At 35.9% G+C, this 72089-nt stretch overlaps 1 long non-coding RNA gene across 1 annotated transcript; it reads left to right on the forward strand.

Moving 5' to 3' along the window:
- Positions 1-10168: 10168 nt before the first annotated feature.
- LOC147584723 (uncharacterized) lies at positions 10169-28645 on the forward strand. The gene is made up of 4 exons (XR_015255920.1): positions 10169-10275; positions 14981-15160; positions 20328-20448; positions 27990-28645. It is a non-coding gene; the product is annotated as an uncharacterized LOC147584723 (long non-coding RNA).
- The last annotated feature ends 43444 nt before the right edge of the window (positions 28646-72089 follow it).

Consider the following 72089-nt stretch of genomic DNA (forward strand, 5'->3'; position numbering starts at 1 on the left):
TACAATCATCATAATGGCAATAAGTTCATATCTTTCAGTACTCACTCTAAATGTCAATGGACTCAATGCTCCTATCAAAAGATAGGGTAACATAAGAAAACAAGATCCATCTATATGCTGTTTACAAGAGACCCACTTTAGACCTAAAGACACCTTCAAATTGAAAGTAAGGGGATGGAGAACCATCTATCATGCTAACAGTCAACAAAAGAAAGTCGGAGTAGCCATACTTATATCAGACAATCTAGACTTTAAAATAAAGACTGTATCAAGAGATGCAGAAGGGCATTATATCATAATCAAGGGGTCTATCCACCAAGAAGACCTAACAATCGTAAATATTTATGCACCAAATGTGAGAGCGCCCAAATATATAAATCAATTAATCACAAACATAAAGAAACTCATCGATAGTAATACCATAATAGTAGGAGACTTCAACACCCCACTCACAGCAATGGACAAATCATCTAATCAAAAAATCAACAAGGAAACAATGGCTTTGAATGACACACTGGACCGGATGGACTTAATAGATATATTCAGAACATTTCAGCCTAAAGCAGCAGAATATACATTCTTCTCCAGTGCATGTGGAACATTCTCCAGAATAGACCACATACTGGGACACAAATCAGCCCTCAGCAAGTACAAAAAGATCGAGATCATACTGTGTATATTTTCAGATCACAATACTATGAAATCAACCACACGAAAAAATTTGGAAAAGTAACAAATACTTGGAGACTGAAGAACATCCTACTAAAGAATGAATGGGCTAACCAAGCAGTTGAAGAGTAAATTAAAAAGTATATGGAAGTCAATGAAAAGGATAACACCACAACCCAAAACCTCTGGGATGCAGCAAAGGTGGTCATAAGAGGAAAGTATATAGCAATCCAGGCCTTCCTAAAGAAGGTAGAAAGATCTCAGATACACAACCTAACCTAACGTCTTAAAGAGCTGGAAAAAGAACAGCAAATAAAACCCCAAACCAGCAGACGACAGGAAATAATAAAGATTAGAGCAGAAATTAATGCTATCAAAACAAAAAAAAAAACCCAGTAGAACAGATCAATGAAACCAGAAGTTGGTTCTTTGAAAGAATTAACAAAATTGATAAACCACTAGCCAGTTTGATCAAAAAGAAAAAGGGCCCAAATAAATAAAATCAAGAATGAAAGAGGAAAGATCACAACCAACACAACAGAAATAAAAACAATAATAATAAAATATTATGAGCAATTCTATGCCAATAAAATGGGCAATCTGGAAGAAATGGACAAATTCCTAGAAACATATACACTACCAAAACTGAAAGAGGAAGAAATAGAAAATTTGAACAGACCCATAATCAGTAAAGAAATTGAATTAGTAACTAAAAATCTCCCAAAAAACAAGAGTCCAGGGCCAGATGGCTTTCAGGGGAATTCTACCAAACATTTAAGGAAGAGTTAACACCTATTCTCTTGAAACTATTCCAATAAATAGAAATGGAAGGAAAACTTCCAAATTTTTTCTATGAAGCCAGCATTACCTTGATTCCAAAACCAGACAGAAACCCCGCTATAAAAGAGAACTATGGACCAATTTCCCTGATGGATATGGATGCAAAATCCTCAACAAGATATTAGCCAACCGGATCCAACAATACATTAAAAAATTATTCACCACGACCAAGTGGGATTTATACCTGGGATGCAGGGCTGGTTCAATATCCGCAAAACAATTAATGTGATTCATCACATCAATAAAAAAAGGGACAAGAACTATATGATACTCTAAATAGAGGCAGAGAAAACATTTGACAAATTACAGCATCCTTTTTTGATAAAAACCCTCAAGAAAGTAGGGATTAGAGGAGCATACCTTGAAATCATAAAAGCCATATATGAATGACCCAATGCTAGTATCATCCTCAATGGGGAAAAACTGACAGCTTTCCCCCTAAGGTCAGGAACAAGACAGGGATGTTCACTCTCGCCACTGTTATTCAACGTATTATTGGAAGTCTTAGCCTCTGCAATCAGAAAACAAAAAGAAATAAAAGTCATCCAAATTGGCCAGGAGGAGATCAAACTTTCACTCTTCGCAGATGACATGATACTCTATATAGAAAACCCAAAAGATTCCACCAAAAAACCGCTAGAACTGATTCATGAATTCAGCAAAGTTGCAGGAGGTAAAATCAACGCACAGAAATTAGTTGCATTCCTATACACCAACAATGAAGCGACAGAAAGAGAAATTAAGGAATTGATCCCATTTACAGTTGCACAAAAAACCATAAAATACCTAGGAATAAATCTAGCCAAAGAGGTGAAAAATCTATACACTGAAAACTATAGAAAGCTTATGAAAGAAATTAAAGAAGACACAAAAAAAAATGGAAAAAGATTCCATGCTCCTGGATAGGAAGAACAAATATTGTTAAAATGTCAATACTACCCAAAGCAATCTACATATTCAATGCAATCCCTATCAAAATAACACCAGCATTCTTCACAGACCTAGAAAAAATAATCCTAAAATTTGTATGAAACCAGAAAAGACCCCGAATAGCCAAAGCAATCTTGAAAAAGAAAACCAAAGCAGGAGACATCACAATCCTGGACTTCAAGCTGTATTACAAAGTTGTGATCATCAAGACATTATGGTACTGGCACAAGAACAGACACTCAGACAATGGAACAGAATAGAGAACGCAGAAATGGACCCACAAAAGTATGGCCAACTAATCTTTGACAAAGCAGGAAAGAATATCCAATGGAATAAAGACAGTCTCTTCAGCAAGTGGTGCTGGGAAAACTGGACAGCGACATGCAGAAGAATGAACATGGACCACTTTCTTACACCATACATGAAAATAAACTCAAAATGGATTAAAGACCTCAATGTAAGACAGAAAGCCATCAAAATCCTCAAGAAGAAAGCAGGCAAAAACCTCTTTAATCTTGGCCACAGCAACTTCTTAGTCAACACGTCTCTGGAGGCAGGGGAAACAAAAGCAAAAATGAACCAATAGGACCTCATCAAAATGAAAAGCTTCTGAACAGCAAAGGAAACAATTAGCAAAACTAAAAGGCAACAAACAGAATGGGATAAGATATTTGCAAACAACATATCAGATAAAGGGTTGGTATCCAAAATCTATAAAGAATTTACCAATCTCAACATCCAAAAAACAAATAATCCAGTGAAGAAATGGGCAAAAGACATGAATAGACACTTCTCCAAAGAAGACATCCAGATGGCCAACCGACACATGAAAAAATGCTCCACATCACTCATCATCAGGGAAATACAAATCAAAATCACAATGAGATAACACCTCACACCTGTCAGAATGGTTAACATTAACGACTCAGGCAAAAACAGATGTTGGTGAGGAGGCAGAGAAAGAGGATCTCTTTTGCACTGCTGGTGGGAATGCAAACTGGTGCAGCCAGTCTGGAAAACAATATGGATGTTCCTCAAAAAACTAAAAATAGAACTACCCTACAACTCAGCAATTGCACTATAGGCATTTATCCACGGGATACAGTTGTGCTGTTTCGAAGGAATACATGCACCCCCATGTTTATAGCAACACTATCAACAATAGCCAAAGTATGGAAAGAGCCAAAATGCCCATAGACAGATGAATGGATAAAGAAGAAGTTGTATATATATATATATATATATATATATATATATATATACACACACACACACACACACACAATGGAGTATTATTTGGCAATCAAAAAGAATGAAATCTTGCCATTTGCAACTATGTGGATGGAACTAGAGGGTATTATGCTAAGCAAAATTAGAGAAAGACTAATATCATATGACTTCACTCATATGAGGAATTTAAGATACAAAACAGATGAACATAGGGAAGGGAAGCAAAAATAATATAAAAACAGGAAGGGGGACAAAACATAAGACACTCTTCAATACAGACAACAGAGGGTTGCTGGAGCAGTTGTGGGAGAGGGGATGGGCTAAATGGGTAAGGGGCATTAAGGAATCTGCTCCTGGAATCATTGTTGCACTCTATACTAACTAATTTGGACATAAATTATAAAATAAATACATCAAAACAGAAACAAAAACAAAACAAAACACCACGTGTCCACACAAAACCTTTAAAAAACAAACAAATAAATAAATATGAATAAAAATATCTCCATTAATCACAGACTCTTCTTTCCAAAATATAAAAAAATTTATTCACCTGTGTTAAAGAAATATATATAATATATTCATCATTTTCTTTTCTTAAAAAGTGACTTACTCCTCAAATAAAATGCATTTAATTAGGTATGTGTATATAATTCATTTTAAAGTGAAATCATATTTTAGAAAAAAGTCTATTTTAACCTAAAAAAACTTTTACGTCTATTTTATGGCTTTTCTCAGTAGAGAGATTTTTAAAACTCTTGAAATATCAAGTAGTAGATACAAATATTAGGAATGCAATTTCAATAACCTATACATTTGAATTTCAATAAAATATACTGTTTTCCATTCATATATGTGTAACAACCTTATCCTACTGCCCCCCCTTGTAATATATAATGAAAGGATGTTGTGGTTGTATTCTTAGGATCAGAAAAGGCAACTTCAGACCCCACCATTGTACACATGTATTATTATTAGGACCTGCCTCATGGAGTCTGCTGCTGGAGTTCAAGGATTATTTCCAAAAGTATCCAAGATTGTCTCCTGGCTCAGAAAATGTCCTTTTGTTGCTCTACCAATGGAACCTTCCTCAATGCCATTTGCTGATTTTGCCATTCAGAAGGTCTTGGAAGTGTAGCCCATTCAAGGTGAGAGCAACAATACGCTCAACCCCTAGAGGGATTCTCACAACACAAACTTCTTGTGGACAGACAGAACCCCCTTGAAGGATGATATGATAAAGGTTGTATCCTCTACTATAACCAAGTCCTTTTCTAACCCTAATCTTCCCTAGATGCACATCCTGAAAAACTCTCAAGGCTCACTGATATGGGAATCAGTGTCAACTGAGAGGTACAGGTGAAACATGTGTGGGATGTCTTGGTTATTAACTACCAAAATACCTTCAACCAGGCCAACATCCACAGGATATGCCTCAACTGACTCCACTAATCTTGAGCAGGCAGGACATCAGAGGATAGGATCACGATGGCTTAGCCCTCCACAATGCATCAAATCTATATCAGAAGCATCTGGGTGTTTGAAACTATGCTGTGCCTTCAAGGCCTTAGCCTTCTGCCCCACAGCAGGACTTTACAGAACCCGTTGGGCTTAATGATGTCCAGCTCCTGCTGCTGGTGGCCCACTTGGTTCTGCCACGGCAATGTGTGATCTCCCACCCAGCTGGCTTCCCTCAGATAGCACTGTTGTTCATCCAGTCAGGAAGGCCTACATATGAGGATGGTCCACTTCCAACATGCTGTCCTCACAGCTGCTGCCAATATCTGAATTCTTCTCCAGCTCCATTCCCCACATTGAGTTCGCCTCCTGCCCTTTTCCCTAACCAACCAGACCCCACCACCCCACAGCTCAAAGATACGAAATAACTCCCTAGAAATGCCTAGAACTATATTTCTTAATTTCCAAATACAGTCAGTCAGTCCCAATTTATAATGGTTTGAAATACAGTTTTTTGACTTTATGATAGTGTGAAAACGAAACACATTCAGTAGAAACCACCCTTCAAAGTTTGAATTTTGGTCTTTTCCCAGGTTAGCAATATGAGGTAAGATACTCTTTCCTAATGCTGGACAATCAGCCATGTGATTATGAGGGTCCACAAATGATACACTTATAGCTATTCTTGTTTTCACTGTCAGTGGAATATTAAAAAAAAAATACATGATATTTTGAATACTTTATTATAATATAGATTTTGTGTTAGATTATTTTGTCCAACTGTTGGCTAATGTAAGTGTTTTGATCACATTTAAAGCGGGCTAAGCTAAGCAATAATGTTCACAGGTTAGGTGTACTAAATGCATTTTTAATTTATGATATTCTCAAATTATGATGGGTTTATGGGGTGGGGCATAACCCTTTTGTAAGTTGAGGAAGATACACATGTGTAGATTTTTGTAATTGTCTTTTTTCCCTGACTTTATTGTGCTTTGGAGCACATCAGGGATCACTTCCAATCAATTTTGTAGCTTGAGGTTTCCTTGGCCAGGGAGTCCTTGCACACAGGGGTACAAATCCATGTGAAAGCCTAATTGTGCCCCTTAATTTATAACAATAAATATGTTTCCCTTCCTTTTTTTCTTTAGTTACTTTGCTCAGTCTTAACGCAGCCTTTACTAGTTTTGGGGACAGTGATTGGGGTTAATTCTTGTCAACCCTCATCCAAGGGAGGGTGGTCCTTTATGGTACCAGCTTATTGCGGAAAAGCTTCCGGCTTAATTTAAAGAGATGCCTGTGGGTCCAGAAAGACTTCTACCCACCCTAACAGACTGGTCCCTGGACTCCACCTAAATGATCCCAAATTCTGAAATCAAGGGTATAGAATATGCAAATATGCTGCAGGGAGGAAAAATCAGTTCTCTGATATTTTGTGTATCATTCCTGGGCTTGGAAAAGGAGTTGCATTGGAGGAAATGAAAACAAGTAATATAAACATAATTCTTGTGAGACATTTGTCCAAGAAAGGAAGCAGCAAAATGACCAAAAGATGAGTGGCATAGAGTTTAGGGAAACTTGTCATTCTAAGATCAGACAGATTTAAACTTACTTTTACTTGACTTTCTATTTCCAAATCTAATTACTTATTTTACAGCGTCTGAGTTTAGGATTTGATTTTGATTGGTCAGCTGGTTTTTATTGTTGTTGTTGTTGTTGTTGTTGTTTTTAAAGTGGCTGCCTGTGAAAACATGTTTGTGCAGTCAGTCTAACACATCTTTCCGGAAAATCAAATCCAGGAATCACCTTTAATGCTACCAACCATTCATTAATGAAGAATTATTATTTTTCAATACTTATTTTTGGATTATAAGGTGGAAAAGGGGAAAACGTGAACTTCTTAGTTGGATATTCTTTTTTCTCCTAAAACACATACAGAAAATTTTCACATTTTTCATGTGGTCCCTTTTTCTTACTGCCTATCAATATATCACCTATCATCACTCTATCTATCTACATCTACCTACTTCCTTGCATATTTACTGTATTCATTAGTCAATGATAAACAATACTACACAGGGAGACTTTTTCTTTCTTAATATGGGCACAATACTTCCTACTAGGCTCACTATTTTTTCCCTTACTAATATTCTAATTTCCCTCCATGCGTTCAAAAAGCACTCACTGAAGGCGTAATGTATATTGAAGGTCAGGGACACAAATATGAAGGAAGAACTTCTCATAAATCAAGAGGGGGAAAATAGTGTTATGGAGGATACAATCTTGCAGGTAAATATGTGTTAGTCGATAGTTACTAAATAGTTACTAAGAAAAGATGAAAAATAGCAGGTATGAAAAAGAAAGATGAACCCTTTAATCGGTTTCTAAAAGGGAAAGTATGCTTGATATAGACTTTGACATTTGGTAGGGCTTCTGCAAATGGAAGAAATATCAAATAGGGCATTGCAAGTCGCTCTTCTGAAATACCTCATGATGGATATGTGGCTGAACAAAGTCATATGGATAAAGATTTATACTGGAGGGAAAGAAGGTAAAAAGTTGCCATCCTATATATGGTAGCCATAGACACATAATAAAATATTCTTTTCATTAGATTTTAGGCATATTGATATTGTCCGTAGACAAATTCAGAGAATGGTCTATATGTATCACACTGAGAGAATAAATGAAGTCACTTCTACAGACCACTGACGACTCTGAGCCAAGTCTGCTTTTGGATTGGTTCCCGGAGCTGCCATTGATTTCAGTAGGAGTTGCACACACAAATCTCGACATTGAAACTAGCTGATGGACAGGATGTTATTACAAAAAGCAAATCTGTAAGATGTTTCAAATATCAGTAACAGCCAAAAGGGAAAAAAATGGCAGTTAATCAAATGTCAAAGCAACACCATGTAGAGACAGTTTTGTCCCCAGAAAAGTACAGGCAGTTCCTTGTGACTGAGTCAAGTTTCATCATCTCAAGACTAAAATACATGACCTTCTAATTTTGAAAGGAGAGGATTCGACCAAATGGCAAATCAGTTTAATCTGCTTTTAAAAAAATTATATGTCTGGGGAAAAAGTAAAACCATGGAAAAGAAATGAAATGTATAAAAACATATGAAAAACATAGCACTGTGACTTAGTGAATATCTATAGTTGAGAAACACAGTCAGAGGGACTCTTTCAAACTGTGAATCTGGTTATGTCACCTCCTCTGAGGGAACTCTTCAGTGGCCTTTTTTCTTACAAAAGATACAAAATGTCTTAACACGAGTCTCAAAACTGTGCATGGCCTGGCTCCCACCTAACTGTACAGGATCATCTCCAGCATGCTGGTCAGGCGCACACCCTGCCCTCCAGCCCACAGCTTGTCTACAGTCCTCATGCTTTCTGGCATCTAAGGTCCATTATAGAAACAATTTCTCCTTCCTGGAAGGCTCTTTCCTTCCCTCTTAAACTAACCCCTATCCCTCCATTAGCTCAGTCATCTTTTCCTTAAATAAGTGAACCAAGTCAATTTCTCCACTATCAAACTCACAGAAATATGTTCCTTTACATTTTGTCCCTCCCTTTGCTAGTCCATAACCTCTACATAAAGACCATGTATGTATTGATCATCTTTTTGTCTCTAGTGCCTAGAACACTGCCTCTACCTTAGGAAAGAAACTCAATAAATATTTTCTGAGTGACTGAATGAGTAAATGAGACATCAGGGCAAATGTTAGTAACAATCACCCTAATACTGGTTGAGTTCTTTGAAGGCAAGAAATAGATAACAATCTTCTCTTAGTAGACTGACCAAAAATTATTAATTCATCTCTTATTCAGAGAAGGGGGCTTATACACCCTTCCCCAATAATTATGATTCCCATTGACAGATATCTATGGAACACAGAGAGATCACTCTTATATCTCTATTCTGTCTTTGCTATTTCCAATGTGAAAAGTATCACTCAATACAGAAAATACTAGATTGTCTATATGGATAGAGACTTGCAATCACTCTCTAAGTGACTTTCTTTTTTTTTTTTTCTCCCCCTTTTACTTTATTTATTTATTTTTCAGAGAGGGAGCGAGCGTGAGCAGGGGAGGGGTAGAGACAGGGATAGAATTCCAAGCAGCCTCCATGCTGACAGTGCAGATCCCAGGGACTGTGAGATCATGACCTGAGCTGAAACGAAAAGTCAGACACTTACCAGGCTGAGACGCCTAGGAGCCCCCTAGTGATTTTCTAGGAGCAGATTAAATACATGAAAAAGTTGAAATTTCTAGTGCATGTAGTCATAACTACCTTAATATGCAAGGAAAAATAAGCTTTAATACTCATAATATCAATTATCAGATCATGAAGCACTAAAAATAAGCGTTGGCAAGGACACTGAGAATGACTCATTAAAACAAACAAAACAAGAATAAATCCTGCAAGGGAGAACTTCAAAATATTCTTGATGCTTGTGATTAGCTGAGCATACCGCTGTGTTGGCACAATGGGGTTGCTTTTAGTGAATTCCAATCCTGGAAAGATTCAAGAAGGTATTATAAAAATTCTTAGCAGCTTAATATTAATAGAAGTTTTTAAACAGTGTTATGTTTAAATGTGTTGTCTTAAAATTTTCAATGGGTAAGAAACGTAAAGCAATTTATTATTAACATCGGTAGTCTGTGTGTCATGAGAGCCTGAGGCCCTGAATTGTAATTAACAGAACAGAATTAACTCTCATCCCCCCCAAAAAAAAGAAAAGAAAGAAAGCACAATAGGAGAATAAGAAAAAAGTCTAAAAACAACTGTAATAGACAAGTAGCATTAACACCAGAAAGCCCAGAGACACTTAAAAGTGATGACAGCCCTTTAAAACAGTGGCAAGCAAATCTAACCATCTGTTTCCAGAAACAGAACTTAGCCAAAGGTGTTCCAGGCCTTTGTAGAATCATCAGTGAATCAAGTACACAATCTAATGTATCTATGGGCAACCAGAAAATATATAAATAGAATAGTACATTTTGACATAGTTATGTCTTCAAAATCACTTATTAATGATGTACCTTTGAAAATAAAGAAAAAATCATCCTCAAACTATATCAGAATCGGGCATTGTGAGGAATGTTATCACAGCATGCCAAGCTGTGAAAGAAATCCAATATTATGTAAGATAATCCATATAGTAATAACCTATTGGATTTATATTACAAGTAGGTATTTTATAAACTTTTATATTAGTGGAGGCTGAGCGACTAGGTAATGTATTCAACCAAGGTGGTAACATTCTTAAATGGTAGGAAGAACAAATTTTTTAGGTGATATTATTTGACTTTAAAGTTCACGTTTTCAATGCAATATTTCATGATATCTTTGAAGAAAAAAGTGAAACTCCCAGATTCATACTAGTATCTGCAGAAAAATAATTTCTGAAGAATTAACATGATGTGATTTTTTTCGAACAAGATTACTTCCTTTTAGGATACTGATTATTTAGGAGATTAAAAGTGGGTGAAACCTTCCTCTTCCTTATCAAAGGAAATTCACAATATGCCTAGCTCCAGGAGGCATGCTTAAATGAGATAAAACCAGTCATTAAAATCCCTTTTCCTTTTTTCCATATTTCAGAGAATTATTCCATGACAAAATGACTATTATTCATCTATACGTGGGTGCTAGGAGAGGACTTGTCTTTCAGGCTTAGAGGATAGCCTGGGCTTCTGTAGTGCAGAGCTTCTGAATGGCTTACCCACTTCCTACTCCTACTGAAAAATTGGGTCCCAAGAATGTTTCCTTGATGAATACTTTGGCAATTTCCAAACTGTGAGTTTTTTTCCTCTGGTTACATGATGTTAAATTACAGTGAAATCTACAAGCATTTCAAAGTACAAAGACTGCCAAGGCCTTTTCTGACACTCATTTCCTATCTACAATTACCCAACCCAAAATACATGAGGATAATACTATGAACTCTTCAGTATGGCCTTCTTTTCCTTAAAATTTTTTTTTAATGTTTATTTATTTCTGAGAGACAGACAGAGTGCGAGTTGGGAAGGGGCGGAAAGAGAGCTAGACACAGAATCTGAAGCAGGCTCCAGGCTCTGGGCTGTCAGCACAGAGCCCCAACAGGGGGCTCAAACTCATGAACCGAAAGATAATGACCTGATCCAAAGTCAGGCACTTAACTGACTGTGACACCCAGGTGCTCCTGATCTTCTTTTGAAATAAAATGAAAAGACCTAAGTGCTTATCTGTACTCAGTTTTTTTCACAACTTGAATTTACATTGCCAATATGAAATACTTTTTCTTGTCACTGATAACAAAACAGCCTGATTCTTAAACCGTGATATTTCTGGGTTGAAAATAGGGTTGTCCTCCTACCATTGGTAAGAACAACTTTTTAATCAACCATGATACTGTCAATAACGTATTAACCATGTCTTCCGCCGCGCCCCCCCCTCCTGTATTCTGATGCTTTGACATCTGGGGCCTTGCTGAAGCTGGAGGGATTAGAGATAGCAAATTGACCCAGAAGCATGCTTTTCAAGTGGCAAACCAAACAACCTGGAGTTCACACCCTCAACAACCTTCATTATCAGGCTCTCATACTCCAGGCCATTCCAGGGCCAGGTGGCAGACATCTATGCCCTAGAACCCTCTTGACCAACCCTGCTTCTTCCTCATGTGGAGTTTTTTCTTGGGAACTATGACTATTGTCTTCGTATTTGTTGCTATTACCAAAGCTAAATAACAGGACCTTTAAAAAAACATGTACCTGAGGTATAATTGTATGGCAAGGGTTATAAAAACAAGGGTTTCTGAGAAGGAAGCAACATGTTAAAATTCCTCTAGTAGGTTTAAAAAATGTGGAAGATCCTGAAAATTGGAAACTGAGTGAACAAATATCAGGTGTGTAAGCCTTAAAATTCCAGAGGGATTTCAAGTTACTCTACTACATATATATTGTGTACCCATCTCTCCATTATTGTAGTTTTTTCTGATGCCTCCCTCTAGAGGCAGGAGTGGGTATGACAGTCCCATCTAGAGATAAGGTCACTTGCTGAGGTCTTAGAGGCTAAAAATGAGTAAGGAAAGTAGAGCAGAAATGTAAATCAAGTTCTTGAGAAACATGAGTGTAGGGAGAGTCATCAAGTACCATCATCATCACCAGTCAGCCAGGATTTATGATTTTCTTTTTTTTAAATTTTTTTTAAGAATCTTTATTTATTTTTGAGAGAGAGAAAGCAAGCAGAAGATGAATAGAGAGAGAGGAAGACACAGAATCCGAAGCAGGCTCCAGATTCTGCACTGTCAGCACAGAGCCAGACATGGGGCTCAAACCCACAAACTGTGAGATCGTGACCTCAGTAGAAGTCGGATGCTTAACTGACTGAGCCACCCAGGCGCCCCTATGAAGGATTTTCTTAATGCTAAGCATAGTTAGGCATTAAACACATAAACATAAACATTACAAGGCCCCAATCTGAATAAGGGTTTGATCAGAGAAGCAGACCAAATGGGTGCTATAGCAAAAGGGAATTATTACAGGGATTAGACCTAACACAATTATGGGAGTTAATGAGTCTATACAAAGCTGTTGCTTTTTTGTCTAGCATTGGGACTGACATCATGACAGGTCAGCCTTGAATGTAACTTGGAGCTGAATAAAAATTAACTGGAATACACAAAGGTAAAATAAAACTTACCTCTGTGTTTTACCCCATTGAGATGGTGCAGGCAAACCAGGTCCAAGGACCTAGAAGGGAGTCCCACAGGTCCAGCCAAGAGGGTCCCTGGCTACTCAAAGTTAGAAATTAAACACAATTACCAGGACGTGGGAGCAGAGTTTATTGAAAATATAGAGAGAGTACAGGTACAGAGAGAGTGTCTGAGAGACTCGGAAAGGAAAGGAGAGAGTCTCATCTTTGCTCAGGGTCCAGGCTTTTTATTAAGAACTGTGGTCTGGTATACATGTCCTCTTATGCATCTAGAAGCAAGTCAGAACAAAAATATGGGCCCAGGTGTCCTTCATAAGAAAATTGTTCCTTGGAATGAGAGGGTCTCGGCATCTACATATCTAGTGCCAGTGGTCTAGAATGTGCATATGATGGCTTTGTCCAGTCATTCTCACCTCGTCCTTCCTTAGATCTTATCTATTGTGCTGGAAGACTCTAAAGATGTCATTAACTCCTGTCTCTGACAAGGAGGACATACCCTTTTTGCTCTATGAGACATGTGTAAAGTGGGGTACAGGTCCTAGCAAGAATAGAAACAGGAAAAGGAGCAAAAAAGCAGATTTTTCTGGAGTCCTTCAGTTCCCCTATCTCAGAATCTTGATAACGTAAATGACCTACAGAAGAAGCTGGCACTGTTCATCATTCACCACAGAACTATATGTACATCTGGTCCATGGCATAGAGAAATTAAAAGAGGAGATATTTAGGAAGCTGGTAGAGCTGCAGGCCTGGATACTGTCTTATGCCAGTTTCAGAATTAACAGAACAGAAACAACATGTGTGCTTTGCCAGTGTTAGGCACCTTATGCCAAACTCAGTGCCTAAAAAATCTTCTCATTCACTTCTTCTTCCAAATCTTGCACAAACTTCGATTGTGGCCGCCTCTAATCTGGATCTGCAAAGGGAAGGTGAGCTCCAACTTGGCTATATTGGCACAATAGAACACCACAAAAGTTGACCCTTTGTCAAGCTGGCATCTGTACATACTTCTTTTAGCCATACTTAGTCTCTCAGGAAAAAATAACAGCCAAGTGGTGCTTCTGCCTAAAATTATATAAGTTTCCCTTGTACAGTCAAAAACATACTAATTCTTTCTTAAAAAGGACACATTCTCTCTACCCACCTTGGGTGATGTTCTTTTCTAGATGAACCACATTGACCCTTTGATAGTTCATAACTTAAAAACTGAGATAGGAGATAACATAACACATCTTATGTCAGATTACAGGGGAATGGGAGAGGGGAAAATGCTAATTAATTAATTAATTAATTAATTAATTAATGTGTTTACAAGTAGATTTATACCAGAATAGGAAGAAATATTAATAACTATTATAATCCTCAGTTCTGTAACTGTTCATGTGCTCCTAACTGCTATTTATTTTTAAAAAATTTTTTTTTCAACGTTTATTTATTTTTGGGACAGAGAGAGACAGAGCATGAACGGGGGAGGGGCAGAGAGAGAGGCAGACACAGAATCGGAAACAGGCTCCAGGCTCTGAGCCATCAGCCCAGAGCCCGACGCGGGGCTCGAACTCACGGACCGCGAGATCGTGACCTGGCTGAAGTCGGACGCTTAACCGACTGCGCCACCCAGGCGCCCCCTAACTGCTATTTATAACTATCTTCATTGACTGACTAGCCATTCTACATAGCGTTTCCTCTCAGCAATCACTTTGTTGGTCCTAATTTTTTGCCTGGTAGAGTGATCCAAACTTTGTTTCCTGAATGGTTTGGTCCATTATCAGTCCTGCCCTGAACAGAATTGTGGTTTCCCATTGCCTTTTATCATTTGTCATAGGCAATCCTCTCCATTGCCTTCTTAACCTCATTTATTTGCTAGTAGCTCTAATATCTCCAGGATAAAAGAATTATTCCCCACAGCCAGTACAATGGCCCTCTTGTTTGTCCATCAGTTCACTAACACAAGGAACCCAAATTGGCTAAACAGCAACTTCAACTTCAAATTTTAATGGAACCCTTGATGTGAGCCCTGGCAGAGGCGTTCCCCTCTTGTGAACTAAAATGCCTAGATCAGAAAAACCCAAAGTCACAATTATTGTAAACAAAATTTTTGTCGGCAAATGACTGAGGCATAAAAGAGAAATAACTCCCGTTTCCATCTTTGTTTCTCAGACCCGTGAATACTGACGAGGATGAAACAACATCACATGTTAATCCCTGATTGAGTGATACTACATCCTAAGGAAATTGCCCAACCCCTCAAGATACTTCCAAGTGTGGTTGTATTTGAGTCTTCAAAATGTCATTTCACTATTCTCTCGGGACAACTGCTTCAGGATGATAGGGAACATGGTAAGATCAGTGAGTTCCATGAGTGTGATCCAACTGTCACACTTCACTTGCTTTAAAATTAGTTGTTTGGTCAAAAGCAGTGTTCAGTGGAATACCATGGTTATTAAGGCATTCTATAAATACACGAATGGGGTTCTGCCAAAAACATTGTGAACAGAGAATAAAAATCTGTATCTAGAATAAGTGCTTATCCAGTGATACTAACGCACCCTCCCTTCCATGAGAAGTGTGTTCCAATGCAATCGACTTGCCACAAGGTGTAGATTAATGCTCAAAGAATCCTGTTTTTCCAGAGTATATTGGTCACTCATTGATGGTTGCTGCCAGACTGGTCGTTAGGAGTGTAAGATCACATTACTGATCCCATAAATAATACCCCTGCCAACACAGCCACTTGTGACTGTGATGGAACAATCTGACTAATACTGACCAAAAATGGTTATCTTCTCCACAAAACTATTAAAATACCTTTAATCTTAGATTACCTTTTGGTGAACATTTACATGGGTCACCAGTATTTTTATATTCTCTGCCCATTTTTTTGTAGCTGTTTGTTTTTTGGTTTTCAAAGTATATTTATTTATTTTGGGAGAGAGAGAGAGAGCAAGTGGGGCATGGGCAAAGAGAGAGGAAGAGAGAATCCCAAGCAGGCTCCACACTGTCAGTGCAGAGCCCAATGTGGGGCTCGATCCCAAGAACCGTGAGATCATGACCTGGGCCAAAATCAAGAGTTGGAGGCTTAACTGACTGAGCCACCCAGGCGCCCCATATTCTCTGCCCCTTTGTAAAGATTTTCCCACATACCTTTACTCCAGAACTTATTGTACCAATTTTCCAGACCAGTTATTTGAAAGACTCTGGTCATTTAGCAAAACCATTATTCACTGCCTATAAATCACTGTAGATCCCTGAGTCTGAACATCTCACATTTCAGACAAAATGAACAGCCAAATGCATTGCTCAATGGTCTGCCCACTAAAAGAATTTTCCTTCACAATGATCCTTCAAGGACACCCTGGAATGGGGCTGTATTTTTGTATTCATCTATTTTATGTAGTTTTACCATATCATATAGAACCACCTATCAACCAGATTCATTCTTTTGCCTTAGTCAAATTTTCATAGGGAACTCCCTATGAGGTCAAAGAAGCAGACTGAAAGGGAGGAGGAAAAACAGCAGGGGTACGAGACATAGACATCTAACCCAAAATATTCATGGGACTTTTTTATGCCTTCAGGATATACTTGGACCTAAAATTTTATAGACCAGGTCACTTGTTAATGGAGCACTGCTGTGCATACCATTGAACATCATGGTTTTATAAGACAGGTATACTCCACAGTTTATTATGACTCCACAGTGTTATTATGACTCTGCCTAATTCAATGGCAGAAATTCCATCTTCAAGGGTGGCTTACAAAAAATATCCATCCCAAAGTTCTTCATAAAAACTAGAGCTCCCCTCACAAACATACTTCTCACTCCCTTTAGTAGGAGCAGTGTCCTTCAGATCATCCTACGGACAGAGTTTGGAATTGGTGGACCAGGCTTTACATGATAAATTCCCTGTATCAATCCAATCTCCCCTAAAAATGTGGATGCCTTCTTTTATAGTATACTAGCCAGATTGTAGAATTTAAACTTCATTTAGTGTAATCCACATTTGGGTCCAGGTTTTATAGTCTTACTGAAAGAATACTCATAGGATCAAGCAAGAAGCAAAGACAAAGGTCAAAGTAAAAGTTGAAGGGAACAAATTGAGCTAATAGTCAGATGATGCCTGCAGTTGTGTACATGTTTTAAAGAAAAAGGGTTAGGATTTTCTAGGCCATAACCCTAATTTTTGAATGGATAAACGACCCTGTGGTTCCTTAATACCCACACAAGACCTCAGCAATATCACAAAAGTTTAAATTTGTTTTCATATACACATGCTTACAACGTCAGTCCCACATCCCAATGACCTGCTGTGTCAAGTCAACTGAAACTATGGACTTCCAAATGTCTTTGAGGAAATACTAGATTCATTTTTCAACAACTTAGATAAATACACAAGATAAAAGAATGATCATAGGAAGCCCCTTTTCACCATAGGAAAATGATATCATGCATCAATACTACTGACCAGTAGAGATAAGAAAGCTTGGCCTGATTCCACTCTAAGGTTGAAATGAGGAGGTCTGCTCTTTCTCTGCTGCTCTACATACAGCTAGGTGGGGCGCCTGGGTGGCTCCGTTGGTTAAGGTCCAACTTCAGCTGAGGTCATGCTCATGCTTTGTGGGTCGGAGCTCCACATCAGGCTCTGTGCTGACAGCTCAGAGGCTGGAGCCTGCTTCAGATTCTGTGTCTCCCTCTCTCTCTGCCCCTCCCCTGCTAGTGCTCTGTCTCTCTGTCTCTCCAAAATAAATAAATGTTAAAAAAGTTTAAAAATACAGCTAGGAAATAGACAACGAGTTTAATTTTCTGTCTTGGCCTAGAAATGCTCTCCATTGCTTCCAGCTTTTGTCTTCTCTTCTGATCCTGAGTTCCATGTTCTGGTTTCCACAGCTATGTTTTGGTTAGTTGTGCCAGTACTTTCTCAGCTGACTTGTTTTTTTCATCTCATATAAGAGAGAGTTGATGGTCTTTCCCAAACCCTCTGCCATAAGAAGCAGTTTCAGACATTATAAACTCTCATTAACTTTAAAAACCTACAATTACAAAGGATAGCAACTAGATCTGTGATAAAATAGAATGGTACAAAAAAACTCTCTGGGTCCTCTGCAGAAATCATTACTACTCCTGGTGAGACAGTCATGAGAAATCCTTGATTCCTCAGTCTAATAAATAAGTAAGGAGAATTATAGGTAATTATTTACTACTTCATAGCAATATAATATGGTAGTATAGTTATTTATATGATATACTGACCACATGCTTGATCAAGGACTACTCTTTCTGGAAGACAGTCACCTGCTTTGTTAGGCTATTAAGGTTTTCAGTTAAGTATACAAAGAAGTTTCTTTTTATATGCATAACATGCTATTTTCTCTAGCTATAGCCGGAGTATGGTGCTACATACTGTGCATGTGGACACTCCTCCTTCATATTATCTATTTGCGTATATCACTACACGTGAACACTTGTTTTTATAAGGACCACTGGAGAAGATGAGAAAGTGGTAGAAGAGGGGGCTGGACATCCATATTCTACTCAGCTTGCACTTGGAACTGGATTTGAGTTCCTTGTTCTGGATTTAATCATCATCTGATTAGAGGGGTCAGTACCAAATTGTGACAATATTTTGTTTTCATAAGGCACTGTCATGTTGTGGAGCATATAGAGAGGCTAAGTGAACTCTTTTCTATAAAAAGATTGTGAAACTCTAGGGACAAGCAGGTGACCCAATGTAAGAGCTATTCTTCCATCCCAGACACAGCATCCAGCACAGCTCTGATTATGGAGTGTCTGTGACTTTGGGAACAGTAGAAGATGGCACCCATGACAAAGATATTGACTTGTTCTTGCTTCAGACCATTGTTGATAGCGGCAAAGGCAAGTTTCCTGCACTTGGTAGGTAGGAATAGGATACTGACAAGGCAGGTCAGAGCGGAAGGGAAGGAGAATGAGGTTACCACATAGGTAGAGCAAGTGGCAGACTTTTCATTACAGGTTCTTATCAAATGTGCTCTTGGAAATGTCTCTGGAATGTTGATTCTTTGTTGAGTTTCACAAAGATCCCACCAGTATGACCAATTATGGCTGGAACCCTTAAAAATGTAAACACAAAAGCAACGCTGTGTAAATCATGGAAATAAAAAGCACAGCATAGAGAATATAGTCCATGATATTGTAATAGTAATATTAGAATAGTGTTGTAAAGTGACAGATTGTAGCGACGCTTGTGGTGAGAACAGCATAAGGTACAGAGATGCTGAATTGCTACGCTGTATACCTAAAACTAATGTAACATTGTGTGCCAATAATGCTCCAAGGAAAAAATTTAAAAAAATAAAAAGTAAATTTGACTTCATTTGTCTGCATAGACTTTAAGGCCAGGAATGGTAAACAAAACCAAAACCAAAGGACCTTTCCAAATAGGGACAAGGTTATTTGAGGAGGCAGAAAAGTAAGTGGGGACTCTCATTCTCTTCATATTTATTTTAAAATGATTTTTTTTTGTTGTATTCCACAAACATTTTCATTTTTGATTTAAAAATACATTGGGGAACTTGAATTCATGGAGAATTTCTTTGTTAAAATTGTCTCCACTACAAGTAGCAAAAGTAGGAATGCGGATTATTTGAAAATGCATTTTTTAAAAGCTTGATGCTTTTATTTTAAGCAATTCCATTCAGATTTGTGTGTTGAATCTACTTTTCATTTGATTGATTTGATTGATTTCTATGAACTGCACTATGGCTGAGAGGTTATTATGTATGGAATTTGGCACTGCTGAGATTAAAAAAGTAATCACAGGTTGTACATTATTTCTAAGAAATTGATGGTATCACACTGTTATTTACTTCAGATTTCTTCAAGGACCTTTCTTTGTTTGATTACATACCTTCCAATTAAAACGCAGGACAAAAAAAAAATTCTGTCTTAAAGTAGGCATGTTTAATATGGTTTGATACATATTGAAGTCATTTCAAAAGGGAAACTTGTTCATATCAAGTAAATTAAGCACCAAGTAACTCCCGTTGCTATGTACTTTCTGTACTTTCTCGCTACGTACTTTGGCAGACTAGGAGGTGAAATGGACTTGGTAGTTTATCTGCATTGGTCCCAGCCACTACTAGCTCTTTCAAAATCCAGAACGTGGCCTCAAATTGGGACAAAATCCTTCACTAGAATGATGTCCTTCAAAATAGTCTGTTGCTATCACTGTTATCATTAAAAAGTAAAATTCATTTATTTTTTTAAAAGAATACCTGATTTTTTCTTTAAATGCGTTTTGCTGATCAGAACATACACCCCTCATAAAAATTTATGGACGTACATGGAAAACTAACTCCAAGATGCTGCCGTACTTTTGCACATGAGCAGACTGCTGGCAGCTAATCTCCCTGATTATGCAAAGATGGAATTATAGCGAGAATTACTGACAGGCTGGTACGTTTGGATTTCCCACTTCAAAAGTGGTGAATTGTTTCCTTTATGTTCTGTGACAAATGACCTACCTAGCTACTTGGCCATGCAGAGAAGCTTGGAATGATCACAGAAGCTGACAGGGCTGCTGATAGTGGGGAAGGCTGGCTGCAAAAAAGTAATGTCTGCTAAAAACAGATCCTTCCAGTATAATCAGGTAAATATTCTTTGAGTTACAAAATGTTCTATGAGCTGACTCTTAAAATTACTATCAAGTGTAGCAATAAATTTAAAAGAACACTCAAGCTTTGTTTACACTATTTAGAACAAATTCAGAAATAATATATGGTCAGCAATAGCAATGTATATGTGTGTGTGTGTATTTGTGCATGTATGTGTATATACACAAACATCTGTATATAATGTATGCACATATAAGCATATATATGTGTGTGCATATGTGGTGACTAAGAACAGAGAACTGAAATGAAAACGTCAAATGTGAGCTTCGATCTTTGATTTAGGAATATATACAATATTTATTAATAGATTGTCAGGGGACTTCAATTATTTCCTCAAATTTTACAATATACTGTTAAGTGTATATGTAGTGAGCTATTTATGTAAGGATTGATATTTTTAGACTATAATTATCTATTAGACTTTTTGATACCAGAGTCATCTTTCTTCTAGGAAAGCGTGTCTAGATCAGGGTTTGAATTTATTGAATGTTCTACAAAATAAAAGAAATTAGGAAAGCATCTTGACGGGGCAAGACGGTCAAGAGAGAGATTTTAGGATGGTAGGGTCCTGAGCACAGTTGTCCTAACAAAAGGTGTAACAAAGCCTAACAAATATGAAGCAGTGTTCACAACTAAATGTGTAGACAAAATGAAAGCCCAAACACTGGCCATGTGCTCAAAGAAAGCAGAGCTTCCAGGAACATGAGAAAGAAACTCAAATGATTGATTGATTGATTGATTGTGACTGAAACCCAGCTTCATAAATAGAAACTTAGTGTCAGGAAGCATCTAACTATAGTATAGAACAGCCATGGGAGAATAGGACTGTTCTTTCTGATCAAGGATTTCAGATTGTTTCTATCAATCAGAACCATCTGAAGAAAAGGGCGCCTGGGTGGGTCAGTTGGTTAAGTGTCTGGCTCTTGATTTCAGTTCAGGCCATGATCTCATAGTGTCATGGGTTCCAGTCCTGTGGTCAATGAACAGAGCCTACTTTGGATTCTCTTTCTCCCTCCATCTCTCTCTGCCCCTCCTGCTCACACTCTCTGTCTCTCTCTCTCTCTCTCAAAAAAAAGGTTTTTTTTCTGAAGAAATCTTACTCAGATTGATTAGATTGCCCTTCTGGTGCAGGTAGATCAAAGGTCCTTTACATTCTACAGATGTGCAGATAAAGTAAGTTGCTCGGTTCGACCAGAAATTCTTGGAAAGTCCTAGAGACCACACATAGCGGTGAGAAAAGTCTGTCAATGATTCGTTACTGATCCATGATGCTAGCACCTGTCCTTTGAGGAAACACAACAAATATCATTTCCTCTAATATACAAATGATACAATGCAAGTTTAAAATGGCAAAATGTTTAAGGTCACAGTTAGAAATAGGATGTAAATTAAGCCTTTTTAATTCCAAGTTAAACATTCCTTCCATTAGGCCAGACTGATGTGTAACATAAAGGACCATCTCATTCCTTTCTCCATTTCTCTATCCTTCACTTCATTGCCTTCCTGTTTTTCCAAAACTCCTGTCAACTTCCAATTCTCTCTCTGTTTCTTTTATGAAAATCAAACTTTGACATTTTATTCTACACTCTGTATGCCAACAGAAATTTAGTTATTTAGGCACTTCAGGATAATATTAGGTATTATTCCTCTAGTCAGGAGTTTGTGAAATTGAAATTATATCTCTCACTGGCCCTATGCAAATGAATGTGGTCAATTGTCTGGATTTATATCTATATTTCTTGAGCTCTGATTGTGTAACACAACTCACTTTTGAAATGCACAAAGAGTTTTTTTAATTGTAATTATCTTTTAAAAATTGAAGGTGCTTAGCCTTCTTTAGTACCAATCATCATTCTATCATCTATGTCTGAAAAAGTCTTTGAATTTCTTCCAATTAGGAAATCGTTTCTCTGGTGAAAATTCTTTGGGAGCTTCTACTCTTAAAACTATTATGACCTTGTGCAATAGCTGAGTGTTAGCATTTACTGAGTAATTCAATCATGTGACAACTGTGATGAACTTCCTGTGTACATCTGTCCTCTGGTCAAGTGGAGCAGAGGCTGCCCAACACAACTTTTCCCACCGCAATCCACTCCTTACTTGATTCTACCTGAAAATAAACCCAATGCTTACGTCAGAAAATCTTGTTTATTTAACCCCTTTAAGTCCTCAGGTTGTAGTTTTCAAATTAGAAGAAATTCAAACCACGAAAGGAGCTTATTCAAAATTACAAGTTGTGTTTTCCTCAACTTGTAGGATTTGTTCCCTTTTGCCCACACACAGCAACTCTGGCAATTTAACGTGTTGATAAATCATTTATTCCATGTGCTACTTATCTAAAAAGCAGGTCGTGTTAAGAAAATAGAAGCTATATGACAACCCTCTACACTTTAGCTGATGAGTTGCTGAAAAATATTCACACAGTTAAGCACAATGTTAAAATCTAAAGATTTCTGGTATCACTATCACATCACATCTTGTTCTATCTCAGTAAGTCACCTCACATTTTACCTCAGAGAGAAAACTGAAAATATCAGATTCTCACTTCTCTCTCAATCAACTTACTTATATTTATAGCATCATTTCCTCCTTATCAGAAGTATAAACAAAGTTTTTCTCTCTTTGTTCAAGGTGTTTCCTATATTTATCTAGATCTATTTTACAATCTTCTCCTCAGACTTGCTTTTGAAACTACATTCTTGCTCCCATGCTTTCAAATCTTCTTTCTCTCCCAAGTATTTTTCTTCAGTACATAAATGATGTAAATACTCTGTTTTGAAATTTAAAAAGTAATTTTATTTTATATTTTTAAATATAATTTATTGTAACACCCAATGCTCATCACAAGTGCCCTCCTCAATGCCCATCACCCATTTTCCCTCTCCGCACCCCCGCCACCCGTCCACCCTCAGTTTGTTCTCTGTTTTTAAGAGTCTCTTGTGCTTTGCTTCCCTCCCTCTCAGTTTGTAACTATTTCCTTTTTTCCCCTTCCCTTACCCTATGGTCTTCTGTTAAGTTTCTCAAGATCCACATATGAGTGAAAACTTATGATATCTATCCTTCTCTGACTGACTTATTTCACTCAGCACAAAGAGTCTATCATTCTAAAACAAGACACAAGCTGCACGAGAATAAACCCACTCTTTTTCTGTGTGGCAAAAGTAGATACTTATCTCAAAGTATTTATTTCCCTTGTTTTTCCTGAACTTGTGAGTGTTTTGCCATTTCATTTTCCAATGTTATATTCTCTCTTTTTAATTTATTTTTATTTTTTAAAGTTTATTTATTTAATTTTTGAGAGAGAGAGAGAGAGAGAGAGCGAGCAGGGGAGAGGCAGAGAGAGAGGGAGAGAGAGAGAATCCCAGGCAGGCTCAGAGCCTGATCCTGGGCTCAATCTCATGAACCAGAGAGATCATGACCTGCGCCAAAATCAGGAGTCAGACACCTAATTGACTGAGCTACCTAGGCACCGCTATTCTTTTCTTCTTCTTCTTCTCCTCCTCCTCCTCCTTCTCTTTCTCCTCCTTCTCCTTCTCCTTCTCCTCCTCCTCCTCCTTCAATTTTATTTTATTTTATTTTATTTTATTTTATTTTATTTTATTTTATTTTATTTTATTTTATTTTTTGAGAGAGAGCCTGACATAGGACTTACAAACCATGAGATCATGTGAGCCAAAGTCAGATGCTTAACCAACTGAGGCACCCAGAAGCCCCAACCCCTATTCTCTCTTATTACCTTATCCATTATCAGAGTTTTTATTTCCATATATAGTCTATTGGTTCCCACATCTACCTATCAGCCACAACCTCTCTCTTAACCCCACCAGCTTATCCATTTGTTTAATTGAATTCTCTATCTGGATATCCTACAGATACACCAAATCAGTGTGTGCATAACAGAATTCATTTTCTCTCCACCAAAATTTATTCCTCTTGAGCTTGTTGCTGCTGACAACATTTACCCAATTACCTAAGTCATCCTACACTTAGTCTTCACTGTTACTTATCTCCCACCTCCAACTTCTCACCAATATTTAAGTTCCTACCTCTTTTGTGTCTCTCCAATTCATCTTTCATTTTGGTGTGTTTTGCCTGAAGCATTTGGAGATTGTACCTTCTGGTCCCATTCCCCTCAAATCCCCCTAATTCAAAAGGAAATACTTAGCAAATTGAAATGAGTAATGTATAATGAAGATAATATAATGAATACATAAAATAATGAAGTAATGTATAATGAAGTTGGGTTCAGACAGGAAAAAAGTTGGTTTCACTTGAGAAAAATCAATAGTAGTAATGCACTTCATTAAAAGATGAAAGAAAAAAATTATATGACCTTCTCAATAGATACCGAAAAAAGATAGATAAAATTAGATGAAATTCAAAGTATTTGATAAAACTCAGTATACGCTTATAAGAAAATGTGATCATTCTCACCTGGCACTATAAATGAGGTTTTAGAAGGACTCCCACTTTTGTATCAGTTCAGCTACTACGGGTGGCAGGGCACAAGAACACCGAATCCCACTGCCTCACCACTTTCTTTGTAAGATAGTTCTACTGTGAAAGGAACCTTTTGAGTGAATCTGTTTCAGTAAATACAGAATTCAGGAAGTTGAACCATGGTGATTCTGTCAGAAGTAGGACAGGGAAAAAAGTCCATAGCTACAGTTGGTGTCTATTCCGAGGGGGATATACCATTGCCTCCTCCCTTACAGAAAGGGAACAGTGAAATCAATCTTTCACCAGCAAGCATTTGGCTGGTCCTCCCCAGATCTAATGCTATAATGGGGGCTATCTTGTCTTTGTTGATTTGGAAGTCTTTGCAATAGCAGTAGCCAGATCAGCATCAAAGAAGGAAAACCCAAGTTGCTTAATTCATATATCACCTGCATCCTGATGCCATAGCCACTTAGCCTAAGAGACTATTGTGCATGCACTAGGGTGATTGGCACAAGTTGCCTGATAGTTGCATAATGAGTGACTTTGTCCACCAGATCACTGACACCATCTTCTGCGGTGAAAGCTCTTTGGTGAACATTTTGTGGGTCACAGCTATTGTCACAATTTGAGTGAATTCCAAGAGATCCAAGCGTATACTTCTCACCTCCAACCACCTCCAATTCTCTAATACCTTTCCTTTATTTGTAGGAAAATTTGACCAAATTGTTAACTAGTGATCATTAATTGGTTCAGAGTTTTACCTCTGATTATCTCTCCTTCTAATCAAAACTTACTTATGGCTTAGAAGGATTTCCTTCCCCACTACCCCACACAGCTATAATGTTGCTCCTGACTGCCAACAAACCCTAAGTAGACATCTGAAAAAAAGCTTGATTATTTTCTCCTTTTGTCAACTTCATATTGATTCATTAGGCTACAGGCATAGCTGCTGGAAAAAAAAAAAAAAAGATGCCCCCAAATTAGTGCCTGAGAAAAGAGAAAAGTGTATTTCTCTCAGGTATTAGAACAGAACTAGTAAAGTAGTTCTGACACCTTCAATGTGTGGCTTTCATCTCCAGCTCCAAGGCATTTGCTCTAATTTTAATATTCCTTCACAAATGAAAAAGGGGAAGGTACAAAAAGAGCGTTTATGAATCTTTTCAAGGACAAGAAGAAGGAGGGAATCCATTTCTTGTGACATTCCACAGGCAAGAACTTAATGACATAGCTCTTACATAGTCGCAAAGAGTCCATGAAATTCAGCCTTCAGGTAGACCATCATGTTCCCATCTAAAATGGCATCACTATGGAAGAAGGGACAGTAGAGAATAGAAGACTATTCACAATTGACCATGGTGTAATTTAAGGTGCATTATATATTATAACCCAGAAATTCCACTCTAAGATATATATCCTCTTGTACATGTGGTTCAGAAAACATCAGGATCATTCATACTTACACAGCATTCAATAACCTATTAAATGCTTTTTTATTATCTCATTCCCTCTAGCACCCCTATGATTTAGGTACTTTCCTTCCACTACTCGGTTGGAGAAATAATGAATAGAGAGATAATGAAGAGAGAGAAATAATAGAAACAATAGAGAAATAACGAATAGAACTACTACAGTAAGAGATACAGATGGAACGTACAGCCTGTATATGTCATATCATATAGAGCAATGTTCATAACAGTATTGGTTGTGATAGCAAAACCAAAAGAACTCAAAAGAAAAATGGAAAACAAGTTAAATGACCATCACCACAGAATGGATACATAAGTTGTGGTATATCCATTTAGTAAACTTATTGTCACAATCAAACTCAGTGGCTATTGTCTGCTAGAATTGCCTCTGCATGGGGGAATGCCACAGAACAGATAGCTCTTAGGAAAATATTATTGAGGAAAGAAAAGCCAATTGTAAAGGAACATATATACTATGACTCCATTAATGTAAAGTTCAAAATCAACATAAGCAAATATATTGGAGAAATGAAAGATTCGTGTTATAATTATCAAGTAGAGAAAGTTAATAAATACAAAGTTTGATGTAGATTTGTCTATTGAATATAGGGAAGCAAAATGGAAGGTATTTGCAGGAGACTTCAAGGCTAATAGCTGCATTCTATCTCCTAATTTGTATCTATTTTCTATGCCTTCTACATATTTTATAAGCTTTTTATGTCTCAATTTAATATTTAATCAAAACAATTCTAAGAAAGGGATAATAAATCAAATTCGCTAAAATTGAAAATTCATCTATAGAATTAAAAGTAACAACATAAGTCCTTTTTGCACTTGTACACAATTAGATCCTTTATTTTTTAAAAAAATGATTTATATTATTTTGCAATGGGAGAACTTTAGAAATCAAGTAAATCATGGTATTGTGACTACACTGCATGTGGGAATAAATAATGAGAGTCAATGATGACACACACTTCAAATAACAGGTGAGAAGTAAGAAAAACAAAATGAAAAAAATTATATGGTTAATTGAATGTCAAACAACTGCATTATTTATTAACTTCATTCAAGTGAATTGTTTACCCAAGCAGAAATTAGAAGGAAGTGTTAAACTAAACATGTCATAATCACATTTCTGATGCTAACAAGTCTAGATATTAAAAATATCCTAAGAAAGCACTGTATCTAGGCTATTGCAAATGAATTTTATTAGTAGGAGAATTAACTTCTTACACTAGTACAGAAATTTCAACCACTCATAGGAGTAATGTTTATTTCCTCTGTAATTCCTTGGTGGAGATCATACAATTGTAGCACTTCAATGTGTTTAGAGAAAGAAAAAAAAAAGTTTCCTTCTTTAGTTTTAGCCCATCTCCATTGGCAAGAATACTCCTTCTGTCCACGTGTATTTGCTACTATGGGAGTAAATTATGTACATGTTCTTCAGGAGCAGCAGGAAATCTGAAACACTGAGAAGCATAAATTGTTGTCAGGTGGAAAACTGTCTAATATTGTTAGTAAAGAGAAAGTACAAAATAGAAGGAATGGATTAGCTTAAGGTACCGCAAGGCATTTATCTAACTGATGTTAAACATCATTCCTTACAGAGAAAAACTGCAGCACCCCAGAGATAAGCGAAATCATACACCAGCAAAAGACTTTAGATTAATGAAGAAAGAGAGCTGAGGTGTTACAAAAGCTTCTTGGCTACCTCCTCTTGCCTCAGACATATGCCTGCCGACAGGTACTGAGTATATGACATCTCGAGGACTTTAGAGAATAAGCAGTATTTTAATTTGTTGAGCAATAACTAAATGCCAAACATCTGGCATAGAGTGTCTAAAAATCCTTTCAATGGTTTTGCAAAGTAGGTATAGTCATCTCTACTCTATGAGTGGTACAGCTGTAGATTAACAAAGTTAAGCAATTTTTCCAAGATCACACATCTCATAACCTAGATGTCCCTAACTATAAAACCCACATGTTTTTCATGACACCAGGCTCCTTCATGAAGTTGTCCTAAGCTGTGAAGATGATTTTACATTTTTTTGCACATTATGGGATGGGCTTGGGATATAAATGCTTTCTAAAGAAAATTCTTCAGCAGAAGGTATAAAGTTGGGTCTAATAACACATGGTTGTCCAGCCACATATCATATTTGTATAACAGAACTTGTCAGAAACATGTCGAAGATAATGTTTACATTAAAATTAAAATATGACAAACATTGATTTGGAAACTCAGGCCTACTTATAAACTATCTAACTTCGTAATTAGGGAGCTAAGAGAGGATTAAGGAATTAGGAGTAGGAAGAATACTAACTAAAATGAAAATCTGAAATGATGAAATAGATTGTATGAACTAATGTCAACGTTTTATTGAATAAGGTAATATATATAAAAATATTGAGCCTTACATAAAAATACATATATATATATATATATATATATATATCGTCCAAAGCATGCCTGCTGTGGTAGATTAATGAAGTAAGTCTAGGTAAAAGTAGAAATAAAGAAATAAAAGAGGAAATAAAATTATATTCAGCCAAAATCCAAGACCATCAAAGACTTATAGAACTTTTGAGCTGGAAGGGACCAGGGAGATCCTTTCTTCTATATTTATGTGCATAATTAAATAGATGAGTAAGTATGATAGAGCTATTTGGTATAATACATTACAGTAAATATTCCTATATAAAATAAGCACGTTTAGACTACGCATTAAAAGAAAGTCATTTCCCAATACTCTGAACAATTTACTATTCTCAAGATAAACTTTCTTTCTATTCTAAAAGAAAACTCCTCTTTGATCAAAAGAAAGCAAGCAAACATCTGAGTGCTTTCACACTGTTGTAGATATAACTTATCTGACTTGTATCATAGAAGCTGCTGTAAAATTAACAATGAAAATTCTTCATTTCTCTTTAAATATGCAAAAAGGGACTTTAATGAATGCACAGAATTTTACATTTATTAAGGTATACTCCAATGTTCTAAGCTGAACAAGATTTTTATTTCCCCAATCCTGGAAACATCCATGATTCCAAGGCACTAAGACAGTCATTGTTCATTCCATTTACTTGTCTGGTCTGTGTGTCTAACTTGATCATTAAATTATATTCTTTTAAAAGAGATAGTACAGTGAACTGCTTACAGGCATAGTCTTTTCAATTAGGAAGAACCTGACTATAAACTTTGGTTTCATCAATTACCTGGTCTCTCACGTGTTGAACTATAATGAACTAGATATTTTAAAACTATAAAACAAGGCTAAAATTAGAACCTACTTTTGGTGGAGTGAGAAGGTCCTAATAAATAACACAGTTTTTTTTCCTAGATGAACTCACAATCAGTAGAGATAGAAGAAGGTAGCATAAGGAAACCAAAATATCTTTCTTATTATAGGTAAAACTTATCTTCACAATTGTGATTTATGTCTATAAGCAAGTGAATGGGCCTCTTCACATGAAACCACAAGATGAGATTATCACACATGCCTGATCTTATAAATTGTACAGCAATGAACACAGTGAATCATATACCATATGCTAGTTAGACCTCATTCCTGAGAAAGAACTGTCCAACCAGGCATGACCGACTTTACCAAAGAAGCCACTCCATTCTTCCTGGTGACAAGAGAGTAAAAAAGCAAGAGAGAACAAGAGAATCACAGAAATACATGGCCCTCCACCCCTTACTCCCTCATTTTAAAGGAATGGAGTTTTAAATTAGAAAATAAATTAAAAATGCCTAACATAGTAAAAATTTTCAACAAATATTAAGGGGCATTTTATTTTGTATTAAGTTATGCCATGCTTTGCATAAGGTAATATCTTTTATTCTGTTTTTCTTATTAAAATAAAACACTTGACCAAATCCTAAATTGGTAAATGGAATAAAATAAGTGTTTGTTAAAATGTGAAGTATAAGACTATTTGCATTTTCTCTGCCTTGAAAATTTGGGGAAATATTTTCTTCATTAGCATTTCCAGACCCTCACCCTTGTGAGTGAAGGAAACTTCTGTTACTACACACAATATGAGATTTATACAGCAAAGTCTAACACGCTATTGAGAACATGACAAGGCAGACACTATTATATCTGTCACACGCACATTGTTACTGGGAGTTATAATTATTTCTAGGATGCAATTTTACAATACATATGAAGAGCTTTAAAAATTATTTCAAGCATTTTGACTTGATAATTATACTTGGGGAAAATATCTGAAGAACTAACAAAATAGGAAAAATGATTATGAACCATAATTTTCATCTCAGGAATATTTTGAATACTAAAAAATATGAAAGACAATTCATTGACAATATGAGCATGGATTAACCTATGCTGGTATACTTTTTATGCAGCGGTGAAACTTGCTCTAATGAAGAATTTTTTATTAGTAGGAGAATTAACTATAAAGTGAAAAAGAAGCTCACAAAATTATATATTCAATTATTGAATAAAATATATTCTATATTTACTAAGTACTAAAGTTTATATAGTGAGGCCAAAGAACCAGAATAGCCAAACAATACTGAAAGCAAAGAACAAAGTTGAAAGACTGACACTGCCTGAATTCAAAACTTACTATAAAGTTACAGTAATCATAATAATGTGGTATTAATGAAACAACAGACAAATAGATCAATGGAACAGAATAAAGGACCCAGGAATAGATGCACATAAATATAATCAACTGATCTTTGACAAGGTAGTGAAGACAATATAGCGATACAAAGATGGTCTCTTCACCAAGTGGTGATGGAACAGGTGGACATCCACATGTAAAAAATTGAGTCTAAACACGGACTTTATACTATTCACAAAAATCAATCAAAATAGACCATACACTTAAATGTAAAATTTAAAAAAAAATATAAGACTCCTAGAACATAACATAGGAGAAAATTCTAGATGACTTTTGGTGTAACAATTACTTTTTAAAAACAAAACCAAAGGCAAAGTCCATGAATGAAATACTTGATAAGCTGGTCTTCATGACAGTAACAACCTTCTGCTCCATGAAACTGTCAACAGAATAAAAAGACAAGCAATAGAGTGGGAGAAAAAATTTGCAAAACACATGTGATAAATGGCTATTATCAAAAATATACAAAGAACTCTTAAAATTCCACACGAGACACATGACCTGATTAAAAAATGGGTAAAGATCTTAACAGACACGTCATCAAAAAAAGCATGCAAATGTCAAATAAGTATATGCAAAGATACTCAACACCAGATGTCATTAGGAAATTGTAAATTAAAACAACAATGAGGCACTAGTACACATTTATTAAAATGAAGAAAATCCAAAACAGTAACAGCATATGCTGGCGGCGATGTGGGCAACAGGAGCTCTCATTCATTACTGGTCGGAGTACAAAATGGTACAGCCACTTTGGAAAGCAGTTTGGTGGTTTCTTACAAAACTAAACACATTCTTACCATATGTTTCAGTAATTATGCTCCTTAGTATTTACCTAAAGGAGTTGAAAATTTATGTACACACAAAAATCTGCACAGGGATGCTTGTAGCAGCTTTATTCATAATTGCCAAACTTTGGAAGAAACTGAGATGTCCTTCAGGTTATGAAAGGATAAAGAAACCATGGTACATCCAGACACTGGCATATTATTTAGCACTAAAAAGAAATGAGCTATCAAACCATGAAAAGAAATGGAGGAAACTTAAATGCATATTAATAAGTGAAATTACTGAGGTGCCTGGGGGGCTCAGTCGGTTAAGCACCCAACTCTTGGTTTCAGCTCAGGTCATGATCTCACGGTTTGTGGGTTGGAGACCCATGTCTGGCTCTGCGCTGACAGCTGCGGAGCCTGCTTGGGATTCTGTCTCCCTCTCTTTCTGCTCCTCCCCTGCTCACTCTCTATCTCTCTCTCTACATAAATGAATAAACATTAAAAAAAAATAAGTGAAATTACTAAGCCAGTCTGAAAAGCCAACACACGATATGATTTCAATTATATGACATTCCATAAACGGCAAAAATATGGAAACACCTAAAAGATCAGTGGTTGCCAGGGGTTGGAGGGAGACAGAGATAGGTAGGGAAGCACGGAGGATTTTGAAAGCAGTGAAACTATTCTATGTGGTACAGTAACACTGAATACATCATATACATTTATCAAAATCCATCCATAGAACACCAAGACTGAATCCTAATGTTTACTACGGACTTTGGGGGAGAATAATTTGCCAGTGTAGGTTCATCCATTATAACAAGCGTACCACTCTGGTATAGGGTGGTGATAATGGAGGAGGCTGTGCATATGTTGTGTCAGGAAGCATATGGGAACTCTCTGTACTTTCCATTCAATTTTGCTCTGCACCTAGAAGTGCTCTAAAAAGTAGTCTTCTTTTAAATAATGAAATATTGATTTTAATTTGATATAGCATTCTTACTGCTTTATTTTCTTTAAAACTTATAATAAAAACACACATTATATGATGTATTCATTTCACTTTTTAAATTTATATTTCTACTTATCTTGACCTCTAAGCTGCAAAAGTAACTCTGGACTCTGCTTCAAATTAATTATTCAGTTTCTGGTAATATTTAGTGCCAATTAGTCTTTAATGTTTCAAACTAGAAAAAAATCTCCTGTTTTAAGCAAATTTTTACACTTTCGCCATTTTATCTTTCTACACTTTCCTTAAACAGGAAAATAAGTCATGAGAGCTTTACTGTAATGGTTTTAATTTTAACCTAAACAACACTAAAATCACTAAAACAATATACACGATATAATTTTTTTTATCCCTTGATATTTTAAATTGATAGTTCTCCCTGTTTTTTCTTAAAGCATCACAGTTCATTCTTTCTACCATTTTCTGTTATATCATTGCCCCATGACATTTTAATATGCAGATTGTAACTTTAACTCATGCCTCATCCATGTAATGAGATTATTGCTATTGCTAGTTCAATAAGATTTTTAAAAAGATTCTGCAGAACTGTTGTCCATTAAAATCCTACCTACTAATCTCATAACTTGGTGGGGAGGAGGGGTAGACATGTTTGATTACTTGCAAACTAGGCAGAATGAATCATTCTGAGTTATATGCCATATGCCAAGGTCTTTATTTAGTATGCTCAAAAAAGTGTTCATTAAAGATAACTACTCTGCAGAACTAGAAAGGTTTTCAGCAGATAAAGTCCTGTCTGCACAATACAGAACAGGCAATCAGGATGATGTGACATTGATGTTTCTCCTATTTGTTTTCTGTCACACTGAAAATATATTTCACTCTGCTTTTTGCTCAAAAAAAAAAAAAAGGGCAATGGTATCACTGAAAGAATGTATATGATAATTAAACAGCTGTATATATCATGTCTTCTACTTTCATTTTGAATGATGAACAAAATGTTGTCTGGAAACAACAGGAAGATTTAAGAAATGGAGGGAAGAAATGTTTTATACATCCTGCTGTAGCCAGATGTTTCTTGGCTTGGTTAGAGACAATTCAGTTATTCTTTATTCTTTCATTTATTCATTCATTGAATGCCTAGGATTTGGTAACTTATGCTCTATGTTCTACAGAATATAAAGAATATGAAGATATGGTACCTGATCTCGAGGGAATAACAATCTAGTTGTAGAAATAGGAATGTAAAAGTTGTGTACTAAAATATTTATAATAGATGAGTGTAGACTACACGGTTGGCACACACACAAGAAATCATGAAGGACGAAAGGATTGTGATAAAGGGGAGGTAGTTATTTAAGGCAGAGAGAACATAGCAAAACATCCGTCAAATTTGTGTTTAGGAAGTATAAAATAATTCACGGAGCTGGAACTAGTGTGGCATGAAAAGGAAAGCTGAGAAATAATGTGAGCAATGTAGGCAGGGTACAGATTGTAAAGACATTTATGTGCCAGACCTTCTTCTGCACAGCGAAGGAAACCATCAACAAAACCAAACAGCAATCTACTGAGAAAATATTTGCAAATCATAAACTCAATAAGGGGTTAATATCCAAAATAAAGAATTTCTACAACTCAATACCAAGAAAGAAAGGAAGAAAGAAAGAAAGAAAGAAAGAAAGAATCCAATTAAAAAAGTGGGCAGAGGATCTGAATAGACAGTTTTCTAAAGACATAGAGACGGCCATCATACACATGAAAAGATGCTCAACATCATTAATTATCAGGGAAATGCAAATCAAAACCACAATACCTTACATCTGTCAAAATGGCTACAATAAAAAGACAAAAAATAACAAGTGCTGATAGGGACGTGGAGAGAAAGGAACACTACTGCACTGTTGATGGGAGTGTAAACTTGTACAGCTACTGTGGAAAATAGTATGGAGTTTCCTCAGAAAATTAAAAATGGAATCACCATATGATCCAGTAATTCCACTACTGGATCTTTATCCAAAGAAAACAAATACTAGTTTGAAAAGATATAGGCATCCCTGTGTTTATTGCATTATTTACAATAGCCAAGATAGGGAAACAAGTCCAAGTGTCCCCTGACAGATGAGTGGATAAAGAAGTGTTATATATATATATACAATGGAATAGTACTAAGCTATAAAAAGGAATGCGACTTTTGCCATTTGCAACAATATGGATAGATTTTGAGGGTGTAATGGTAAGTGAAATAAATCAGTCAGCCAAAGACAAAAGCCATATAATTTCACTCATATGTGGAATTTAAGAAACAAAACAAATGAACAAAGAAAAAAAGAGACCAACAAACAAAAAACCAGCCTCTTAAATACAGAGAACAAACCGGTGCTTGCCAGAGGGGAGGTGAGCGAAGGGATGGGTTAAATAGGTGAAGGGGATTAAGGGTATACTCGTTTTGAGGAGCACTGAGAAATGTGTAGAATTGTGGAATAATTATATTGACTACCTGAGACTAATATAACACTGGATGTTAATTATACTTGAAAAAATAGAGAACATTTCTCTAGGCAATGGGTAGTCTTTGGATGATTTTAAGCAAAGTGGAACTTGTGAATTTAAAAGAATCTATTTAAGGAGATAACATAGAACACTTGAAAAATGATTTTATATTACTTTGAGTCTTTTTAGGATTACTGTTGACTCATACAAAATATCTGTAGAATAATAATGAAAGATCAAAAGCTAACAATCGACCCATCCTTATGCTTTCTCTTGAAGAGACTGGTGAACCAGCCTTAAAAGGATGCATAATTAAAATGTTGCCTGTACTAACATTGGCAGATAAAATCAGGACACCCAGTTAAAATTGAATTTCAGAGAAGCATTGAATATTTCATGGTATAATTATGTACTAAATAGTTTGTGGGACATATTTATATTAAAAGAGTAGTAATTGCTGTTTATCTGGAATTCAAATTTATCTGGGCAACCTCATCCAGAACACAGTTTTATATGGGGTGAATGCTGCTGCTGCCATGAGAGTTCCAGAAGATTCCCCATTTCTCTCTTCCTATGCTAATGGTTCAATGTGAATATTTATGGGGAATAGATATAATGGGGGATACCCAATTAGCATCTAAAAACCTGGAAGATAGCCTCATGCCTGAAGGAGACAGATCTAGATGATTGGACAAGTTTTCAGTTTTATGCAAGTAGAGGCAAAGTTGGCAACTTCCTTGCAGATGAGAATCTCTAGGCAAGAAGAAGATACATATTCTTATTCCTTCACTGTGTGTTCTGTAGGTCGTTGACATATATAAAAATGCTTTCCAAGAATTTTCATTGATTTTTTAATTTGTTTATATTTTTGTAAGCCAGGGCAGTGATATAATTATGAATACGGAACCAGCCTGTTTTCCTTGCAATGCTAGCTCATTCTACTAATGAGAAATTCACCTTAGAGAATTGTTGTATTAGTTATTATACATAAACACCTTAGAACAGTGCCAGAAATCTAGTAAGTACTCAATAACTGTTACCTAATTTATTAATGTATTGGTAGATACATGAGCATTTGGGCTGTCAGAGAGTGTAATACGAAGAAAGATGGCCTGATGCCATATCTCCTTGGACAATTCAGTAATGGGAGACAACAAGATTCTGGATTGGCTTAAATAAATATAGTAGAGCTTTTAGTCATTTGACCTTAAAACTCTTAACTGATACAGGAATATATTTTATTTAATACGTTTAGACAGTTTATTTAATAAATAAGTTAATTTAATAAATACCATGAAAGCAAAGGTCAGTTGCAAAATAGTTGAAGGTGGGGTCATTGCTAGCTTAATATTTAATGCTAAGTTTTTAGTCATTAAATAAATAATAAATTTGGCTAATTATGTGGTAGCCATTTCTAAATAAAATATGTACTTGTTTTAATAAACGCATCAATATCATTAGTGCTTATAAAACTAGTAATAAAAACAAATTTATTTTATAAAGTATAGTATCCAGAACATCAGGAATTTTCCATCTGGGGTTATATCACACACCCATGTATACATTCCACCAGCTCAGATGATACTTCAGCTTAATTCTATTAAAACAATTATCATTACACAAAGAGGTTTGAAGAGCTGAAAAATCTGTTGCTAGTATAAGAACATGGAAAATGCAACGACTTTGGCATCATTTTACTCATAGAAAGAAGTCCACTTAATCCCTTACGTTTGTTTTCCAAGAGGCTATACCTTCATCATAATAGTGTTAAGCCAAGGGGAGAAAACCCGCATGCTAAGAAAGAATCTATTCGTGTAAGTGAAGGACATCTACTTGTTCTTTCCTTACCCTCTGCCTCCCCTCACCTTAATGATAGATTTATATTTTTATGACTTACATGATAAAAATCCAATTCCTTCCATTTTTAATTTAAAGTCTAATTGCTATATAAAACTGTATTAGTTTCATGTGCACAATATAGTGATTTGATATTTGTAAATATTTCAAAATGATCACAATAGGTCTAGTTAACTAACACCTGTCAGCATGCATAGTTATAATTTTTATTTCTTGTGATAAGAGTGTTTAAGATCTACTCTTTAAGCAACTTTTAAATATGCACCCCAGTATTATTAACTATAGTCACCATGCTATACATTATACCACCATATTTATTTTATAACTGGAAGTTTATACCCTTTGACCATCTTCACCCTTTTAGCCCACTTCCTCTCCCCCCAACCTCTGGTAACCATCAATCTAGTTTCTGTATCTACAAGTTTGTTTTCTTTGCTTGTTTGTTTTTCAGATTCCACATATAAGTGAGATAATATGGCATTTTTCTTTCTCTGTGATTTATTTCATTTAGCATAATGCCCTCTGTGTCCAACATATTGTCACAAATGGCAAGTTTTCTTCTTTTTTATGGCTAAATTATATTTTCCTTATCCATTCATCTATCAGTGACACTTAGGTTGCTTCCATGTCTAAGCTACTGTAAATCATGCTTCAATAAACATGGGGGTGCATATATCTTTTTGAGTTAGTGTTTTCATTTCCCTCAGATAAATCAAGAAGTGAGATTGATGGATCACATGGTAGTTGGTAACTATTCTATTCTTAATTTTTTGAGGAAACTCCATATTGTTTTCCACAGTGGGTGTACCAATTTACATTCCCACCAACAGTGCACAAAGGTTTCCCTTTCCCCACATTTTCATAATTTCTTTCACTATGAAATTCCCTACATCTTATTTTTGTCTTACTTTGCTGCCCAAGTCTTCTAGATAGTTGTTAATCTTCCTCTGGAAAATTTTCCTCTCTGTTGTAAAGCCCTTGAACAGCATCAGCACCATGCATTTATTCAGCTATAACCTTAAAATGTTGGCATCCAACTGTATCTCTAAATGCTGCTGCTTAACCTAACAGGTCCTGAAAGGATCACCTTATATTAGGTATTCCTTGTCAGATTCGTATCTTGAGCTTTTGTTCTTCCAAATAAAGAAGAAAAAAAAGGGGAAAAAAAAGGAATTTTCCTACAGTTCTCAAAAGTGTGGCCCAAAACTTTCAGTTTTCACCTTTATGAAGAATTTTCAAGTTGAGTGAATAACATGGTGAATCCTTGTCCTTTTTTCCTAATGAAGAATATGAAACTGAGTGAGTAGGCTACCACTATTATAACTTTACCCCAATACAAAATGGCCGTCTTGGCACACTACATCTCTTACTAAGGCTGATGCTACACTCAAATTAGCATTTTATGCCTTTGTTATTACCCCAAATTTCACGTTATTTTTTCAACTTTGTTGAGATATAATTGACAAATAAAGCTGCAATATATTTAAAGTGTATAGTGTGATAATTTTATATAGGTATATATTATTAAAGGCTTCCCATAATTAAGTTAATTAACACATCCATCACCTTATATGTTTATCTTTTCTTTTTCTCTTAAGTTCTCTTAGCAAATTTCAATTACACAGTATTATATAATTCCATATATGGTAATATCAACTACAGTCACCATGCTATACATCAGATCCTCAAACCTTACTCATATTATAATTGAAAAGTTTGTACCCTTTTACCAAACTCAACCCATTTCTACCATCCTCTAGCCCCTGGAAACCACTTTTCTACTTTGTTTCTATAAGTTCAGTCTTTTTTCTTTTCCCACATATCATGGAGACCATACATTATTTGTCTTTGTCTGGTTTATTTCACTTAGCATATAGCTCTCTAGAATTATCCACTTTGTCACAAAGGACAGAAACATCTTCTTTTTTAAGGCGGAATAATATTCTATTATATATATATATATATAGACAATGGAAGAATAAGTATGGGATGAATTTATCCAAGGATACAGTATGTTGTATATAAATACACAGAAGAAAAGGATGTGAAGACACCAGAGTACAATACTCTTTCTTCATACCTAGACAATACTTTCATAAGATTTTTTGTTCTTTTTGATAAAAGACTTTGTCCTATTTCATAATAGTTCGTGATTTTTCACTGACATGCACATAAAATAAATGTATAAATTGTGGATCTAATTGTAAAGAGCTCCTACATATTTAAGTGATTTTCTATTACTCTGTGTTGGTGTGCAGAATGCAAAAAGAATTTAAAAATAGAATGTGTGTGTGTATATATATATATATATGGAAAGTGTATATATAGCATATAAGATAAATATACATTCCTCACATTTTCTTTTTTTAAATTTTTTAATGTTTATTCATTTTGGAGACAGAGAGAGACAGAGCAGGAGCAGGAGAGGGGCAGAGACAGGGAGACACAGAATATGAAGCAGGCTCCAGGCTCTGAGCTGTCAGCAAAGAGACTGATGCAGCTCTTGAACCCACAGTGAGATGGTGACCTAGCTGAAGTCGGACGCTTAACCAACTGAGCCACCCAGGCTCCCCTATTCCTCACATTTTCTTGATCCACTCATCCATCAATGGACATTTAGGTTGTTTCCATATCTCAGCTATTGTGAATAATGTTCCAGTGAACATGAGAGTACAGGTATCTCTTTGAGATAATAATTTCATTTCCTTTGGATATATATGCAGAAGAGGGATTTCTGGATCATGTGTTATTTCTATTATCAATTTCTTGAGAAATCTGCATATTGTTTTCCATAGTGGATTTACCAATTTACATTCTTACCAAGAGAGTACACGGGCTCCCTTTTCTCCGCAGTTTTGCCAGCATTTGTTATTTCTTGTCACTTTGATAATAAACATCCTAAGAGGTGTGAGACAATATCTCATTATGATTTTGATTTACATTTCCTTAATGATTAGTGATATTGAGCACCTTTTAATGTATCCATTAACCATTAGTTCTTTCAGAAAACGTTGATTCAGATCTTTTGCTCATTTTTCAAAGGAGTTATTTGGTTTTTGCTATTGAGTTGGATAAGTTCCTTGTTTTTTTAGCTCACAGCCACAAACTGCGAGATCATGACCTGAGCCCAAGTCGGATGCTCAACTGACTGAGCCACCCAGGCGCCCCCTTGTGTAGTTTAGATCTCAACCCCTTAGTGGATATGTGGTTTGCAAATATTTTCTCTCATTCCATATGTTGCTTTTCCATTTTTTTTTTGCATGTTTTCCTTTGCTGTGGAGAAGTTTTCTACTTTGGTGAAGTCTCACTTATTTTAAAGTTTTCTTGCCTTTGCTTTTAGTGCCAAATCCAAAAACTCATTGCCAAGACTCATATCAAGAAAATTACTCTCTATGTCTTCTAGGACTTTTATGTTTGCAGGTCTTATGTTGAAAATTTTAATCCACTTTGAGTTGAGTTTTGTGTATGAGATAAAATGGGGGTCCACTCTTGTTCTTTTGCAAGTGATCCAGTTTTCCCACCACCATTTGTTAAAGAGACTATCCTTTCTCCATTGTATATTCTTGGCTCTGTTGTCAAAAATTAATTGACCATATATAGGCATGAGTATATTTCTGGTCTTTCTACTCTGTATTATTGATCTACGTGTCTGTTTTTGTGTCAATACCATATTGCTTTAATTACTGTAGCTTTGCAATATAGCTTGAAATAAAGAAGTGTAATGCTTCCAGCTTTGTTCTTTCTCAAGAATGCTTTGTGTGTTTAGCATCTATTGTGATTTAACACAAATTTTAGCATTGTTTGTTTCACTGCTGTGAAAAATACTATTGGAATTTTTATATGGATTTTATTAAGTTTCTAGATTACTTTGAGTAGTATGAACAACTTCATGATATTAATTTTTGAATCCATAAACATGGAACACATTTCCATTTACTTGTATCTTCAATTTCTTTCTATGTCTTATAGTTTTAAGTGTATGGATCTTTCACCTCCTCAGTTAAATTTATTTCTAAGTTTTTTACTGCTTTTGATGCTACTGTAAATGGGATTGTTTTCTTAATTTCTCTTTCCAAAAATTCACCATTAGTATATAGAAACACAAATGATTTTATATAGTGATTTTGTATTGTTTACTAAATTCATTAGTTCTTTATTTAAGACCAGTAATCAAAAAGAATTTATTTCTCTCCTGTAATTTAATTCAGTCATTAACATATACATGACCACTAATGGATTCAATTATATATTTTTTAATGTTTACTTATTTTTGAGAAAGAGAGAGAGAGAGAGAGAGCACGGGCAGAGGAGGGAAAGAAAGAGAGGGAGACACAGAATCTGAAGCAGGCTCCAGGCTCTGAGCTGTCAACACAGAGCCCAATGTGGGGCTTGAACCCACAAACCACAAGATTATGACCTGAGCCAAAGTCGTACCCTTAAATGACTGAGCCACCCAGGTGTCCCTCAATTATCTTTATTAACCTATCAATATTACCAACATTACATTTTATACATAATACCTAGTTGTCTTCTCAAAAGGATCTACCTTAGTATATCATATTAATAATAAAAAGCCAAGTAAGATGGCTAAACTTCAACCTAGGGTTTTAATATTCTCTGGACAAGGCAAGCTAGAAAGTCAATCACTTTATACACATCAGAGTAGTGTTCTAAAATAACTAGGCAGCTGCTACACTTTTAAGCATGGAAAGAAAAAAAAAACCTTTCATTTTGGTCTTTTTGTGTTCTAGCAAATTATATTTTCAAGTAACAGCAACAATGATATCATAAAAAGTGCTCAGCTTTTTAAATTTCTGAGTTTCATTACAAATGAAAATAGTGGTAGAGAACTTACCAAACTCAAGACAGAGGAAGATGGCGGTGTAGGTGGATGCTGGACTCGCTGCGTCCTGCTGACCACTTAGATTCCACCCACATCTGCCTAAATAACACAGAAAACTGCCAGAAGACTAACAGAATGGGTTCTCGAGAGCCAAGCATAGACTAGAGGCCCACAGAAGAGGATAGGAAGGGCGGAGGGGCGGTGCACACTATATGGACTGGAGGGAGGGAGCCGGGGCGGTGGAGGGGCAGCCCGCCCTGCAAGGCAGATCCCCAGACTCTGGCTTGCAAAAGTGGAGGGGCCAGATGGAGTGTGTTCTGACAGCCAGCGGGATTTAATATCTGGAATGTTATAAGTCAACAGCTCTGCTCAGAAAGTGGGAGGGCTGAAGGACAACGGGAGGGAGAGTTGTTGAGCCCTGGAGGACAAAACTCAGCTTGGTGGGGAACAAAGGCGCTCGCCAGCACCATCTCCCTCGCCCATCCCCCAGCCAAAATCCCAAAGGGAACCAGTTCCCGTTCCGGAACTTGCTTGCACCGGGCAAACACCCAACGCTGTGCTTCGGTGGATCCATCCCTCCAAGGGGTCTGCCCCCCTCCCAGTGCCACAGGGCGCCTTCCGAAGTGGACCACCAAAGGCAAAGTGAGCTGAGTCTGCCCCTCCTGCCATGTGCACCTTGCGGATCCACCCCAGCTAATACGCCAGATCCCATTGAAGCAGCACCACAAGCCTGGCAGTGTGCAAGTAGTCCAGACAGAGGGCACACCACTCCACAGTGAGTCCTGCCCCTAGGAGAGGGGAAGATAAGGGACACACCAGTCTGACTGTGGCCCCAGCAGTGGGCTGGGGGCAGACATCAGGTCTGACTGTGGCCCCACCCATCAATGCAAGTTAATCCAGACAGCACAGGGGAAGAGCCCTGCAGTTGTGCGCCACTCTAGGGACTATCCAAAATGACAAAACGGAAGAATCCTCCTCAAAGAAACGTCAGGAAGTAGCGCCAGCTAACGAACTGATCAAAAACGATTTAAGCAATGTAACAGAAAATGAATTTAAAATAATAGTTATAAAACTAATTGCTGGGCTTGAGAAAGTATAGAGGGCAGCAGAGAATCTATTACTACAGAGATCAAGGGACTAAGAAACAGTCAGGAGGAGCTAAAAATACTATAAATGAGCTGCAAAATAAAATGGAGGCGACCACAGCTCGGATTGAAGAGGCAGAGGAGAGAAAAGGTGAATTAGAAGATAAAATTATGGAAAAAGAGGAAGCTGAGAAAAAGAGAGAGAAAAAAATCCAGAAGTATGAGGGGAGAATTAGAGAACTCAGTGACACAATTAAACGCAAAAATATACACATAATTGGGATTCCAGGGGAGGAAGAGAGAGGGAAAGGTGCTGAAGGTGTACTTGAAAAAAATAGCTGAGAACTTCCCTGATCTGGGGAAGGAAAAAGGCATTGAAATCCAAGAGGCACAGAGAACTCCCTTCAGATGAAACTGGCAAAATACAAGGGTAAAGAGAAAATTCTGAAAGCAGGTAGGGATAAACATGCTCTTAACATATAAAGGGAGACCGATAAAACTAGTGATGGATCTATCTACTGAAACTTGGCAGGCCAGAAAGGAATGGCAGGAAATCTTCAATGTGATGAACAGAAAAAATATGCAGCCAAGAATCCTTTATCCAGCAAGTCTGTCCTTTAGAATAGAAGGAGAGATAAAGGTCTTCCCAAACAAACAAAACCTGAAGGAATTCATCACCACTAAACCAGCCCGACAAGAGATCCTAAGGGGGATCCTGTGAGACAAAGTATCAGAGACATCACTAGAAGCATCACAATGCATCACAAGCATCACTACAGACATCACAATGACTCTAAACCCATTGTTTTCTATAATAACACGGAATGTAAATGGACTAAATGCTCCAACTAAAACACATAGGGTATCAGAATGGATTAAAAAAAACAAGACCCATCTATTTGCTGTCTACAAGAGACTCATTTTAGACCTGAGGACACCTTCAGATTGAAAGTGAGGGGGTGGAGAACTATCTATCATGCTACTAGAAGTGAAAAGAAAGCTGGAGTAGCCATACTTATATTAGACAAACTATACTTTAAATTAAAGGCTGTAACAAGAGATGAAGAAGGGCATTATATAATAGTTACAGGGTCTATCCACCAGGAAGAGCTAACAATTAAAAATGTCTATGCGCCGAATACCGGAGCCCCAAATATATAAAACAATTACTCACAAACATAAGCAACCTTATTGAGAAGAATGTGGTAATTGCAGGGGACTTTAACACTCCACTTACAGAAATGGATAGATCATCTAGACACAGGATCAATAAAGAAACAAGGGCCCTGAATGATACATTGGATCAGATGGATTTGACAGATATATTTAGAACTCTGCATCCCAAAGCAACAAAATATACTTTCTTCTCGAGTGCACATGGAACATTCTCCAAGATAGATCAGATACTGGGTCACAAAACAGCCCTTCATAAGTTTACAAGAATTGAAATTATACCATGCATACTTTCAGACCACAATGCTATGAGGCTTGAAATCAACCACAGAAAAAGTCTGGCAAACCTCCAAAAGCATGGAGGTTAAAGAACACCCTACTAAAGAATGAGTGGGTCAACCAGGCAATTAGAGAAGAAATTAAAAAATACATGGAAACAAACGAAAATGAAAATACAACAATCCAGACGTTTTGGGATGCAGCGAAGGCAGTCCTGAGAGGAAAATACATTGCAATCCAGGCCTATCTCAAGAAACAAGAAAAATCCCAAATACAAAATCTAACAGCACACCTAAAGGAAATAGAAGCAGAACAGCAAAGGCAGCCTAAACCCAGCAGAAGAAGAGAAATAATAAAGATCAGAGCAGAAATAAACAATAGAGAATCTAAAAAAACGGTAGAGCAGATCAACGAAACCAAGAGTTGGTTTTTTGAAAAAATAAACAAAACTGACAAACCTCTAGCCAGGCTTCTCAAAAAGAAAAGGGAGATGACCCAAATAGATAAAATCATGAAGGAAAATGGAATTATTACAACCAATCCCTCAGAAATACAAACAATTATCAGGGAATACTATGAAAATTTATATGCCAACAAACTGGACAGCCTGGAAGAAAAGAACAAATTCGTAAACACCCACACTCTTCCAAAACTCAATCAGGAAGAAAGAGAAAGCTTGAACAGACCCATAACCAGCGAAGAAATTGAATCGGTTATCAAAAATCTCCCAACAAATAAGAGTCCAGGACCAGATGGCTTCCCAGGGGAGTTCTACCAGACATTTAAAGCAGAGATAATACATATCCTTCTCAAGCTATTCCAAGAAATAGAAAGGGAAGGGAAACTTCCAGACTCATTCTATGAAGCCAGTATTACTTTGATTCCAAAACCAGACAGAGACCCAGTAAAAAAAGAGAACTACAGGCCAATATCCCTGATGAATATGGATGCAAAATATCTCAATAAGATACTAGCAAATCGAATTCAACAGCATATAAAAAGAATTATTCACCATGATCAAGTGGGATTCATTCCTGGGATGCAGGGCTGGTTCAACATTCGCAAATCAATCAACGTGATACATCACATTAACAAAAAAAAAGAGAAGAACCATATGATCCTGTCAATCGATGCAGAAAAAGCATTTGACAAAATTCAGGATCCTTTCTTAATAAAAACTCTTGAGGCAGTCAGGATAGAAGGAACATACTTACACATCATAAAAGCCATTTATGAAAAGCCCACAGCTAATATCATCCTCAATGGGGAAAAACTGAGAGCTTTCTCCCTGAGATCAGGAACACGACAGGGATGCCCACTCTCACCGATGTTGTTTAACATAGTGTTGGAAGTGCTAGCATCATCAATTAGACAACAAAAGGAAATCAAAGGCATCAAAATTGGCAATGATGAGGTCAAGCTTTCACTTTTTGCAGATGACATGATATTATACATGGAAAAACCTGATAGACTCCACCAAAATCTGCTAGAACTGATACATGAATTCAGCAAAGTTGCAGGATACAAAATCAATGTACAGAAATCAGTTGCATTCTTATACACGAATAATGAAGCAACAGAAAGACAAATAAAGAAACTGATCTCATTCACAATTGCACCAAGAAGCATAAAATACCTAGGAATGAGCCTAACCAAAGATGTAAAATATCTATATGCTGAAAACTATAGAAAGCTTATGAAGGAAATTGAATAAGGTATAAAGAAATTGAAAAACATTCCGTGCTCATGGATTTGGAAGAATGAATATTGTTAAAATGTCCACCCAAAGCTATCTACAAATTCAATGCAACCCCATTCAAAATTGCACCAGCATTCTTCTCAAAGCTAGAACAAACAATCCTAAAATTTGTATGGAACCACAAAAGACCCCAAATAGCCAAAGTAATTTTGAAGAAGACCAAAGCAGGAGGCATCACAATCCCAGACTTTAGCCTCTACTACAAAGCTGTAATCCTCAAGACAGCATAGTATTGGCACAAAAACAGACACATAGACCAATGGAATATAATAGAAACCCCAGACCTAGACCCACAAAAGCATGGCCAACTAATCTTTGACAAAGCAGGAAAGAACTTCCAATGGAAAACAGACAGTCTCTTTAACAAATGGTGCAGGGAGAACTGGACAGCAACATCAGAAGGATGAAACTAGACCACTTTCTCACACCATGCACAAAAACAAACTCAAAATGGATAAAGGACTTGAATGTGAGACATGAAACCATCAAAACACTAGAGGAGAAAGCAGGAAAAGACCTCTTTGACCTCAGCCGCAGCAATTTCTTACTTGACATATCCCCAAAGGCAAGGGAATTAAAAGCAAAAATGAACTATTGGGACCTCATCCAGATAAAAAGCTTCTGCGCAGCAAAGGAAATAATCAACAAAACTAAAAGGCAACCAACGGAACAGGAAGATATTTGCAAATGACATATCGGACAAAGGGCTAGTATCCAAAATCTATAAAGAGCTCACCAAACTCCACACCCGAAAAAACAAATAATCCAGTGAAGAAATGGGCAGAAAACATGAATAGACACTTCTCTAAAGAAGACATCCAGATGGCCAACAGGCACATGGAAAGATGTTCAACGTCACTCCTCATCAAGGAAATATAAATCAAAATCACACCAAGATAGCACCTCACACCAGTCAGAGTGGCTAAAATGAACAAATCAGGACACTATAGATGCTGGAGAGGATGTGGAGAAATGGGCACCCTCTTGCACTGTTGGTGGGAATGCAAATTGGTGCAGCCACTCTGGAAAACAGTGTGGAGGTTCCTCAAAAAATTCAAAATAGACCTACCTATGACCCAGCAATGGCACTGCTAGGAATTTACCCAAGGGATACAGGAATGCTGATGCATAGGGGCACTTGTACCCCAATGTTTATAGCAGCACTCTCAACAGTAGCCAAATTATGGAAAGAGCCTAAATGTCCATCAACTGATGAATGGATAAAGAAATTGTGGTTTATATACACAATGGAATAGTACTTGGCAATGAGAAAGAATGAAATATGGCCTTTTGTAGCAACGTGGATGGAACTGGAGAGTGTTATGCTAAGTGAAATAAGTCATATAGAGAAAGACACTACCATATGTTTTCAATCTTATGTGGATCCTGAGAAACTTAACAGAAGTCCATGGGGGAGGGGAGGAAAAAAAAAAAAAGAGGTTGGAGAGGGAGAGAGCCAAAGCATAAGAGACTCTTAAAAACTGAGAATAAACTGAGGGTAAATGGGGGGTGGGAGGGCAGGGAGGGTGGGAGATGGGTATTGAGGAGGGCACCTTTTGGGATGAGCACTGGGTGTTGTATGGAAACTAATTTGACAATAAATTTGATATTAAAAAAAAAAGAACTTACCAAACTTAATACCTGAATAACAAATAATCCCATGAAGAAATGGTCAGAACGTGAATAGACACTTTTTCAAAGAAGACATCCAGATGGCCAAAAGACACATGAAAAGATACTCAACCTCACTCACCATCAGGGAAATACATATCAAAACAACACTGAGATGTGACCTCACACCAGTCAGAGTGACTAAAATGAACAACTCAGGAAACTACAGATGCTGGTGAGGATGTGGAGAAATGGAAACCCTCTCCCATTGTTGGTGGGAATGCAAACTGGTGCAGCCACTCTGGAAAACAGTGTGGAGGTTCCTCAAAAAATTAAAAATAGAACTACCCCACCACCCAGCAATAGCGCTACTACGAATTTATCCAAGGGATACAGAAGTGCTGATTTATCAAGGCACATGTACCCCAATGTTTATAGCAATGATTTCATCAATAGCCAAATTATGGATAGAGCCTAACTGTCCATTAACTGATGAATTGATAAAGAACATGTGGTTTATACATACAATGGAATACTACTTGGCAGTGAGGAAGAATGAAATCATGCCATTTGCAGCAATGTGGATGGAACCGAAATGTATTATGATAAGTGAAATAAGTCAATCAGAGAAGGACAGATATATGTTTTCACTCATATGTGGATCTTGAGAAACTTAACAGAAGACCATGGGGGAAGGAAAGGGAAAAAAAAAAACAGTTACAAACGGAGAGGGTGGGAGGCAGACCATAAGAGATTCTTTAATACAGAGAAAAAACTGAGGGTGGATGTGTAAGTGATGAATCACGGAAATCTACCCCAAATCCAAGAGCACACTTTACACAGTGTATTTTAGCCAATGTGACAATAAATTATATTTAAAAAAAAAAAAACAAATGAAAATAGTAGTACTGGAGTCTTTTGGGAGGCAAATAGCTAGCAGCTATATTCATCAGTGTAGTTGAACCTCTTTATCGATAACCAGCTCCTATTTATTAGTTCTAATAGTTTCTGGTAGAGTCTTCAGGATTTTCTATGCATAATATATCATATCATTGGCAAACGAGGATAATTTTACTTCTTCCTGTCTGATTTGGATGCTATATATATATATATATATATATATATATATATATATATATATCCTTTTCTTGCCTAATTGCTCCCGCTAGAACTTCCAGTATTATGTTGAGGAAAGTTGTGAGAATGGACATTCTTGTCTGGTTCCTGATCTTGAAGGAAAAGCTTTCAGATTTTCACTGTTGAGTATGATACCTGCTATAGGCTTGTCATATGTGACTTTTATTATACTGAGATATGTTCAATCTATACATAATTTGTTGAGAGTTTTTGTCACGAAAGGATATTGAATTTTCTCAAACACTTCATCTGAGTGTTCATCTGAGTGTTCATATTGAGATGATCATATAGTCTATATCCTCCATTTTATAAATGTTCTGTATCACATTTATTGATTTGCATTGTTAAACTATCCTTTCATTTTTGGCATAAAAGCCTACTTTATCGTGGTTATGGTCCTTTTAATGTATTGATGAATTTGGTTTCCTAATATTTTATTGAGGATTTTGGCATCTATATTCAACAGGGATATTAGCTTATAATTTTCTTTTCTTGTAGCATCCTTTGGTGGCTTTGGTAGTAGGGTAATATTGGTCTTGTAAAATGAGTTTGGAAGTGTTCCCCACTCTTCTTTTGTTTGGAAGAATTTTGGAAAAAATGCTATTATTTTTTCTTTAAATGTTTGGTAGAATTTACCAGTAAAGCCATGTGGTCCTGAACTTTTCTTTTGGGGAGGTTTTTGATTACTGATTTAAGCTCCTTATTAGTAATTGGTCTGTTCAGATTTTCTCCTTTGTTCATGATTCAGTCTTGGTAGGTTGTGTGTTTCTAGAAATGTATCCAATTCTTCCAAGTTGTCAAATTTGTTGGTGTATAATTTTCATTGTAGTTTCTTATCATCTTTTGTATTTCTGTGGTATCATTTGTAATGTACCCTCTTTCATTTCTGATTTATCTATTTGAATCTTCTCTCTTTTTCTCTTGGTGAGTCTAGGTAAAGATTTGTCAGTTTTGTTTTTCTTTTCATAAAACCATTTATTAGTTTCATTGATCTCTTCTATTTTCTTTTTAGCATTTATTTCAATTGTTTCTGTTGATATTTATTTTTTCTTTCCTTCTGCTAACTTTGGGCTTAGTTTATTCTTTCTAGTTCCTTTAAGGTTAAAGTTTCAAGATAGGTTATTTATTTGATATCTTTCTTTTTTCCTAACATAGGCACATATCACTATATGAACTTTTAGAACTGCTTTTGTGGCATCTCATAAGTTTTGGTATGTTGTATTTCCATTTTTATCTGCCTCAAAATATTTCATGATTTCTCTTTTGATTTCTTCTTTGACCCACTGGTTGTTTACAAGCATGTTGTTTAATTTCCATATATTTATGAATTTTCAAGTTTGCATTGATTTCTGGTTTTATACCACACTGGTCATAAAAGATGCTTAGATTTCAATCTTCTCAAATTGTTTGAGTAGTTTTGTGTAGCCTAACATGATCTATCCTGGACAATGTTCCATGTGTACTTGAGAATGTGTATTCTGCTGCTGTTGAATAGGTTGTTCTGTATATATCTGTTAGGTCCATCTGACTAACATGCAGTGTAAGTCCAATGTTTCCTTATTGATTTTCTGTCTGGATGATCTACCCATTGTTGAAAATGGGGTATTGAAATCCCCTGCTACTATTGTATTGCTGTCTATTTTCCCCTTGTAGATCTGTTGATGTTTCCTTTATGTATTTAGGTGTTCTACTGTTAGGTGCATATCATTTACAGTTACTATATCCTCTTAAACAACAGAACACTTTATCATTACATAATGACTTTATTTCTCTCTCTCTGAGATTATTAAATCAGAAGTAGCAGTTGTTATTACTAGCTGAATGCTTCCAATAGCACTTACTATTTTTGTATATTCTTAGCAATGCCCAAGAAAATAGAAGTGATCAATATTATCGTTTCTAAACATAATTTGACATAAAAGTTAAGCACCTACTAAGGTGATTTGCTTTTATTTTTCTATTCTTAAACATCACACCTACTTCAATTCACTTTTGTTTAAAGGAAAATTGGTTAAAGTAGAATATCCACAGAGCATTATAAGAGCATATTAAACGTAGCAGTAATGACAGTGCCTATAGGAGAAATTCTAATGATGACAATATTTTTTGTGAAACTAGATGTAAAAGAAAGGATTTATGATTTATTTATTAAGGAATTATAAATTAGGAATTTCAACTTGAAAACATGAATTATTTTTCTATTTCTAAAAGAGGTTTTAAGCTCAAAATGTTCAAAGTAACTTTAAATCTTTCCCCTCACAGCTGACATTTCTCCAATATTTTCTTTCTTGGCTAAAGGTATCATCATACACCCATATCACAAATAAAAACTTCATAGATATTCTTGAGGCCTTTCTGTTCACATCCCACATGAATTGCTCAACAAATTCAGCTTATTTTGCTTTCTAAATATTTGTACTTACTATCTGCCTTTTTAAAACCCTGACATTATAGTCCAAGGCAGTATTATCACTTGCCTAGACTGATGTCCTCTTAACTGGTCCTTCAGTTCTGTTTCACTCAAGTCCTTCTTTTTAAGGGTTCCAGAACTGCCTTTCTAAAACTGATCTGCCCACATTAGCTCTCTGTTCACAAATTGTCAGTGAGGTCTCAAGGCCTGTTAAGAATCTAGATCCTTGGGACATCTGAGTGACTCTGTCAGTTGAGCATCTGACTGAGACTTAGGTCATGATCTCACGGTTCATGGGTTCGAGCCCCGTGTGGAGCCTATGTGAAGATTCACATGGAGACCCAAGTTGGCTTTGTGCTGGTGATGTGGAACCTGCTCGGGATTCTCTCTATCCCTTTCTCTCTACCCCTCCCCCACACTCACATTCTCTCACACGCTCTCTCTCTCTCAAAATAAATAAACTTAAAAAAAAAGATACCATCTTAGAGTCTTCAGTGGTGTCTATATATTACTCCTTTACTTACCAGCACTTTCATGATAAAAAATTTTATTCTGAAGGTAGATTTTACAGAAACAATTTAGATGGCTATGATATGAGTAATACAATTCCATTTTGTTATAGTCTGGTAAACATTTTTATTAATATAAATATATAATTATTTAATTATAAATAAGAAAATACATGACATGGATTTTTTATATCATTTCATTTGCTCTATTGTTAACTCTTTTGCTAAAAAAAACTACTATTCAAAAATTTTGTCAAACAAGCAGTTAAAATAAAATTCACTTGTTAACATTTTAATACTCTTGATGAGTTATTCTGGGGAAAACTCTCAGAAGAGAGGGAGGCAAACCATTAGAGACTATTACTAAAGAGAACAAATAGGGTTGCCAGAGGAAAGGTGGGGAGGGGGATGGTCTAAACAGGTGATGGGTATTAAGGAGGGCATTTGTTAGGATGAGCACTGGGTGTTGTATGTAAGCGATGAATCACTAAATTTTACTCCTGAAACCAGTTATTACAGAGTACGTTAACTAACTAGAAATTAAATAAAAACTTGAAACAAAAATATTTCACTGAAGTGGATTGATATATATGCTAAGCATTCGAAACCCTATATTCAATTCTGAACTACTACTGACTAGTTGCTGCTTGTTTTAAACAATTTCCTGAGCCTCAGTTTGCCCATAAATAAAGAGCAGAAAATGTCTGCCTTAACAAATGTATAAGATTTTAATCATGATTAAATAAATGAATCATGTGAAGGCACTTTGAAAAACTAAAAGTTAAATACAAACATATAACATTGTTATGAAATTCATTAAGAACTAATCATTTATACATAAATTATTCAATCATTAAATAAGGATTTACTTTGCAAGCATTACACATTAGGTTTGCAGTGCAGGTCAAACCAATAAAATGCTTTAAATGACATACTGTAGGTTGATGTTCGGTTAAGTTGTGATCAAAAGGCCATCAGGAAAATTTCCGTGGAATTTCCCCCAAAAGGAGCGAAAAAAGTAAAATCCTACAAAAATTATTCACTTACAGAAACCAAGTAAATGTAAGAGATAACCTAATACCATAAGTTAGAAAAATGTATGATAACAAAAATAATTCAAAAGAAAATGATAGATTCTAAAGGAAAGGTCAGCCCAGCTAGCCTCCTGATGGACTGACCAGTCACTTTACTCCCTAGGGTAAAAACCATAGACAATAACACACATTCTATAGAAAAACTGGGCAGTTATCGAACTAAAAAAAGGTAGAATGGCTACACTCTGGGGAGAAAAGGGTATAATGGCAAAAAGACATAAGTGAAAAAGCAGTATTTTACACTGATTTAGAAGGATAACAGAAGGAAGGGGTTAGTTGCCACATGGGGATGGACATCTCCCCCAATATGGCACAGTGAAGAGTAGTAGAGGATATTTACAAGGGTTAAAACAGGTATTCTAACAGAGTTGCTTCAAATCTCAGTGGAACATTCCAAAATTCCTTACCCTCATCAATTTGTCAGGATACAAAAAAAAAAAAAAAAAAAAAAAAAAAAAAAGTGAATAAACACAAATAATGTTCTGAGGATAAAGAAACCATTCTCAGAAGTCATGGGAAGAACCTGAAACACTCCTACACCATATCAAAGAAATTCCAAACATAGCCACTCATTATGAGCAAGATAAAAGAAAAACGAATGTAAGAAGCTATACAAATGTAATACAGCAAACCTATGAGATACAAGACTATAAATACCACAAGGCAAAGTACTGAATTTGAATAAATTATCTCTAAAGAAACTGAAGAATTTTCCCAGCATTGGCTCATCCTATAGACCTTACAGAATACAAATATGTGTGTATATCAAGGAAATTAAAATCACATCTCAAATAAAGGTTAAAAAAAGGAAGACCTGGGGCGCTTGGATGGCTCAGTCAGTTGAGTGTCTGACTCTTGGTTTCAGTTCAGGTCATGATCTCACAACTTAAGTTTGAGCCTCATGTCTGGCTCTGTGCTGTAAGTTTGGGATTCTCTGCCTCCCTCTCTCTCTGCCCCTCCCCTGCTCACACTCCCTCTCTGTCTCTCTGTCTCTCTGTCTCTCTCTCAAAAATAAATAAATAAACATTTTTTAAAAACCCAAAAAAACAAAAAAATGAAAAAGGGAGACCCAACTAAGATTATTGCACAATTAACAAGTATAAGAATCTATAATAGAAACCGATAAAAACCATAGTATCCATATAAAGAATGTCTCTAGATTATCACTCTGAATATAGATTAAAATTAGGATGTAATGGAAGTAACTGGAGAGAAGCTAATGTCTATGGATGATGGATAAAGATGATCTAATATAAAGATAACTCATGTTATTCAACAGTTAATATTCAACAACTAATAACAATTAATATGTAAGTTTTGTTTTGAAAAAAAGAGGAGACAAAAATCTCCAAACTGCACTCCTAAGTCACACATCATATTTCAGGAAAATTTGTTAAAAATTTTGATAAAAATATTCATTGAAAACACTGATTTGAAAAGATATATGCACCCCATATTTATTTCAGCGTTATTTACAATAGCCAAGATATGGAAGCAGACCAAGTGTCTGTTGATAGATGAATAGATAAAGATGTCACACACACACACACACACACACACACACACACACACACGAAGGAATATTACCCAGCCATAAAAAAGAATGAGATTTTGCCATTTGCAAGAACACAGATGGACCTACAGGGTATTATGCTAAGTAAAATAAGACAGAAAAAAAACAAATACCATATTATTTCACTCATATGTGGAATTTAAGAAACAAAACAAACAGGCTTTTAAATACAGAGACCTAATGGTTGTCAGAGGGGTGGGGGGGGGGGGGAGGGGGAATGAATGAAACAGATAAAGGGGATTAAAAGGTACAAATTTACAGTTATAAAATAGTCACAGAGATGAAAAGTACAGGGTAGAGAATATAGTCAACAATATTGTAAAAGCATTGTTTGGTGACAGATGGTGACTACACTTACTGGTGTGTGCACTGAGTAATATATAGAATTATTGAATCATTATGTTATATGCTCAAAACTAATATAACATTGTATCTTAACTATAGTTCAATAAAAAATAAAAATTAAAAAAAGAATACTGAACATTATACACATATATATGTATATATGCAAATATCACCACAGCCAATTTTAGAACATGGTTATCACACCCCCCCAAAAAAACCCCATACTCACTAAGAATCAATTCTCACCCCCCTCCCCTACCCCCCTAGGCCTAGACAACATATTCTAGACATTTCAAATAAATGTGATCATATGATATATGGTGTTTTGTGTCTGGCTTCTTTCACTCAGCACATTTTTAAGGTCCATCCATGTTGTAGCATGAAACAGTAATTTATTCATTGTTTTTGCCAAATAATATTCTATGATATGAAAATAACACATTTTAGTCATCTATTTATTAATTGATGGACACTTAGGTTGTTTCCAGCTTGGAACTGACACACACACACACACACACACACACACACACACACATACACACACAAGCACACACATATATATGAAACATATTCATATATTAAATATGAGTAATGCTGCTACTAAATCCATGTACAAGTAGTTACTTGAAAACATGTTTTCAGTTATTTTGCATGTACCTGTAGGAGTGGAATTGCTGAATCATATAATTCTGTTTAGCTGTTTGAAGAAGAACCACCAAACTCTTCCATAGTGGCTATACTATTTTATGTTCCCACCTGCGGTTTATGACAGTTCCCATTTCTTCCCGTATGTATTACTGTCTCCTTTTTTACAAAAAAATGGTTGTAGTAGTTGGTATGAAGTGGGATCTCATAGTTTTGATTTTCATTTCTTTCATGATTAATAATATTGAGCATCTTTTCATATACTTCTTAGTCATTTGTATATCTTCATGAAATAGGTAGTTCTTAGAACTGAATGACTTCAACCTTTTCAATGTGTTTCAGAATCTCGTTTCCTAATCTTGGAGGTATATTTTAAAGAATATTTTTATCATCATTAAAATTCTGCAATTATTATCCTTGTACTTTAGTTTTCCGTTACTTATAATTTTAATGTATTTTGAAATTGTATCTAGAATGTGGTACACTTTTCATGACAGCATATTCACTTATTTTTTCTATAAACAGTAAAAGTTCTTTAAGTATGGGTGATTTTTAAAAACACATCTTTGCATCACCTATACTGCTTGAATTTTTTACAGATAAACACATATCAATTTTTCAATAGAGTAAACCACAATCAATTTTTTCTTAAAAAAAAGAAGAGAGAGAGAGAGGAGGAAGGAAGGGGGAGGGAGGGAGGGAGAGAGGAAGGAAGGAAGGAAGGAAGGAAGGAAGGAAGGAAGGAAGGAAAGGAGGAAGGGAAGAAGGAAAGGAAAGAAAAGACTCAAAGCAAATATGCTAAGAAGTTGACAGTGGTCAACATTGACTGTTGTTATTTTCTTTGTAATTTTCTATAATTATGTTTTTTTCATATTGATTCCTGAGTCCTAAAACAATATGTTTCTACTTCAGGGTGACAAGCTAGTTAACTGCACATGAATAAACTTGAGTGTATGGGTAAGTTGAATAAATTATATTGTAATCAATAAGGGTTTAGAACCAGACTTTATGCCACACAGAAAAATACCTAAAATGGATGATCTCTGAAAGGGATTTCCAGTGCTACCCAAACCCACCCCCAACAGGAAGAACACACAGGAGTTTGTTTTGCAGCTTGGCTTTAAAGATCAACGCTGTTTTAGCTAGTAAAGATTATCCATAAAAAGAAATCTCAGTTGGACATATTATCAGTAAAAGCAAAAGGAAATAATCCTTTTTTTTAAATATTGGGGTTTGAAATTCCTGAACAGGAAAGAAGAAAATAAAGACAATTTTAAGTTTTTTTTTTTTTTTTTTTTGGCCTCAGGATTCTCAGTAGAGAATGAATAGATAAGTGTTAGTAAATAATTTCACCTTTTTTGTATTATAAATAAAAAAGCTGTTTTGTTTTAATAATTTATCATTTAAAGTAATAAGATAAAGCAATAAAATGTCATACATTCTTATAGTTTATATATTTGAAAATTTAATAGTATCTTTGTTAAAACATCCCTCTAAAGATATATTAAAATCTTAGCTTCAATTTCAAAGGAGTGACAACTTGAACATTATTCTGAACACTTACTATTTTTTATTATCTATCTCCCACTCCTAGATTCACCAATATTCATGTTTCCATAAAGAAAATAGTTATCTTGCATTTTGTATTACATTAAAATTAATATGCAGAGTATACAGGAAAGATGAGGTACCTAATCGTTTTATTTAAAAGGTCTTTTTGTTGTTGTTATGTGTAAGTATTGAATCACTAAATTGTACACCTGAAACTAACGACACACTGTATGCTGACTGGAATTTAAATAAAAACTTAAAAAAGGAGAAAAAAAAAGAGGTCTCCTTGACTATTTTGTTTTTCATTTAAGCATAATGATAATTTACATATTTAAGATAGATCATCAGTGGAAATATCTTAAATTCTTTGGGAGTTTTTTGCTCCATGATGACTGAAAATACTCGACCTTGAAAAATATAACATATATATTATAGATGTTTACAATTGAAAATTTCAAAATATTGACACAGTGTAACAAAGGGTAGTGGAGAACACAAATTTCCAAAGTGTCAACGTCCAAGATTATTTTATTTTTATATTTTTAATTTTTTTTTCCCAACGTTTATTTATTTTTAGGACAGAGAGAGACAGAGCATGAACGGGGGAGGGGCAGAGAGAGAGGGAGACACAGAATCGGAAACAGGCTCCAGGCTCTGAGCCATCAACCCAGGGCCTGACGCGGGGCTCGAACTCCTGGACCGGGAGATCGTGACCTGGCTAAAGTCGGACGCTTAACCGACTGCGCCACCCAGGCGCCCCTATTTTTATATTTATTATTTAACTATTCTTGCTACAAACACAGAGCAGAGACCCCCTAAACTATGTCTAGGAGAAGTTAGTCTTAAATGAAAGAGAGGTAAATTCTTAGTCTAACAGAGAAGACTATAATGTATTCAGATGGAGGGAGACAGCTTGTTTGATATCTGGAAGATGAGTTTGATCCTTTCCAGTGTCTTCTATTTTGCTACAACTATTAATAGAAATGTCATCTGTTGAGGATAGGAAGCTTGAGGAGGTGGAGGTTAAGGGAAACTCTGAAATAGCTCTCTCGTGGGAGGTGAGAGGAGGTTGCAAACAGTACAAATATAATGAAATGGTTGAGATTTCTAGTTGTTTTTGAGGTTGGTGAATATTGTAGTATTCAAAATCTGACCAGCTTCATTGGTAATTTCTCCAGAATTTCTTGGCTTTCCAGATGGATGAATAAGAAACTGAATAGTTGGGGGTTGTCCACGGCTAGGTTGTGGCCACACAAGAGTATTTAGGATGTGGGAAAGTTTTATTGAAATGATCTACTGTGGATAATAAGGAGAAAGAAAAGGCAGTGAAGAATTACAAAACTGTTTTATCATTCAAATTGTAAATTTATGCTGGTGCTTTAGTGTTAGAATTAAAAATATTTTTTTTTTTTTGCTTGATGTTTGTAGTATCGTATTTATTTTCTTTAGTGTTAAATATTTCCCAGGATCAATTTCTTACCCACTTTTAACTGTGAGTTATGACTTCAGAACAGTGCATAAGATCGGGGTGCCTGGGTGGCACGGGTGGTTAAGCATCCGACTCTTGGTTTCAGCTCAGTTTCTACTCATGATCTCACAGTTTGTGAGATGGAACCCTGAGGCAGGCTATGTGCTGATGGTGTGCAGAGCCTGCTGGAGATTCTCTCTCTGTCTCTCTCTGCTCCTCTCTTGTGTGTTCACTCCTCTCTCTCAAAATAAATAAACATAAAAAAACAAAAAGAATAGCGCATAAGATATATATGAACAATTTTGGGAATATTACAAAGTGGGCAAATGATAGACCAGTGTCTATTCATAGAACATGGCCTGATTTCCATTTGAATTCCTGCCTAGTCACCTATCCCTTCTCTTCCCAGAGATAACCAATGCACTGATTTTGTGAGTACATGTCCTTGCAATTATTTTTTTTTATTTTGCCACTATAACTGACTTCTAAATTCCACAGTCTATTTGTCTGGTATATGATGGAAACATACATATTGTGTTTGTGGGCCACTTGTTTCTTTTATAATCACTGCAGTTGTAATATGCACGGAGGTTGTATGTAGTTATAGCTCATTTATTTATTTCATGTCTTTTTATTTATTCAGTATCCATTTATTTTCATTTATTCTGTATAACAGAATTAATCAGACTTATTGCTTGCACGTCCCCTTTACACTTTAAAAAATTGAGAACCACAGGGGCGCCTAAGTGGCTCAGTCAGTTAAGTGTCCAACTTCGGCTCAGGTCATGATGTTGTGGTTCGTGAGTTTGAGCCCCGTGTCGGGCTCTGGGCTGACAGCTCAGAGCCTGGAGCCCACTTCAGATTATGTGCCTCCCTCTGTCTGCCCCTCCGCTGCTTGCACCCTGTCTCTCGCATTGTCTCAAAAATAAATAAACATTAAATATCTTTTTAAATTGAGAACCACAGATAGTTTTGGTTTATGTGTGTTAAACATTCCAAATTTATCATATCAGAAATGAAAACTGAGACATTCTATAAATATCTATTTACCTATTACAAAAATTTTTATAAATTTATTATAAAAATCTCATTACATGGCAATATAAATGACATAATTTCATGTTAATTATATTTTGAAAAATTTATTGAGAAGAATAGCATTGTTTTATATATTTTGCAATCTCTTTAATGTCTGGCTTAAGAGGAGATTATTGGCTTCTAATATCTGCTTTTTCATTTAATCTGCTCCAATAGGCATATAGAAATACATAAAATGTAGAAATAGACAAAGAAAATCCAGTCTCACACAGGTATGTAATTGGAAAACAGAGGAGAATTTTAGTAGCTTGTTAGATAATTGTATACATTCTTTTCAAAACTGCATAAAACTCAAAACATGATTGAGTTGCAGTGGGAGGCTGGTATCATTTCTATGAACTGTTTATCCTGTTACTTTAAAATCCATTGATCTATCTTCACCTCTGAACGCATTATTACCCATGCATCATTTAGAAACATCACACATTGGTCATTTGGAAAATTCGGTTAGAAAGATCTTCCAAATGTCAACACATTTCATTAAACAATATCAAGAACTCTATTTGTCAATATCACCATCAATCTCAGCAGAAGTCTTTAAATAGTAGACAGCTGTCAACCCCCTCCCCCCTGCTATTGGATGCAAGTTTCCCAAAATTCTAACTTATCAGGTTCAAATTGTATCATTGCCAACAAAGACCAAAACTTGTTTTCCTTGAAGTGACAGGCTCACTTTATTGTAGAGAATATGTGAATACATGTGCCAAATACTTGACTCTGAATATCCACAATTTGCAGTATATTTTAGTATTTAGAAGAAATACTTTATGCATTCCCCTTTCCTCCCCCAGACTATTAAAAACACATGTACTCAAAGGATGAGGTTTAATGACATTACATTTTTTAACTGCTCTTTTGAAGACATCTTTAACTGAAATGTTTCTTCTGCAAGTGTGTGGCAATGAATAATATAAGGAGTGCTACTATAGTTTGGTGTCCCTGCCACGCTTTGTGTTAGGGCAGCAGTTTTCCTCACCATTTGCATAGTCATTGCAAATGTCAACACGATGAGAAAAGCAAAACATGCCCTAATGTTACTATGGAAATAATTTTGATCGAGCAGAACCCCTGAAAGTGTCATAAGGATTTTAGAGAGGGCATGAACAAAGATTTGAAAACCATTGCACTCCGGTATTCAAACGTATGAATATATCACAATTTACTTAACCTTTTTTTACTAGAAATGGATATTGGGTCTTTCTGAATCTGTTTCCATTGATTCATTTTTCTCATTATATATTACATTTTCCTGATTCTTTGTTTGCTTGGTAATTTTTTAATTGGATGCCAGATATTGCAAATTTTATCTTTTGGGAGCTTGAGGATTTTTTTGTAACTCTTTAAAAGCTTTTGGCCTTCATTCTGACGCACAATTTGGAAGGAGTTGATCTTTTCAAGGCTTGCTTTTAAGATTTGCTAAAGGGTAGGAGAGAGACCTTTAATTCAAAAGTAATTTTCCCCTTCTACTGAGGCAATATCCTTCTGAGTACTCTCCCATTTGCTGGAAGGTTTTTCACTTTGGCTCTTGGGAACTTAAACTACTCCTGACACTGTTTGAGGTCTGGGAATTGTATTCTCTTTTCCTTTCAGGTTGTTCTTTCCTGGGCCTCAAATAGCTTCTTCCTATACATGTGCGGATCAGTAACCAGCAGAACCTGCTGTAGCTCTCCAAGGCTCTGATTCTGAATAGCTCTCTCTTTGTACAGCTTCCTCTTCTTTGCATTCTCCACCAAAAATTCTAGCTGCCTCGTTACAGGAGATACACTCCAAAGACTTTACACACTGGTAAAATCTCCTCTCCTACAGTACGGGTAGGACCGGTGACGGGCTCCTAACACAAAGAATATGACAAAGATGATGGAATTTCATTTCCTGGATTGGAGTGTTACATGTGACTCCATCTTAGTAGACTAGAAAGAGAGATTCTCTTGCTGGACCTGAAGAAGCAATTAGCCATGGTAAGAACCGTGTATGGACAGTGCTGCCTGCCAAGAAGTTGCAAAATGACTCTAGGACCTAGGGGTAGCCCAAGTCAATACCCAATAAGAAGGCAGGGCCACAAGGAAATGAATTATGCAAACAACCTGAATGAGCTTGGAAGCACATACTTCTCCAGGCTATCAACAATAGCCAGATTGTAGAAAGAGTCCAAATGTCCATCAACTGATGAATGGATAAAGAGGAGGTGAATAGTGCTTGCTTTGGCAGCACATATACTAAAAAACAAAAAAAAAAAGAAGAAGAAGAGGTGAATGGATACATACATACATATATCTGTATATATGTAAAATTAATACATACATATATATGTAAAATAAATGAAAAAAGAATGAAATCTTTTGATTTGTGTCAATGAATGACATAAAAAAGAAGGAAATCCTGCCATTTGCAATGATGTGGATGGAGCTAGAGAGTATTATGGTAAGTGAAATAGAGGAAAAAAATACCATGATTTCACTCATATGTGGAATTTAAGAAACAAAACAAATGAACACAGAAGGAAAAAAGAGAGAGAGGTAAACCAAGAAACAGACTCTTAACAATAGAGAACAAACTGAGGGTTACTGGAGGGGAAGTGGGCAGAGGATGGGTTAAGTGGGTGATCGGTATTGAGGGCCCTTATTGTCATGAGCACTGGGTGTTGAATGGAAGTGAAGTCACTAAATTCTACACCTGAAGCTAATGTTACACTGTATTTAAATAACTGGCATTTAAATAAAAACTTGGATAAAAAAATTATATTTGTGAGTTATGGTCAGAATGGTGTTTATGACAAAGATAATGGGCTATTTTGACTCGCAGTGTATGCTAGAAAGAAACGAAGAGAATGAATGGTATAAAATTTACTGAGTACCTAGCAAATGCCAAGTCTCTGACTTTCAGTACCTCACTACTTTAGGACTAACTTGAGAGGTTTCACACGTTTTCTTAAGGCCTTACAACTAATGAGAGAAGACCAAATTCAGATTCAAGTCACCTAGTCTAAAAACTGCATAGGATAATGCCTCCAAAGGATGAGAAAAAGAAGGATGTAGATAAAAGAAGGAAAATGTAAAGGAGAGAAATATAATAAAGAGAAAGAAAATTCAAAGGTTGCAACAATGTTCTCTACTTTTAATCTGTATTTTCTTTTAAAATGTTTTACCAGTCCAGATTGTCAACCTAATCACATTACATTCTCCTAGTGATGAATTAAAGAAAAATACCATTCATAGTGAAAATTAAAAGGAGAGATCAGAAAGGTGACAAAAGGAAAGGCAAATTTATTTTTAAAGGTCAATACCTCATTATGAACATAATTAAAGATACAAGTTTTTGCATTCAGATGATCATCTGTATGTTGTAGCTATAATTATGTTAATCTGCAATATAAAGTTAGACAGCAGATAGGAGTGGAATCCATGTATATACTTCATTAGTGATAAAGTATTACTATATGACACACATAAACTATACCCCAGGGACTTGATAATATAGAAATATGCCAAATACAGATAGGATAGGCAATTCAGAGTTATTTCATTCTTCTTTATTAGTATTATCAGTTTCCATTAACACCGTATGGTATTATTTTCTTTTCAATTGATTAATAAATGTTGACATGATATCTGGCTAGAATAAAAAGTAAGGAGTATTTTGGCAACATTCTAGAGTTGGCAAAATACTGACAGATAAGTAAAAGTCAAGTTCCTAAAATTGTGTTTAAATCCATCAAAATTCATTTTTCTAGTGAATGTATTTAAATAATCTCTGACCTTGATTGGTCCCTGACATTTCCTGTTTGCAGAATAACAGAATAGTAACTGAACACAGCCAGGCGCCCCTCCAAAGAAATGATCAACTTTTTAAAAATTACTATGAAATAATACTTTAAATGCAATTGAAAAACATACTTTATCTTCAAACATCATTGGGCAGGCTCCAAAACTGAATTTAAATAATTATGTAATAATATTCTATAAAAGATGCACACTGTTGAAGCTATCACCTGTGCCTAAGGAGTATACATCATGGACTATTATGTAATTTCAACTTGATATGATGGCAATTGGGTTCCCATTTTACAACATATTCCAGTTCTCTTTGCAACTGCAAGCCTTAATGGTGCTCATTTTCTTGTTTATTTAAAGATATGGCTTATTTCCAGTAGTATATAAGACTAAAGTGAGCTAATTAACTTTAATGGAACCCATTATCAGGAAACAGAAAAGTAGAATATCTACATAAAACCTGTTGAAAGTTATATGCTCTCTTTCTAATTACAGTAACAAGTCAAATGCCATCGTTTTCCTAAGCTGGAAATATGTGTGCTACAGGAGACAGAGAAAGATGACATTTTCATACACAGTCGGTTTGAGTATATGTGACTGCATTGATTTATTAACGTAAGCAAAAACGAGTGCAGTGAAAAAAAAGTCACTCTAACCAGTCTTAACAGGACAAAACCTACAAAAATATACTGAGAAATCATTTTAAACAACATGGGATACTTGTAGAGAGTTGATACTCATAACTTTGCATGCATTTTACATGCAACAAATGATGAGTGATGTTATAAACAAAAGAGAGAGGAGGAAGACACGAACGTAGATGAACCACTGATTTAGTAGCAGAAAAAATGAAGACAAGCCTTCTGACCATATATTTTGGTTATCTGCAAGGACCCTAAGTAGTTGATTTCAATATTAAAGAGGTGTGAATTGGACACCAACCTGTGCAATGCACAAAATGACTTGTGGCCACTTGCAACCAAACTGTGCTTTACAGAAGTGTAGGTAACACACACATAGATCAACCTCACCTGCAGCACATCTTTTCATATGGTATGAAGCAAAACTTGCCTTTGACTTTGCATTTCCTATTATGATACCATTGTTTATCTAAAGCTCATGGAGTCATCCACTCTGTGAAGTTTCCTATATTTAACATCCAGGTTTGCATTTGCCCAGTTGTGCCATCTTACTTATAGTAGCAGTTTTTTCCTACACTCATCCAAGAGTCCTTTATTGTCTTTGGATATTTACTGCATTTTGTGTTGAGCACTGGAGACATACAGTGATCAGAATACATAATCATGGACTCATTAAGGTTACAATTGAGGAAGACAGGCATTAACACAGTAGCCACTAGTTTAATTAACTATTTGTGCAAAAGTACTGTGAAGGAGGTATAGTGATATGGGTGCATGGAATTAGAGAAAACTAAACTAATTCTTAAAGGTTCACAAGTACGTTCCTGAGAGCGTTGACTGATGTTTCATTTTAGATGCATCTGGATAAAGGGAATGGGAGGAACCTATCAGGATGAGGGAACTTCTTTATTATCTAATGAATTAGCAAAGAACATCCTCATAAATGATGGTAGAGTACAGTGGAAAGAACGGGTTTAAAGGAGGAAGAACTGGGCCTGAAGAGAGAACTTAGAATAGATTATGGTAAAATGGAATAACCAACAATTCTGATTCATTCATTTATTCACTTACTCTAAAAAATTTATTGTAAGCTCTATAATGGTATAGAACATGTCTATCTTGTTGACTAGTTAAGGATGGCCGTATTTAAGGGAAAAAAAGAAATGAAGACAGAAGAGTAAAGACTGTAAGAATAGTAAGCAAATTCTTATGGCACAGGTCACCAGGAGGACACCCAGTTGAATGAAGACAGTAAGTTCAGTTCTTTTTTTTTTTTTTTAATTTTTTTTTCAACGTTTATTTATTTTTGGGACAGAGAGAGACAGAGCATGAACGGGGGAGGGGCAGAGAGAGAGGGAGACACAGAATCGGAAACAGGCTCCAGGCTCTGAGCCATCAGCCCAGAGCCCGACGCGGGGCTCGAACTCACGGACCGCGAGATCGTGACCTGGCTGAAGTCGGACGCCTAACCGACTGCGCCACCCAGGTGCCCCTAATTCTAATCTAACTCTAGGCAAAACATGTTCCCAAATGCTGTGTGAGTGTTGCTATCAGCAACTCTCCTGAAAATCAAATAAAATGTTTCTTGCTGATATTGCAGGTGTGGCCAGTTCTGTGCTGTTCTAGAATGTTTTCTCCTCACTTTATGGATATAACTATATAAATTAAATGATTATAAGCCCATATATACTAAGCACATATGTGAATTTTCGTATATATATCAAAATTTTGAAGACATTTCACTCACAACTTTTAAGAAGACTTGAAAAATTGAAACTTTAATGAAATGTCTAGAAGATAGGCTGGGAGAGGCATGGGTAATAGGTAGCTAAGTATGTGAAACTCCAGATTGAAAACGGGTATTCAACATGTGTAACTACTACTTTACAACAACAATGAAAAAGGCATATGTGTCCCCTACTCCATTTAATAATTTAAAACAATTGGCACAGGTCAAAGGTTTCTGTCACTATGCATAGTGGCCCATTTCAAACATAAGAACAGAATGCAAAGAAGTATAAAATGAAATTCAATGTCTATTGTTTTCTATAAATTTCTATTTAAAAAGTTATAATTCATGATTTAGCCTGTAGAAATCCTTCTTTAGTATCATATTTGTTTTCCTTCCATTCTCTTTATTCCAGGGAAGACATTTTACCTAGACATACAAACTATTATTTAAACTCTCTCTGAAAATACTATTTGCCTGTAAAAGTATCATCACGTTTAAAATTACATACAGTATGTTCTATGCAACTTTTTTTCTATAATAAAATAATCAAATTTCATGTACTGGCCTAATAAGCTTCATGTTTCCCTGAGGTTTAATACATTTGTTTTGTATAAATTTAAAGCTTATTAATGTTTATAGTGGTTAATATAGCTTTTAAAGAAACTAGTTCATTTTCAAGGCTTGTAAACCACTTAAAGTTATATGGGACTTTCAACTCCATTAATCAAATTGTAGGAATATATTAGTCAGCTTGGACTACCATAACAAAGTCTATAACCTGGTAGCTTAAAGAAATGTATTTTCTCACAGTTCTGGAGGCAGGAAGTCCGAGATTAGGGTGCTAGAAAGGTCAGGTTCTGTTGAAAACTCTCTTGCTGGCTCTCAGACCATGCCTTCTCACTATATCCTCATGGGGAAGAGAGAGAGAGCAATCTGGTGTCTTTTCCTCTTCTTAAACGCACTAATCTCATCATGAGGGCTCTATCCACATGACCTCACCAGAACCTGATTATTTCCGGAAGGCCCTACCTCCAAAAACCATCACACTGAAGGTTACAGTTTCAACATATGTAATTTGAGGGGAACACAATTCATTCCACAACATTAAGTTTTATAATTAGAAGTCCCAAATCTGGAACAAGTATAAGAAATATATGTACTAATCAAAGGGTTAAATTTTCCTTCAAATGGCTATTGGTTAATCCTTAAGCATTTACACAAAGAAAGGAGCAGAGGAAGAGTTGTTTATATGAAAATATATAGAAATTCCAAATAAATTTTAATCATTATACCTATATTTGCCTACCACTATATAAATGTCAAAGTAGTTTTTTAAGATACTGTCTTCTTATATAACCAAAAGTGATATACCTGCTTTAGAACTTTTCATTTTTTCCTATTAATATTCACATTTCAAAAAGTCTGTTTCATAGGATTAAAATGTTGTTTGTGGCTACTGAAAATCCAAACAAATAAGTAGGTGAGTCCCCTGCTCTGAATCTTTGGTCTTTCAAAGCTGACATTAATATAACCTGTCACACTAAAGGACATTTTCAGTAGATATGAAAACAGCCAAGCAATCCTCTTACCAAAGATCTCCCACGCATAATCCTTTCTCACATGCAGATGACAAACTGACCTGAAGCTCCATTTTTGAGCAGAGGCCTGCTCTTTAGGTCATACAGGTCAAAATAATAATTTTTACCTAAAAATTCACTTTTTACACAAAGGATTCATCTTTGTTTGTTTCATGGATATTTTATTTGATATATTTCTGTGGATGCTTAAGATCCCCTGAAAGACTACATGATCATTTCCATCTTTGTATACCTGAATAGTTTAAGTATTTATAGACAGAATAAGAATTGACAAATGCAAATAATCAGGTCTAAACAATATTATATTTTAGTGGTAAGTAGAACACGTGAATTCTCTTCAGCTGCTCTTCACAGATTCTATAAGTACATCCTTATCAACAAACACTTTATTAGTATAAATTATTTTACATCAGTGGATCTCATACCACAATGATTGTTGAGTTGCTATATGATTTGAAACTTTAATGCTACCTTTGAAAAGAAAGGTCATTTCAGATACTTTTTACCAAATTGTGATTTGGGGAGAACTAGGAAATAATGCAATCCAATTAAAGAAATAAAATGATTGGAACATATATTTAAAATGCTCTTGTGTGGAAGTATTAATGTAAAGAGAAGAATCAGCATATTTCTTCCATTTATTTTCTAAGAAGGATTAGAGACATAAAGTAGCTGGCTCATTTGAAAGTCATTCAGATTCTTAGAAAATGCATGAATCACACAATTTAATTTACAAAGTCTGAAATGCTGTCATTCTTTTTCTTTATAGTGGATAATCCTATTTCTAGATACATAAAACTGCTTAGAGTACATTTTGATTTAATAGTTGAGAAGGAGTAAAAAAATCTAGTGACATCAGTTTACTAATTTATTTTTCTAATTAAATTGTCTTTAATCTTTGTTGTTTTTAGAGGATCATTACATTAATAAATGGGGCAGAAATGGGAGCTAATCATTATTAATTTAATTGCAAGATGAATGAAGTCATGTGTCAAAAGCAACAGATTTACACTTCTTTGCACATCCAACACATTGATTAAAAAAAAATGATTTAAAAATTATCAAAGTGGTCCCTTGTTTTAGAAGGTAATATTAAAGGTTAGAAACTGTTTCATTTTCTTTTGTATAGTTAGAAAATTTAGAGTCAAACAGCAAGTCTCCTGATTAAAATAATTCCGCAGTTAATGAAGTGACTTGCGTCGTCCTACTTCCTGACTCTTGTTTACTAGACAGTCTTTGTTTTGCCTGTTCCATCCTTCAAGCATGCTCATGATTCCTATGAATAGTCTTTTGGACTCCCTTCTAGGTGTTGAACGTCACACAGGAAAGCGCATTATTTATTTATCTAAATTTTTTGGTTTTTTACATTTACTTATTTTTGAGAGACAGAGAGACACAGAGCACAAGTGGGGGAGGGGCTGAGATAGAAGGAGACCAGAATCCGAAGCAAGCTCCAGGCTCCCAGCTGTCAGCACAGAGCCTGACGCAGGGCTGAGCCTTGCTCACAAACCCTGAGATCCTGACCTGAGCGGAAGTCGGAAGCTTAACCTACTGAGCCACCCAGGCACCCCAGGAAAGTGCATTTATTGAAGAAAGCAATCCAGGCTATGGGGTTTTTTTTTGGCCATCACTGATCTGAATTAGCCAGTGTGACACAGGTTTGGATGGAAATTCCAGGAGCCAAAAGCAATGCCAAACCTAATGGAAATGATCTTATGTAGTTTTCCATTTATATTTAAAAGATGTTAAATTATTCTACACGGAAACAAGCGGGATGGTGTTAAGATAACGCCAAAAAGGAATCAGAACAGAATTTCTGACTCCCAGTATTCTGAATCCGATTGTGGGACGTGCCTGTCTCATGACCCTGACCAGTTAGTTCGTCTTGCCTCTCAAGTTGTTTCCTGACCTGCTTCATAGGGATGGAAATGCCTACCTCATTAGATCATTATGAGGATCAAATCGGAGAAGCTGCTGCATTTGCTTACTCTGGGCCATTTAAAACCACAGATGTGTGAGAAGATATAAGTTTTACATACTATGAATTTCACTACAGTGAAATAATAAATTTATGATGATACATAGATCATTTCTTAAGATGTTAAAGGCCAAGAAATGTGTTGGATGTGAAGTTACTATATCCTGTTATTTTGTTATATGTTTTTCTGTTATAAATGAGCACAAATTAATTTCTATTATAGAATTGTGGCACAGAGAATTTTTGTGCAATAAATTGTCAATATTTTGAGTTGCTTTTCAGAAGTATATGTAGATATAATTGAAAATGTACAAGGATTTTGGTTTTTATAGAGCATATTAGTCTAAATTTATCAACAGCAGATGATATCAGCATTAATATAAGCCAGGTAAAAATGTATGTGTAGAGGAGGAATGCAGGCATGTAATTTTGGCTTTTGTAAAACAATTATGAAACACTTTTTATTCACACCATATCTTTCCCTGATCACAACATCATCTATACCAGAGATGAATACACACCCACAGAGATCAAGAAAAAGCAAAACAAAACTTGCTGTGCTTGAAAGTTGACTATTCTCATTTGGGAAACACTTAAAATATTGATCTTCTGAATCCCAAATTTTAAGATAGCATCCCTCAACTATGTGCCAGATACTGAGAAAGGCTTTTGCATGCATTCCATCATTTAATTTTCATATATGCAGGAAATGAGATTTTAGATATGCTAAGAAACTTTGGGCAAAATTAAGAAGAGGCAGATCCAAGGCTCTTCTATAAATTCCTACAAAAAATTAAGTGCCTTCCATCAGTGGAGTGTACAGACTTTAATTAGCCAGCACGCTATCTTGTTTTCAGCTATCAGTAATCACAAAAATTGTATCTTAGTTGTTATTGCACAAAACTAATACAATATCATGGAAAGTATTCATGTGCTCACTGAATATTAAAGCTTATAACTTCAAAGATGGTAGTAACTGTCAAGTATTCCATTATTATCTCCTTTAATAACTGGAAAGCTTTAAAATAAATCACTTTGGTGGTGCCTAGGTGGCTCAGTTGGTTAAGTGTCCAGTTTGGGCTGAGGTCATGACCTCGTGCTTCATGGGTTCAAGCCCCACGTGGGGTTCTGTGCTGAAAACTCAGAGCCTGGAGTCTGCTTCAGATTGTGTCTCCCTCTCTCTCTGCCCCTCCCCAACCCACACTCTATCTCTCTCACTCAAAAAATGAATAAACACTAAAATTTGTTTAAGTAAACCAATTTGGAAGGGTCTTATGTGGTTAAAAAAAAGTAGAAAAGAAAATCAGTCAGAAAAATATTATTTAAACATTATCAAATTCTCCAGATCTAAATTTTCAAATAGATGGAATGAAATATAAGGAATGTTATTTATGTTATCCTCTCTAGAATGTCCATCTTTTGTGAGGTCATTTAATACAAATGTCTACCTGATTTAATAGCATAAAAATGGAGGGACTAAAAGTGAATACTTGGGGCACCTGCGTGGCTCAGTTGGTTGAATGTCTGGCTCGTGATTTCAGCTCAGGTCATGGTCTCGTGGTTCATGAGATGGAGCCCCATGTCACGCTCTGCACTGAGAGCATGGAGCCTATTTGGGATTCTCTCTCTCCCTCTCTCTCTCTCTGCCCCCCACCCACTTGCCCGTGCTCTCTCTCAAAATGAATGAATGAGTGAATAAATAAATAAGACTTTACAATATAGAAATGTATCAAAATAACAAAAAAGTAAAAAATGAATTCTTAATTTTTCTCCGTTCTCAATTAAAGCACTGGGTTTACAAACATTTTCCCATGAACTACTGAAATAATATAGAAAATTGCACATTTCAACCCTCAATCTCATGAAAGAATTTGTATTATCAACTCTAGAAATCTAAAATACCATGATATTGTTTGGAAACTTAAGGAAAAAAAATAATAACACAGAAATTCCAGATTTCTCAGAAATGAAAGGGAAGGGTAGATAAAAATTGTCATGGCTCAATTCAGGTATCAGGAAGCTCACAGGTCACAAAACTCAGAATAAAGAAGGAAGGGTGCCTGGCAGCTTAATTTTCTACCACTCCTTTTCTAAAAAAATATGTTTTACAGAAAATCCTATTTGGTTAATTAAATGGCTGGATCCTACTGGCTTAAAACTTCACCAATTTCTTGGACTCCTCATGGTTGAATGGAAGAAGTGAGATACCCTTAGATTGTAAGAGATTTTTAGGACTTCTGGCACTTTATTTTTTTTAACTTTATTTATTTTGAGAGATAGAGCAAGCACATGAGCAGGGGAGGGGCAGAGAGAGAAAAAGTCCCATGAACTGAGATCATTACCTGAGCCAAGATCAAGAGTCGCACACTTAACTGACTGAACCACCTAGGTGCCCTGGATTTCTGGCACTTTAGAACCATGAGCTACTGTCCTTTAGCATATGGCTTATTGGACTGGTGCCTCATCTTCATGGACATTACCTTTTCACTAGAATTCTTAAATAAGATCCATGAGGTCAACTCATATTTTCATTGCATTCTGGCCTTGTTCATCTCCATTACTGTGTTTATATCACTATTTGCTGGACACTGCCTCGTCCTCTTCCCATGTAATCAGTATATCAGAATTTTATTTCATACCATTGTTACTACATGTTTTACTAAAG

The sequence above is a fragment of the Puma concolor genome, chromosome A1 (assembly GCF_028749965.1).
Source record: "Puma concolor isolate L17-30 chromosome A1, mPumCon1.1.hap2, whole genome shotgun sequence".
Taxonomy (NCBI): domain Eukaryota; kingdom Metazoa; phylum Chordata; class Mammalia; order Carnivora; family Felidae; genus Puma; species Puma concolor.